Below are 72,089 nucleotides of genomic sequence, written 5' to 3'. Positions count from 1 at the left end.
AAAAATGAGGCGAAGTCTTCAGCTGAGATGAGTGGGGAGGGAGGAGGTGCTGGGGGACGGAGGAGAGAGTTGAAGGTGTTGAATAACTGTTTGGGGTTGTGAGACAGAGAGGATATGAGAGATGAGAAGTAGGTTTGTTTTGCTGTGGCGAGCATGGTTTTGAAAGCAGTGAGGGACTGTTTGAATGCGATGAAGTGCTCGATGGAGTGGGATCTTTTCCATCTGCGCTCAGCAGCTCTGGAAGCTCGCCTCAGTTCTTTTGTCATGCTGGTGTGCCAGGGTTGTCTGTTGATTTTGCGAGCTTTGGTATGTGTGAGAGGGGCAAGAGATTCCAAAGCTGCAGCTATTGTGGTGTTATATAGAGCGGCAGCATCATCCGCATTGTGTAGGGAGCTTATGTCTGTGAGAGGTAGGAGGGATTCAGAGAGTGAGTGAAGATCAAGGTGTTTAAGATTTCTGCGAGGGTGTGAGAGTTTGTGGGGTGGGGGTTGTAGACAAGGAGTGGAAAGGGAAGAGAATGTAAGTAGGTTGTGGTCAGAAAGAGGAAGAGGTGAGTTTGAGAGGTTAGATAGGGAGCAGAGGCGGGTGAGAATGAGGTCCAGTGTGTGACCATCTTTGTGGGTGGCTGTAGAAGACCATTGAGTGAGGCCAAAGGAGGAAGTGAGAGATAGAAGTTTAGTGGCAGCTGAGAGGGAAGTGTCAATGGGGATGTTGAAGTCGCCCATGATGATAGTGGGGATGTCAGCGGCGAGGAAGTGGAGTAGCCAGGTGGTGAAGTGGTCGAAGAAGGTGGTGGCTGGCCCTGGGGGACGGTAGATGACAGCCAGTTGGAGGTTGGAGGGGGAGTAGATGCGCACAGAGTGCACCTCAAAGGAAGGGAGGATAACAGAGGGTGGCAGTGGGATTGGGGTGAAGGAGCAGTTATCTGACAGGAGAAAACCAACTCCTCCGCCATGCTTGCTGCTGGGGCGGGGTGTGTGAGAAAGGTGGAAGCCACCGTAAGAGAGTGCCGCAGGGGAGGCTGTGTCAGAAGGGGTGAGCCAGGTTTCAGTGATGCCGAGGAAGGAGAGTTTGTTATTGATAAAGAGGTCATGGATAAATGGAAGTTTATTGCAGACAGAGCGTGCGTTCCATAGTGCTCCAGATAGGGAAATTGGGGGAGTGGGGGCAGGATGAATGGGTATGAGGTTACTGTGGTTGCGAGGACGTGTAGAGGATCGTGGCAGGGGATTAGAAATGAATGTGGGGATGTGATGAGGAGGGCCAGGATTTGGGGATATGTCGCCAGCAATGAGGAGCAGCAGACAGAGCGTTAGAAGGTGTGAGCTGGATAGGTCATGATGTGGCCGTGTGTGCCTGGCGAGAAAGGATTGTATGTGGAGGAATAGTTCTGTGGAGGAGGTGAGATGACTGGGGAGGATGGAGGGAGAAATGACTAGTTCTTTACTGGGTGGAGGGACTACAGGAAATAGGAAGAAATAGAGTAGTATGGGGGTGAATGTGAAAAGAAACCGAAACATTATAGTGGTTTTATATTCCTTTACCTTCCAGTCAATTTCAGTCCAATTCTAGTCTAATTCATAGCAATTAAAAAACTGCAATTTAAAAATGCAATTTCTAAGATGGTCAGACACGTCTGGTCAGACTCAGGGCTATGAATTTATGGGCACCTAAGGGCTCACAGCTGAGAGGGAGGATGTGGGCGTGTGTGTCTAGAGCACATGTTCACAGTTAAGCCAGGTCATAAAGAGGGGGTGGGGTAGATGGCCACTCAGGTATGCAAGCAAGAAGCAAGGGAAGTGAAATACGAATGGATAGAAAACAATGGGTAAGCAAAGCATACCAGGTGGGAATTATATGCAGTTCACATAAACACACATTGCAGGAAAGGCAGAGTAGATGGACAGCAGCATACCTGTGGGTAGACAAAACAGCTTGATTAGAGGATACAGGTGGTGATGAGGATGATGAAAGTACAGCAGTGATGAATGCTCAAATGCCCCATGGAATTCTAGTCTAATTCATAGCAATTAAAAAACTGCAATTTAAAAATGCAATTTCTAAGATGGTCAGACACGTCTGGTCAGACTCAGGGCTATGAATTTATATATATATATATATATTATAGTAGTTATATTTTTGTATATAGGAGCATTATTATAGTAGTTAAATTCTTGTACACAGGGGCAGTATTATAGTAGTCATATTCTTGTACATAGGGGCAGTATTATAGTAGTTATATTCTTGTACATAGGGGGCAGTATTATAGTAGTCATATTCTTGTACATAGGGGCAGTATTATAGTAGTTATATTCTTGTACATAGGGGGCAGTATTATAGTAGTTATTTTCTTCTACATAGGGGCTGTATTATAGTAGTTATATTCTTGTACATAGGGGCAGTATTATTGTAGTTATATTCTTGTACACAGGGGCAGTATTATAGTAGTTATATTCTTGTACATAGGGGTAGTATTATAGTAGTTATATTCTTGTATATCGGAGCAGTATTATAGTAGTTATATTCTTGTATATCGGAGCAGTATTATAGTAGTTATATTCTTGTACATAGGGGCAGTATTATAGTAGTCATATTCTTGTACATAGGGGCAGTATTATAGTAGTTATATTCTTGTACATAAGGGCAGTATTATAGTAGTCATATTCTTGTACATAGGGGCAGTATTATAGTAGTTATATTCTTGTACATAGGGGTAGTATTATAGTAGTTATATTCTTGTACATAGGGGTAGTATTATAGTAGTTATATTCTTGTATATCGGAGCAGGATTATAGTAGTTATATTCTTGTACATAGGGGCAGTATTATAGTAGTCATATTCTTGTACATAGGGGCAGTATTATAGTAGTTATATTCTTGTACATAAGGGCAGTATTATAGTAGTCATATTCTTGTACATAGGGGCAGTATTATAGTAGTTATATTCTTGTACATAGGGGGCAGTATTATAGTAGTTATTTTCTTCTACATAGGGGCTGTATTATAGTAGTTATATTCTTGTACATAGGGGCAGTATTATAGTAGTTATATTCTTGTACACAGGGGCAGTATTATAGTAATTATATTCTTGTACATAGTGGCAGTATTATAGTAGTCATATCCTTGTACATAGGGGCAGTATTATAGTAGTTATATTCTTGTTCATAGGGGCAGTATTATAGTAGTTATTTTCTTCTACATAGGGGCTGTATTATAGTAGTTATATTCTTGTACATAGGGGCAGTATTATAGTAGTTATATTCTTGTACATAGGAGCAGTATTATAGTAGTTATATTCTTGTACATAGGATGCAGTATTATAGTAGTTATATTCTTGTACATAGGAGCAGTATTATAGTAGTTATATTCTTGTACATAGGAGCAGTATTATAGTAGTTATATTCTTGTACATAGGGGCAGTATTATAGTAGTTATATTCTTCTATATAGGGGCTGTATTATAGTAGTTATATTCTTGTACATAGGGGCAGTATTATAGTAGTTATATTCTTGTACATAGGGGCAGTATTATAGTCGTTATATTCTTGTACATAGGAGCAGTATTATAGTAGTTATATTCTTGTACATAGGATGCAGTATTATAGTAGTTATATTCCTGTACATAGGGGCAGTATTATAGTAGTTATATTCTTCTACATAGGGGATGTATTATAGTAGTTATATTCTTGTACATAGGAGCAGTATTATAGTAGTTATATTCTTGTACATAGGAGCAGTATTATAGTAGTTATATTCTTGTACATAGGATGCAGTATTATAGTAGTTATACTCTTGTACGTAGGAGCAGTATTATAGTAGTTATATTCTTGTACATAGGGGCAGTATTATAGTAGTTATATTCTTGTACATAGTGGCAGTATAATAGTAGTTATATTCTTGTACATAGGAGCAGTATTATAGTAGTTATATTCTTGTACATAGGGGCAGTATTATAGTAGTTATATTCTTCTACATAGGGGCAGTATTATAGCAGTTATATTCTTGTACATAGGAGCAGTATTATAGTAGTTATATTCATGTACATAGGAGCAGTATAATAGTAGTTATATTCTTGTACATAGGAGCAGTATTATAGTACTTATATTCTTGTACATAGGGGCAGTATTATAGTAGTTATATTCTTCGACATAGGGGCAGTATTATAGTAGTCATATTCTTGTACATAGGGGCAGTATTATAGTAGTTATATTCTTGTATATACGGGGCAGTATTATAGTAGTTATTTTCTTCTACATAGGGGCTGTATTATAGTAGTTATATTCTTGTACATAGGGGCAATATTATAGTAGTTATATTCTTCTACATAGGGGCAGTATTATAGTAGTCATATTCTTGTACATAGGGGCAGTATTATAGTAGTTATATTCTTGTATATACGGGGCAGTATTATAGTAGTTATTTTCTTCTACATAGGGGCTGTATTATAGTAGTTATATTCTTGTACATAGGGGCAATATTATAGTAGTTATATTCTTCTACATAGGGGCAGTATTATAGTAGTCATATTCTTGTACATAGGGGCAGTATTATAGTAGTTATATTCTTGTATATACGTGGCAGTATTATAGTAGTTATTTTCTTCTACATAGGGGCTGTATTATAGTAGTTATATTCATGTACATAGGGGCAGTATTATAGTAGTTATATTCTTGTACATAGGGGCAGTATTATAGTAGTTATAGTCTTGTACATAGGAGCAGTATTATAGTAGTTATATTCTTGTACATAGGATGCAGTATTATAGTAGTTATATTCTTGTTCATAGGGGCAGTATTATAGTAGTTATATTCTTGTACATAGGAGCAGTATTATAGTAGTTATATTCTTGTACATAGGGGCAGTATTATAGTAGTTATATTCTTGTACATAGGGGCAGTATTATAGCAGTTATATTCTTGTACATAGGAGCAGGATTATAGTAGTTATATTCATGTTTATAGGGGCAGTATTATAGTAGTTATATTCTTGTACATAGGAGCAGTATTATAGTAGTTATATTCTTGTACATAGGAGCAGTATTATAGTAGTTATATTCCTGTGTATAGGGGCAGTATTATAGTAGTTATATTCTTGTATATAGGGGCAGTATTATAGTAGATATATTCTTGTACATAGGAGCAGTATTATAGTGGATATATTCTTGTATATAGGAGCAGTATTATAGTAGTTATATTCTTGTACATAAGGAGCAGTATTATAGTAGTTATATTCTTGTACATAGGGGACAGTATTATAGTTGTTATACTCTTGTACATAGGGGCAGTATTATAGTAGTTATATTCTTGTACATAGGGGCAGTATTATAGTAGTTATATTCCTGTGTATAGGGGCAGTATTATAGTAGTTATATTCTTGTCCACAGGAGCAGTATTATAGTAGTTATATTCTTGTACATAGGGGCAGTATTATAGTAGTTATATTCTTGTACATAGGGGCAGTATTATAGTAGTTATATTCCTGTGTATAGGAGCAGTATTATAGTAGTTATATTCTTGTACATAGGGGCAGTATTATAGTAATTATATTCTTGTACATAGGAGCAGTATTATAGTAGTTATATTCTTGCACATAGGGGCAGTATTATAGTAGTCATATTCTTGTCCACAGGGGCAGTATTATAGTAGTTATATTCTTGTACATAGGAGCAGTATTATAGTAGTTATATTCTTGTACATAGGGGCAGTGTTATAGTAGTTATATTCTTGTACATAGGGGTCAGTATTATAGTAGTTATATTCTTGTACATAGGGGCAGTATTATAGTAGTCATATTCTTGTCCACAGTGGCAGTATTATAGTAGTTATATTCTTGTACATAGGAGCAGTATTATAGTAGTTTTATTCTTGTACATGGGGCAGTATTATAGTAGTGATATTCTTGTACATAGGGGCAGTATTATAGTAGTTATATTCTTGTCCACAGGGGCAGTATTATAGTAGTTATATTCTTGTACATAGGAGCAGTATTATAGTAGTTATATTCTTGTACATAGGAGCAGTATTATAGTAGTTATATTCTTGTACATAGGAGCAGTATTATAGTAGTTATATTCTTGTACATAGGATGCAGTATTATAGTAGTTATATTCTTGTACATAGGGGCAGTATTATAGTAGTTATATTCTTGTACACAGGGGCAGCATTATAGTAGTTATATTCTTGTATATAGGGACAGTATTATAGTAGTTATATTCTTGTACATAGGGGCAGTATTATAGTAGTCATATTCTTGTCCACAGGGGCAGTATTATAGTAGTTATATTCTTGTACATAGGAGCAGTATTATAGTAGTTATATTCTTGTACATAGGATGCAGTATTATAGTAGTTATATTCTTGTACATAGGGGCAGTATTATAGTAGTTATATTCTTCTACATAGGGGCTGTATTATAGTAGTTATATTCTTGTACATAGGAGCAGTATTATAGTAGTTATATTCTTGTACATAGGAGCAGTATTATAGTAGTTATATTCTTGTACATAGGATGCAGTATTATAGTAGTTATACTCTTGTACGTAGGAGCAGTATTATAGTAGTTATATTCTTGTACATAGGGGCAGTATTATAGTAGTTATATTCTTGTACATAGGGGCAGTATTATAGTAGTTATATTCTTGTACATAGGAGCAGTATTATAGTAGTTATATTCTTGTACATAGGAGCAGTATTATAGTAGTTATATTCTTGTACATAGGGGCAGTATTATAGTAGTTATATTCTTCTACATAGGGGCAGTATTATAGCAGTTATATTCTTGTACATAGGGGGCAGTATTATAGTAGTTATTTTCTTCTACATAGGGGCTGTATTATAGTAGTTATATTCTTTTACATAGGGGCAGTATTATAGTAGTTATATTCTTGTACACAGGGGCAGTATTATAGTAGTTATATTCTTGTACATAGGGGCAGTATTATAGTAGTCATATTCTTGTACATAGGGGCAGTATTATAGTAGTTATATTCTTGTTCATAGGGGCAGTATTATAGTAGTTATTTTCTTCTACATAGGGGCTGTATTATAGTAGTTATATTCTTGTACATAGGGGCAGTATTATAGTAGTTATATTCTTGTACATAGGGGCAGTATTATAGTAGTTATATTCTTGTTCATAGCGGCAGTATTATAGTAGTTATTTTCTTCTACATAGGGGCTGTATTATAGTAGTTATATTCTTGTACATAGGATGCAGTATTAGAGCAGTTATATTCTTGTACACAGGGGCAGTATTATAGTAGTTATATTCTTGTACATAGGGGTAGTATTATAGTAGTTATATTCTTGTATATAGGAGCAGTATTATAGTAGTTATATTCTTGTACATAGGGGCAGTATTATAGTAGTCATATTCTTGTACATAGGGGCAGTATTATAGTAGTTATATTCTTGTACATAGGGGCAGTATTATAGTAGTCATATTCTTGTACATAGGGGCAGTATTATAGTAGTTATATTCTTGTACATAGGGGGCAGTATTATAGTAGTTATTTTCTTCTACATAGGGGCTGTATTATAGTAGTTATATTCTTGTACATAGGGGCAGTATTATAGTAGTTATATTCTTGTACACAGGGGCAGTATTATAGTAGTTATATTCTTGTACATAGGGGCAGTATTATAGTAGTCATATTCTTGTACATAGGGGCAGTATTATAGTAGTTATATTCTTGTTCATAGGGGCAGTATTATAGTAGTTATTTTCTTCTACATAGGGGCTGTATTATAGTAGTTATATTCTTGTACATAGGGGCAGTATTATAGTAGTTATATTCTTGTACATAGGAGCAGTATTATAGTAGTTATATTCCTGTACATAGGATGCAGTATTATAGTAGTTATATTCTTGTACATAGGATCAGTATTATAGTAGTTATATTCTTGTACATAGGAGCAGTATTATAGTAGTTATTTTCTTGTACATAGGGTCAGTATTATAGTAGTTATATTCTTCTATATAGGGGCTGTATTATAGTAGTTATATTCTTGTACATAGGGGCAGTATTATAGTAGTTATATTCTTGTACATAGGGGCAGTATTATAGTAGTTATATTCTTGTACATAGGAGCAGTATTATAGTAGTTATATTCTTGTACATAGGATGCAGTATTATAGTAGTTATATTCTTGTACATAGGGGCAGTATTATAGTAGTTATATTCTTCTACATAGGGGCTGTATTATAGTAGTTATATTCTTGTACATAGGAGCAGTATTATAGTAGTTATATTCTTGTACATAGGAGCAGTATTATAGTAGTTATATTCTTGTACATAGGATGCAGTATTATAGTAGTTATACTCTTGTACGTAGGAGCAGTATTATAGTAGTTATATTCTTGTACATAGGGGCAGTATTATAGTAGTTATATTCTTGTACATAGGAGCAGTATTATAGTAGTTATATTCTTGTACATAGGATGCAGTATTATAGTAGTTATATTCTTGTACATAGGGGCAGTATTATAGTAGTTATATTCTTGTACACAGGGGCAGCATTATAGTAGTTATATTCTTGTATATAGGGGCAGTATTATAGTAGTTATATTCTTGTACATAGGGGCAGTATTATAGTAGTCATATTCTTGTCCACAGGGGCAGTATTATAGTAGTTATATTCTTGTACATAGGAGCAGTATTATAGTAGTTATATTCTTGTACATAGGAGCAGTAATATAGTAGTTATATTCTTGTCCACAGGGGCAGTATTATAGTAGTTATATTCTTGTACATAGGAGCAGTATTATAGTAGTTATATTCTTGTACATAGGAGCAGTATTATAGTAGTTATATTCTTGTACACAGGGGCAGTATTATAGTAGTTATATTCTTGTACATAGGGGGCAGTATTATAGTAGTCATATTCTTGTACATAGGGGCAGTATTATAGTAGTTATATTCTTGTATATAGGAGCAGTATTATAGTAGTTATATTCTTGTACACAGGGGCAGTATTATAGTAGTTATATTCTTGTACATAGGAGCAGTATTATAGTAGTTATATTCTTGTATATAGGAGCATTATTATAGTAGTTATATTCTTGTACACAGGGGCAGTATTATAGTAGTCATATTCTTGTACATAGGGGCAGTATTATAGTAGTTATATTCTTGTACATAGGGGGCAGTATAATAGTAGTCATATTCTTGTACATAGGGGCAGTATTATAGTAGTTATATTCTTGTACATAGGGGGCAGTATTATAGTAGTTATTTTCTTCTACATAGGGGCTGTATTATAGTAGTTATATTCTTGTACATAGGGGCAGTATTATAGTAGTTATATTCTTGTACACAGGGGCAGTATTATAGTAGTTATATTCTTGTACATAGGGGTAGTATTATAGTAGTTATATTCTTGTATATAGGAGCAGTATTATAGTAGTTATATTCTTGTACATAGGGGCAGTATTATAGTAGTCATATTCTTGTACATAGGGGCAGTATTATAGTAGTTATATTCTTGTACATAGGGGCAGTATTATAGTAGTCATATTCTTGTACATAGGGGCAGTATTATAGTAGTTATATTCTTGTACATAGGGGGCAGTATTATAGTAGTTATTTTCTTCTACATAGGGGCTGTATTATAGTAGTTATATTCTTGTACATAGGGGCAGTATTATAGTAGTTATATTCTTGTACACAGGGGCAGTATTATAGTAGTTATATTCTTGTTCATAGGGGCAGTATTATAGTAGTCATATTCTTGTACATAGGGGCAGTATTATAGTAGTTATATTCTTGTTCATAGGGGCAGTATTATAGTAGTTATTTTCTTCTACATAGGGGCTGTATTATAGTAGTTATATTCTTGTACATAGGGGCAGTATTATAGTAGTTATATTCTTGTACATAGGAGCAGTATTATAGTAGTTATATTCCTGTACATAGGATGCAGTATTATAGTAGTTATATTCTTGTACATAGGATCAGTATTATAGTAGTTATATTCTTGTACATAGGAGCAGTATTATAGTAGTTATTTTCTTGTACATAGGGTCAGTATTATAGTAGTTATATTCTTCTATATAGGGGCTGTATTATAGTAGTTATATTCTTGTACATAGGGGCAGTATTATAGTAGTTATATTCTTGTACATAGGGGCAGTATTATAGTAGTTATATTCTTGTACATAGGAGCAGTATTATAGTAGTTATATTCTTGTACATAGGATGCAGTATTATAGTAGTTATATTCTTGTACATAGGGGCAGTATTATAGTAGTTATATTCTTCTACATAGGGGCTGTATTATAGTAGTTATATTCTTGTACATAGGAGCAGTATTATAGTAGTTATATTCTTGTACATAGGAGCAGTATTATAGTAGTTATATTCTTGTACATAGGATGCAGTATTATAGTAGTTATACTCTTGTACGTAGGAGCAGTATTATAGTAGTTATATTCTTGTACATAGGGGCAGTATTATAGTAGTTATATTCTTGTACATAGGGGCAGTATTATAGTAGTTATATTCTTGTACATAGGAGCAGTATTATAGTAGTTATATTCTTGTACATAGGAGCAGTATTATAGTAGTTATATTCTTGTACATAGGGGCAGTATTATAGTAGTTATATTCTTCTACATAGGGGCAGTATTATAGCAGTTATATTCTTGTACATAGGGGGCAGTATTATAGTAGTTATTTTCTTCTACATAGGGGCTGTATTATAATAGTTATATTCTTGTACATAGGGGCAGTATTATAGTAGTTATATTCTTGTACACAGGGGCAGTATTATAGTAGTTATATTCTTGTACATAGGGGCAGTATTATAGTAGTCATATTCTTGTACATAGGGGCAGTATTATAGTAGTTATATTCTTGTTCATAGGGGCAGTATTATAGTAGTTATTTTCTTCTACATAGGGGCTGTATTATAGTAGTTATATTCTTGTACATAGGGGCAGTATTATAGTAGTTATATTCTTGTACATAGGGGCAGTATTATAGTAGTTATATTCTTGTTCATAGCGGCAGTATTATAGTAGTTATTTTCTTCTACATAGGGGCTGTATTATAGTAGTTATATTCTTGTACATAGGATGCAGTATTAGAGCAGTTATATTCTTGTACATAGGAGCAGTATTATAGTAGTTATATTCTTGTACATAGGAGCAGTATTATAGTAGTTATTTTCTTGTACATAGGGTCAGTATTATAGTAGTTATATTCTTCTATATAGGGGCTGTATTATAGTAGTTATATTCTTTTACATAGGGGCAGTATTATAGTAGTTATATTCTTGTACATAGGGGCAGTATTATAGTAGTTATATTCTTGTACATAGGAGCAGTATTATAGTAGTTATATTCTTGTACATAGGATGCAGTATTATAGTAGTTATATTCTTGTACATAGGGGCAGTATTATAGTAGTTATATTCTTCTACATAGGGGCTGTATTATAGTAGTTATATTCTTGTACATAGGAGCAGTATTATAGTAGTTATATTCTTGTACATAGGAGCAGTATTATAGTAGTTATATTCTTGTACATAGGATGCAGTATTATAGTAGTTATACTCTTGTACGTAGGAGCAGTATTATAGTAGTTATATTCTTGTACATAGGGGCAGTATTATAGTAGTTATATTCTTGTACATAGGGGCAGTATTATAGTAGTTATATTCTTGTACATAGGAGCAGTATTATAGTAGTTATATTCTTGTACATAGGAGCAGTATTATAGTAGTTATATTCTTGTACATAGGGGCAGTATTATAGTAGTTATATTCTTCTACATAGGGGCAGTATTATAGCAGTTATATTCTTGTACATAGGAGCAGTATTATAGTAGTTATATTCATGTACATAGGAGCAGTATTATAGTAGTTATATTCTTGTACATAGGAGCAGTATTATAGTACTTATATACTTGTACATAGGGGCAGTATTATAGTAGTTATATTCTTCTACATAGGGGCAGTATTATAGTAGTCATATTCTTGTACATAGGGGCAGTATTATAGTAGTTATATTCTTGTATATACGGGGCAGTATTAGAGTAGTTATTTTCTTCTACATAGGGGCTGTATTATAGTAGTTATATTCTTGTACATAGGGGCAGTATTATAGTAGTTATATTCTTCTACATAGGGGCAGTATTATAGTAGTCATATTCTTGTACATAGGGGCAGTATTATAGTAGTTATATTCTTGTATATACAGGGCAGTATTATAGCAGTTATTTTCTTCTACATAGGGGCTGTATTATAGTAGTTATATTCTTGTACATAGGGGCAGTATTATAGTAGTTATATTCTTGTACATAGGGGCAGTATTATAGTAGTTATATTCTTGTACATAGGAGCAGTATTATAGTAGTTATATTCTTGTACATAGTATGCAGTATTATAGTAGTTATATTCTTGCACATAGGGGCAGTATTATAGTAGTTATATTCTTGTACATAGGAGCAGTATTATAGTAGTTATATTCTTGTACATAGGGGCAGTATTATAGTAGTTATATTCTTCTACATAGGGGCAGTATTATAGTAGTTATATTCTTGTACATAGGAGCAGTATTATAGTAGTTATATTCATGTTTATAGGGGCAGTATTATAGTAGTTATATTCTTGTACATAGGAGCAGTTTTATAGTAGTTATATTCTTGTACATAGGAGCAGTATTATAGTAGTTATATTTCTGTGTATAGGGGCAGTATTATAGTAGTTATATTCTTGTATATAGGGGCAGTATTATAGTAGTTATATTCTTGTACATAGGAGCAGTATTATAGTGGTTATATTCTTGTATATAGGAGCAGTATTATAGTAGTTATATTGTTGTACATAAGGAGCAGTATTATAGTAGTTATATTCTTGTACATAGGGGACAGTATTATAGTAGTTATATTCTTGTACATAGGGGCAGTATTATAGTAGTTATATTCTTGTACATAGGGGCAGTATTATAGTAGTTATATTCCTGTGTATAGGGGCAGTATTATAGTAGTTATATTCTTGTACATAAGGAGCAGTATTATAGTAGTTATATTCTTGTACATAGGAGCAGTATTATAGTGGTTATATTCTTGTATATAGGAGCAGTATTATAGTAGTTATATTCTTGTACATAGGGGCAGTATTATAGTAGTTATATTCTTGTACATAAGGAGCAGTATTATAGTAGTTATATTCTTGTACATAGGGGCAGTATTATAGTAGTTATATTCTTGTACATAGGGGCAGTATTATAGTAGTTATATTCTTGTACATAGGAGCAGTATTATAGTAGTTATATTCTTGTACATAGGGGCAGTATTATAGTAGTTATATTCTTGTACATGGGGGCAGTATTATAGTAGTTATATTCTTGTACATAAGGAGCAGTATTATAGTAGTTATATTCTTGTACATAGGAGCAGTATTATAGTAGTTATATTCTTTTACATAGGGGCAGTATTATAGTAGTTATATTCTTGTACATAGGGGGCATTATTATAGTAGTTATATTCTTGTACATAGGGGCAGTATTATAGTAGTTATATTCTTGTACATAGGGGCAGTATTATAGTAGTTATATTCTTGTATATAGGGGCAGTATTATAGTAGTTACATTCTTGTATATAGGAGCAGTATTATAGTAGTTATATTCTTGTACATAGGGGGCAGTATTATATTAGTTATATTCTTGTACATAGGAGCAGTATTATAGTAGTTATATTCTTGTACATAGGGGGCAGTATTATAGTAGTTATATTCTTGTACATTGGGGGCAGTATTATAGTAGTTATATTCTTGTACATAGAAGCAGTATTATAATAGTTATATTCTTGTGCATAGGAGCAATATTATAGTAGTTATATTCTTGTACATATGGGCAGTATTATAGTAGTTATATTCTTGTACATAGGAGCAGTATTATAGTAGTTATATTCTTGTACATAGGGGCAGTATTATAGTAGTTATATTCTTGTACATAGGAGCAGTATTATAGTAGTTATATTCTTGTACATAGGGGCAGTATTATAGTAGTTATATTCTTGTACATAGGAGCAGTATTATAGTAGTTATATTATTGTACACAGTAGCAGTATTATAGTAGTTATATTCTTGTACATAGGGGCAGTATTATAGTAGTTATATTCTTGTACATAGGAGCAATATTATAGTAGTTATATTCTTGCACATAGGGGCAGTATTATAGTAGTTATATTCTTGTACATAGGAGCAGTATTATAGTAGTTATATTATTGTACACAGTAGCAGTATTATAGTAGTTATATTCTTGTACATAGGGGCAGTATTATAGTAGTAATATTCTTGCACATAGGAGCAGTATTATAGTAGTTATATTCTTGTACATAGGGGCAGTATTATTGTAGTTATATTCTTGTACATAGGGGCAGTATTATAGTAGTTATATTCTTGTACATAGGGGCAGTATTATAGTAGTTATATTCTTGTACATAGGAGCAGTATTATAGTAGTTATATTCTTGTACAGAGGAGTAGTATTATAGCTGATATATTCTTGTTTATACGGAGCATTGAGATAATATATATATATATCTTTGTACATTGGTAACATCGTATATGTTTATGAAGGAATCATAATAAAATGTCGCTATTTGTGTTAAGCTTTTGCAGTTATTGATCATGGAAAGATTGTGGAAAATGTATGTTATGTTGAACGGCGGTAATTCCCTTACAGCAGTGCAAATACTTTCCTTAAATTCTTATGGTTAGCACTAAGTCCTGAGCATTGAGCCTGACTTAAGACCTTCCTATGTTATCAGTGTTTCTGTCAGTAAAACCTCCATTACTGGTTCGAGCTCTGCTGATCTCTCATGTTCTCGGCTGATTCTCAGGATTCCCAGGTGAGCGTCACCTAGGAGAAAATATTACACAATCAGTCATTCCTGAATTACCTGTGCTAACAAGACTCCTCAGACACGAGAATACGGCCGTGAGCGCTGGAGACCTGCAGCTATTATATCATAATATTATGTTATTATTAATTATGTAATCAAACAACAAAGCGTAGTCAGGTTAATATTGGAGAATCTGTCTTATATTGTGTTTGATCGCTTGTTGTACAAGCTATTGCCGAATTACTGGTTATTTTCACTTTAGATAAGTTGTATATTATCAGAGTTTCCATAATAAAAAAAAACATTGCATAAAAGTTCAGCCATCTAGATAAGTTTATTTTAAATAAAAAAATATTTCAAAGATTACCCATGATCACAGAAAAGGGAGTATGTAACAGATAATATGGTGTCTTTCCCAACTAGTTTTTACATTTACCTAACTGTGATGGGGTGATATGTTATGTGGGTATCATTTTTGTGTATATTTATATTTTACTTATTTTCATGGTGTTCTCTTGTAGGATGAGTTGTTATTTGCCTTCTGATATTCTCCTCATAGTTCTGTATTGTTATTTCTCCACAGGGTCAGTGAATAATGTTGTTTGCTAATATGCTAATGACATGTTGACCTAGCTTGTTGAAACAATGAGCCCCTGAGAACCACCCCCTAACCTGTGAATGAGGAGGGGGACTTGTAAATATCATGGAGGTGAGACAGAGATCAGATCCTGTGTGGAACCATGATGTGAAGACTGCATATCAGAGAGAGAAAGAAGGGAATATGGACTGTGATCCTCTGTGCTGGATTGTTGGACTTTTATCCTGTTACTGAACTGCATTTGTGTTCTGGACTATCTTATCCTTTGTGTGGTGGATCGTTTATGGACCTTTTGTACTTTTGCCTAAATAAAGGTCTTGGGATTGTTCATTATTCTCTTGCTCTGTTGATTGTGTGATACCGGAGAAGGAACCTGTGACAACTGGTGGCAGCAGTGGGATCAACAGAACGTAACCTAATGGAGAACCACCCACAGAGTGAGTACAGAAATTGGACTGTATCCAGTTTACAGGAGAGAGACAGAGACCTGGGCCTGAACTAACTACCAGGGACTGACTAAAGAAGACTTAATTGACCTACTGGTGGGTGCCAGCCCGGCCACCTGCTCCCATATGTCTGAAGGACGAGCACTGGAGACGAGGACCCCCACCCCAAAAAGCCAGTAGGTGGTGTGGTACGAAGAAGAGATGGCAGTTCTGGGTCCAGGCGTCTCTCAGGAGTACAAGGAGGAGGCTGCCCGCCAGGCACAGTGGAGACAAGAAGCAATGCAGATCGAAATAGGGAATAACGCAATGTGGAGTGTAAACCCAACGATCCGGGAGCCTGTACGGATCTCCCGGACAGAGTTTAAGCCATTTGATGAGGCTTCCGGAGATGTGGAGGGGTTCTTCAAGGACTTTGAGCAGCAGTGTGCTGTGATGGAGGTGCCCCACTCTGGCTGGATGTATTTGTTAGTGGGACTCCTGAACGGTAGCCTGGCGGAGGCTTACAGAACCATTGACTCACAGCGGAATCGGGATTATAACATTGTAAAGCAGACTATCCTGGATTACCATGCTACCACCCCAGACTCATATAGGGCCAAGTTCCGAGACCTCCCATGCACTACGGGGGGATCGTTTAGGATGTATGCACATAAGATGTCCCAGGCATGTTGGAGATGGCTTGAAGCAGAAATTCCTGTACTGTGGAAGATGTTATACAGGCTTTCCTTATAGAACAATTTTTTGTCAAGTGCCCCACAGAGGTACAGGAATGGGTCCGGGAGCGCACACCATGTACCGTGGATAGAACTGCAGCCCTGGCCAATGAAACCCTTACAATCCGACCGCAATGGAGGAGGCTTCTAGACAATGAACCACGGCCTTCTCCCGCTCCCTGTCCCACTCCGATTATATCTGCCCTTCCACCTAGTCGCAAGACAATGACAATCACGCCTCACAATCCTGGGCCCCAACGGTTCTGACCACGACCTGGTGGTATCACAGAGAGGAGATGTTATGGGTGTGGGTGACCTGGACATTTGCAGTCTGGCTGTCCCTCAAGGATTCGGAGGGAGCCCCACACAGCCCCACCTCGTCCAGTGCATCCTGTACACTCCATCCCGCCTGAGGAAGAGCTACCACCACCCCCACCAGAGTGGACCATCAAGCACGGCACCATAGATGCCCCTCCTGGAGTGTACGGACTCCAGCCTTTGTCCTTTAGCTACCCAGAGCAACGGCAATGCCACCTGCAGGACGTCTTAATCGATGGATACAAAGTGTCAGGATTTAGAGACATGGGGGCATTCCTGACTATCGCTGACCCCCGAGTGGTTTGACCCAACGCAATATACCAGGGTCCGGGAATTCCCATTGTCCTGGAGGCGGGTGTTTGCAAATATATACAGCTAGTGTTTGGATTTTGGTTTTGGAGAAAAACTGTGTTGGATTGGAATTATGGGAGGACTTCCTGCAGATATCCTCCTTGGAAATGACATTAGGGAGTTGCAAAGTCATTTTGTGGGAGCAGAAGGTCCGTGGGACTCTCACTCTTCTGAAAGAACAATCAGAGGGAGATATCGCAGATACCGGAATGCCCATCATTCCCTACGTTCTAGAGTTCAGAGACTGCCTCACCCAGCTAGATACCATGGCTAATGAACATCAGCGAACAGCCCAGTCCAGTCAAAAAGCCTGGTATGACCATAAAGCCAGGACCCGGGAATTTATGGACAAGTGCTCATGATTGCAACCTCTTCCACTGTACAAGGAACTATAAGCAGTAGAGCAAAGTGGACTAAAATGAGCAGGCCAGAGGTCTGTGTAGACCTCATAGCATGCTCACTTATTATGAGGGGGAGAGGTTGTCAAAGGGTGATATGCTTTGTGGGTATCATTTTTGTGTATATTTATATTTTACTTATTTTCATGGTGTTCTCTTGTAGGATGAGTTGTTATTAGCCATCTGATATTCTCCCCACAGTTCTGTACTGTTATCTCTCCACAGGGTCAGTGAATAATGTTTGCTAATATGCTAATGACATGTTGACCTAGCTTGTTGAAACAATGACCCCCTGAGAGCCCCCCTAACCTGTGAATGAGGAGGGGGACTTGTAAATATCAGGGAGGTGAGACAGAGATCAGATCCTGTGTGGAACCATGATGTGAAGACTGCATATCAGAGAGAGAAAGAAGGGAATATGGACTGTGATCCTCTGTGCTGGATTGTTGGACTTTTATCCTGTTACTGAACTGCATTTGTGTTCTAGAATATTTTATCCTTTGTTTGGTGGATCGTATATGAACCTTTCGTACTTTTGCCTAAATAAAGCTCTTGGGATTGTTCACTATTCACTTGCTCTGTTGATTGTGTGGTACCGGAGAAGGAACCTGTGACACTAACAAAAAGTTGCTACCTCCTTAAATTGGTCACCTTAAACTTATCGTGAATCATAGCTGCTATTATACTCCAGAGCTGCACTCACTATTCTGCTGGTGCAGTCACTGTGTACATACATTACATTACTGATCCTGGGTTACATCCTATATGAAACCCCAGAGCTGCACTCACTATTCTGCTGATGCAGTCACTGTGTACATACATTACATTACTGATCCTAAGTTCCATCCTGTATTATACTCCAGAGCTGCACTCAATATTCTGCTGGTGCAGTCACTATGTACATACATTACATTACTGATCCTGAGTTACCTCCTGTATTATACCCCAGAGCTGCACTCACTATTCTGCTGGTGCAGTCACTGTGTACATACATTACATTACTGATCCTGAGTTACCTCCTGTATTATACTCCAGAGCTGCACTCACTGTTCTGCTGGTGCAGTCACTGTGTACATACATTACATTACTGATCCTGAGTTACCTCCTGTATTATACTCCAGAGCTGCACTCACTATTCTGCTGGTGCAGTCACTGTGTACATACATTATATTACTGATCCTGAGTTACATCCTGTATTATACTCCAGAGCTGCACTCACTATTCTGCTGGTGCAGTCACTGTGTACATACATTACATTACTGATCCTGAGTTACATCCCGTATTATACTCCAGAGCTGCACTCAATATTCTGCTGGTGCAGTCACTATGTACATACATTACATTACTGATCCTGAGTTACCTCCTGTATTATACTCCAGAGTTGCACTCACTATTCTGCTGGTGCAGTCACTGTGTACATACATTACCTTACTGATCCTGAGTTACATCCTGTATTATATTCCAGAGCTGCACTCACTGTTCTGCTGGTGGAGTCACAGTGTACATACATTACATTACTGATCCTGAGTTACCTCCTGTATTATAGTAAAGAGCATCACTCACTATTCTGCTGGTGGAGTCACTGTGTACATACATTACATTACTGATCCTGAGTTACATCCTGTATTATACTCCAGAGCTGCACTCACTATTCTGCTGGTGCAGTCATTGTGTACATACATTACATTACTGATCCTGAGTTACATCCTGTATTATACTCCAGAGCTTCACTCACTATTCTGCTGGTGCAGTCACTGTGTACATACATTACATTACTGATCCTGAGTTACCTCCTGTATTATACTCCAGAGCTGCACTCACTATTCTGCTGGTGGAGTCACAGTGTACATACATTACATTACTGATCCTGAGTTACCTCCTGTATTATACTCCAGAGCATCACTCACTATTCTGCTGGTACAGTCACTGTGTACATACATTACATTACTGATCCTGAGTTACATCCTGTATTATACCCCAGAGCTGCACTCACTATTCTGCTGGTGCAGTCATTGTGTACACACATTACATTACTGATCCTTAGTTACATCCTGTATTATACCCCAGAGCTGCACTCACTATTCTGCTGGTGTAGTCACTGTGTACATACATTGCATTACTGATCCTGAGTTACCTCCTGTATTATACTCCAGAGCTGCACTCACTATTCAGCTTGTGCAGTCACTGTGTACATACATTACATTACTGATCCTGACTTACCTCCTGTATTGTACTCCAGAGCTGCACTCACTATTCTGCTGGTGCAGTCACTATGTACATACATTACATTACTGATCCTGAGTTACATCCTGTATTATACCCCAGAGCTGCACTCACTATTCTGCTGGTGCAGTCACTGTGTACATACATTACATTACTGATCCTGAGTTACCTCCTGTATTATACCCCAGAGCTGCACTCACTATTCTGCTGGTGCAGTCACTGTGTACATACATTACATTACTGATCCTGAGTTACCTCCTGTATTTTACTCCAGAGCTGCACTTACTGTTCTGCTGGTGCAGTCACTGTGTACATACATTACCTTACTGATCCTGAGTTACCTCCTGTATTATACTCCAGAGCTGCACTCACTATTCTGCTGGTGCAGTCACTGTGAACATACATTATATTACTGATCCTGAGTTACATCCTGTATTATACTCCAGAGCTGCACTCACTATTCTGCTGGTGCAGTCACTGTGTACATACATTACATTACTGATCCTGAGTTACATCCTGTATTATACTCCAGAGCTGCACTCAATATTCTGCTGGTGCAGTAACTATGTACATACATTACATTACTGATCCTGAGTTACCTCCTATATTATACCCCAGAGCTGCACTCACTATTCTGCTGGTGCAGTCACTGTGTACATACATTACCTTACTGATCCTGAGTTACATCCTGTATTATACTCCAGAGCTGCACTCACTATTCTGCTGGTGGAGTCACAGTGTACATACATTACATTACTGATCCTGAGTTACCTCCTGTATTATAGTAAAGAGCATCACTCACTATTCTGCTGGTGCAGTCACTGTGCACATACATTACATTACTGATCCTGAGTTACATCCTGTATTATACTCCAGAGCTTCACTCACTATTCTGCTGGTGCAGTCACTGTGTACATACATTACATTACTGATCCTGAGTTACCTCCTGTATTATACTCCAGAGCTGCACTCACTATTCTGCTGGTGGAGTCACAGTGTACATACATTACATTACTGATCCTGAGTTACCTCCTGTATTATACTCCAGAGCATCACTCACTATTCTGCTGGTACAGTCACTGTGTACATACATTACATCACTGATCCTGAGTTACATCCTGTATTATACCCCAGAGGTGCACTCACTATTCTGCTGGTGCAGTCATTGTGTACACACATTACATTACTGATCCTGAGTTACATCCTGTATTATACTCCAGAGCTTCACTCACTATTCTGCTGGTGCAGTCACTGTGTACATACATTACATTACTGATCCTGAGTTACATCCTGTATTACACCCAGAGCTGCACTCACTATTCTGCTGGTGCAGTCACTGTGTACATACATTACATTACTGACCCTGAGTTACCGCCTGTATTATACTCCAGAGCTGCACTCACTATTCTGCTGGTGCAGTCACTATGTACATACATTACATTACTGATCCTGAGTTACATCCTGTATTATACCCCAGAGCTGCACTCACTATTCTGCTGGTGCAGTCACTGTGTACATACACTACATTACTGATCCTGAGTTACCTCCTGTATTATACTCCAGAGCTGCACTCACTATTCTGCTGGTGCAGTCACTGTGTACATACATTACCTTACCTCTCCACTCACTCCCTCCTAGACCCTTCACAGTCCGGTTTCCGCCCCCTACATTCGACAGAAACTGCACTCATCAAAGTGACCAATGACCTTCTGACAGCAAAACGTAATGGTGACCACTCTCTGCTCATTCTTCTCGACCTTTCTGCAGCTTTTGACACTGTTGACCACCCTCTCCTGCTCTCTAGGCTCCAGTCACTAGGCATTAAGGACACTGCTCTCTCCTGGTTCTCTGGCTCCACTTCATCTCCTCTTCCTCTCACTGTTGGGGTACCTCAGGGCTCAGTCCTTGGCCCCCTTCTGTTCTCTCTCTACACGGCCCCAATTGGACAGACCATCAGCAGATTTGGCTTTCAGTACCATCTTTATGCCGACGACACACAACTATATACGTCATCCCCTGACCTTACCCCGCTGTACTACAGAATGCCACTGACTGTCTGTCCGCAGTCTCCAACATCATGTCCGCTCTCTATCTGAAACTCAACCTCTCCAAAACTGAACTTCTTCTGCTCCCACCATCTACTAACCTGCCTAAATCTGACATTTCCCTCTCCGTGGGTGGCACCATAATAACACCCCGGCAGCAGGCGCGCTGTCTGGGTGTTATGTTTGACTCCGATCTCTCCTTCACCTCCCATATACAATCTCTTGCCCGCTCGTGCCGCTTACACCTAAAGAACATCTCTAGAATCCGCCCTTTTCTCACCATGGAGACAGCTAAAACCCTCACGGTCGCCCTGATCCACTCCCGCCTGGACTACTGTAACGCTCTATTAATTGGCCTCCCCCTCACTCGACTTTCCCCTCTCCAGTCCATCCTTAATGCAGCAGCCAGGGTCGTCCATCTGGCTAATCGTTACTCGGACGCGTCCGCTCTTCGCCAGTCGTTACACTGGCTGCCCATTCATTACAGGATACAATTCAAAGTACTTGTTCTCACCCACAAAGCTCTCCACAGTGCGGCACCCCCTTACATCTCCTCCCTCATTTCTGTCTATCAGCCTAACAGACCACTGCGCTCTGCAAATGACTTTCGGCTAACCTCTGCAGTAATCCGTACCTCCCACTCCCGACTACAAGACTTCTCCCGTGCTGCGCCAATCCTCTGGAATGCTCTACCCCAAGATATTAGGACCATCCATAATTTGCATAGTTTTAGGCGCTCGCTCAAAACACATTTGTTCAGAGCGGCCTATCACGTTCACTAATCAAAGTTATGTTATGTTTGTGTATGTGTAGTCCATTCACTATCCCCATCTATTCCCCAACCCCTGAAGATGGCCGGACCATGATTGTAAATATATCATTGTAAACACACACCTGTACTTTGTATCTCCCCCACCTCATTGTAGATTGTAAGCTCTCACGAGCAGGGTCGTCTTATTTTGCTTTAATTATTGTATTGTTAACGTTGTTACTTATGACTTTTGTGTTTGAAACTGTAAAGCGCTGCGGAATATGTTGGCGCTATATAAATAAAGATTATTATTATTATTACATTACTGGTCCTGAGTTACATCCTGTATTATACCCCAGAGCTGCACTCACTATTCTGCTGGTGCAGTCACTGTGTACATACATTACATTACTGATCCTGAGTTACCTCCTGTATTATACTCCAGAGCTGCACTCACTATTCTGCTGGTGCAGTCACTGTGTACATACATTACATTACTGGTCCTGAGTTACATCCTGCATTATACTCCAGAGCTGCACTCACTATTCTGCTGATGCAGTCACTGTGTACATACATTAACCCTTTCATGAAATACTGCATATTTGTATGGTGCATGTCATGTCTCTCCCTTTGATGCAGTCTCTGGTGATGAGCATGCATCTTTTCTGGCACATGTCAGCTGATTCGATTAGCTGACATGTGCCCCTATTGGCTGTGAGTGGAATCGCAATCCATCTGTGGCTTTTCATATGTTAAATGCAGCTGTGAATCTCTGACAGCAGCATTTAAGATTCAGGCACTGAAAGCGCATCACAAACCCGGCCTATTGGCACCCATGTCACATGGGTTTGCATGAAAACCTGGGATCTGCAGGAGACCATTGTGGTTATCATATTCAGTCTGCTATCAGCGCCACCCAGTGGTCATCGTTCATAGCAGATGAGGATTTCTGGTACACCCTGCTATGTGCATTATAGGTGACCAGAAAATCACAGCTTCTAGTCCTCTAATTTCCCATGCAGACTATTGAAGCAAGTAAAAAATGAAAAGAAAAGGTTTTAAAAAATATTTTAAAAACTACATTTTTTTAAAAGTCTAAGTCACCCTCAGTTTGCCCCATTCAAAATAAAACAATAAAAACATATAAAAAATAATTATTCAGATCGATGATGGAAAAAAAATAAATAAATTGTGGCTCTGGGAAAAAGAGGAGTGAAAACACAGAAATGCAAAAATGGAAAATGGCCCATGGGTGAAGGGGTTAAATTATTTCTCTGTATTGATGCTTAGTTTTTCTTTCTCATTCTATTCTTTTTATTAATATTAAATATATAGATAGAATAAGCATTTGATAATTTTCCAAGCATTTATTTCGTCTTCCCTTTTCCTCCTTTGCTTTTGTCGGAGTTCTGGTTGCTTTGATTACTCGTCAGATGGACAGATTGCAGACCACTAGTATCCGAGCTTTTCTTGCTGTTGGTCCAATCAAATTTAAACTCCTTTCCGTTAGTTAAGTCGGAACTTCCCAAGATCTAGCGGATCATCAAGGCCGTAAAATAGGAATATCACCCATACGGCGGCAGATATGGAATATAACACTGTAGAATCGAGGCCAGGAGCATCGTCGGTGCAAAAAATCTTCATATCAACATTCAGCCCGTCAATAGTCAGAAGTTGAGTGCCAAGGGTATCACAGAAGCTTTTGGTGGAGCAGCCGCGTGTGGAATGAGTATTTAATATTGTGCCTGTGAAAGGAGGAAAAAAATGAATATTATTAATGAAAGAGATTGTAGCAGGACCACTGAGATCACCAGATCAGTTGTGATCAGCTGCACGATTTAACCACAGTGTCCTCTAGATTTAGAGTTTAGTATTACAGGGTTACTAGTGTTACCGAGCGAGCTGCGTCCTGTAGGTTCAGAAACGCGGGATTTCACCAAGGGGAAACTTTTATGACTCTCCTATACCCTCATAGAACACACGACAACATCCTTAAACCCCCTTTCTCCTGCCGTTAATGTCCTCCATCATCTGCCTTTTCTACTCCTCGTAAACTGTATAGGAGACCACCCTCTACGATGACCCTAAGTAGAGATGAGCAAATTTATTTTTTACTAATCAGACTTGTTACAAAGTTCCAGAAAGTTTATGATTCTGGCGACTCCTAGTTTTACTCGATACAATATTTTGAGTCCAGCAAAAAACGCGATCATAGTAACATAGTAACATAGTTAGTAAGGCCGAAAAAAGACATTTGTCCATCCAGTTCAGCCTATATTCCATCATAATAAATCCCCAGATCTACGTCCTTCTACAGAACCTAATTGTATGATACAATATTGTTCTGCTCCAGGAAGACATCCAGGCCTCTCTTGAACCCCTCGACTGAGTTCGCCATCACCACCTCCTCAGGCAAGCAATTCCAGATTCTCACTGCCCTAACAGTAAAGAATCCTCTTCTATGTTGGTGGAAAAACCTTCTCTCCTCCAGACGCAAAGAATGCCCCCTTGTGCCCGTCACCTTCCTTGGTATAAACAGATCCTCAGCGAGATATTTGTATTGTCCCCTTATATACTTATACATGGTTATTAGATCGCCCCTCAGTCGTCTTTTTTCTAGACTAAATAATCCTAATTTCGCTAATCTATCTGGGTATTGTAGTTCTCCTATCCCCTTTATTAATTTTGTTGCCCTCCTTTGTACTCTCTCTAGTTCCATTATATCCTTCCTGAGCACCGGTGCCCAAAACTGGACACAGTACTCCATGTGCGGTCTAACTAGGGATTTGTACAGAGGCAGTATAATGCTCTCATCATGTGTATCCAGACCTCTTTTAATGCACCCCATGATCCTGTTTGCCTTGACAGCTGCTGCCTGGCACTGGCTGCTCCAGGTAAGTTTATCATTAACTAGGATCCCCAAGATCGACCACCATCTTACTGGATTCTTTTGAGGTTCTAAAATAATAAAAGAATATACTCACCTATCAGTGGTCCACCTCATCCAGAACTTGTTTTGGAACAGGCTTTGGTCTTTCAATTGTTTTTTTTTTGGGTCTGATCTTTCTGCATTGCCTGAGCCTCACATGGCCACGTAGGGAGTGACACACGCCATTGACGTCAATGATGATTGTTGTGCCCGGAGTGACTTCATAAGGCGCAGTCGGGGCAGGAAGATCCAAATTGATGACCAATCCAAGGACAGCGGACCACCGGTTGGCGGGCTGTGGTGGCAGGACAGGTGAGTGGTGCTAGTATAGGTGAGAATAATATTTTACAATTTTTTAATCCCTTCCTTGTACATTTATTACGTGGAGGGGAGAAATCTACCATCCCAGGTTCAGAATAAATCCAATCTGTGGGAAACTAATTTTGGGATATTCATTCATAACTACCCATAAGTGATAAGCCGATACGTGATGCGGTATGGAAGCGTTTGGGGAGTGATACCTGATAGCTTCCTGGACAGTCGGGCGCACTTGGTCTCACTTCCAGTGCACTTCATGGTTTCTCCAGTGTAGCAGTAATCCGATGTGTCCGATGCGCAGGTCCTACAACTCAATCCGTTTCTTGATGAATTTTCAACCGGCACTTTGACCAAAAATGGAGAAATAAAAATCAAATGATGAAATGTTTTTAAAAACTCAATTCAAAGCTGATCTGTCATCATATTCACAATACAAACCGCGAACATTGTTCAAGTGAACTCTTAGACCACACAGGGACGGTGTACTTACTTTGCAAATCCATGTCAGAATGGCTGTGTAATCCTCAAACTAAGGTAACTCCAGCTATACGGTAAGAGATTTTGTTAATCCAAGTGTATTTGATATCCCCCCCCCAGCTGCAGCTGATACTGAACAGTGTGAGATCTGAGCAGGGAAGAGGGACCCTGAGGAGCTGTCAATCAGGCCAGGTAGGCAGAGCGTCAGAGCGGAGAGGAGAGACACTGAGGATGCGGCAGTAGATGAAGGTTGAACTTTCATAAAGGATTATACAGCCATTCTGACATGGATTTTTAAAATAATTCCGCTAGAGTCATCAGGTCTAGGAGATTTATTTTATAGTATACAGCTCATGGGATCAGGGGAATGATCGTCTTTAACTTGAGCGTGAATCATCTGTTTAGGATCTATCTATCTTTCATTTTTTGAGCGTTACCTCTTTACCATTCACTTATTTATGGCTTAGAACTATAAAGAACTTCTGTGAAGTTTCCTCCTGAGACTCACATGTTGGATGAGGCGGATTGCACTTATCAGTGTAACAGCATGAAGTTCCCGATTTAATGGAGCCATTACTGAAGGTGAGACTTCCAGTGATGTTACAATGTCCCCGAGACCCACATGTTACAGAATATTGTGGCATGACCAATGTACCTGTAAACGACATACAGTGGACAGAACACTGTGATTATTGACATGAACATGATACAGGAACAAGGAGAAAATCACTACAGAGGGTCCTGTTCTTTTGGGATGAGGACCACAAACTTGCATAATAAAAATTAAAGGACTTTTAACTGATGCCCAATAAAATGCCTACTACAGGTTCCGAGGGGGCAGGGCAAGAGATTCAAAGGAAGGTTCCTAGGGGGCGGGGCAAGACACAGAGATTCAAAGAAAGCCAATGAGAGGAGAGCATTCCTGTGTCAAACTGGCACAATCATTTTAGCCTCTATCCATTTTTTTTCTCATTTACCAACACTTATTATTACTGACCTACCTACTGTAGTCACAGAGTAAGTAGCCAAACAGACGTGATCGGTGGGACAAGTAACAAATGGGGCATCGCAAAGATCGCCTTCTAAATGCCAACAGCTTTCACATGTAATGGAAAAACCTGCAAGAAAAATACAAAATATGCAAATGTAATAGTGGTTGACTGTACTGCAGTGTTCCTTCCCCTGAAGACACTGATCGCATCAAGTGGATAATATCATGCCTTTTATATATTGTACGGGGTGGGCCATTTATATGGATACACCTGGGTGGGTCATTTGTCTCGCCACCACATAGTACCTGTTATGCCTATATTATGGGTTCCTATACTACAGGTACATATTCTTACATTATGTCCATCACGGTTTCTCTCCATTAATTATCTCCCACGTTTATTTTTTTCTACAATATATTTCACCTTAAGATCACATTTCTCTGGGAGTATTGTCTTTCCTGAAAATGATAATATCCAAGATTAATCAATTGTCCAATAAACACCCTTTATGACCCATCCATGGATGATAATTTTATTATTATTAGATGTTATTCTTCTGAAATCCCCAATGATACCAGTAAAAGGGTCTCATCGTTCGTCACCTGTGCGAATGTAGCAAGAGAGCATGTGCGACCACAACTGGAACAAACATTGAGCAGAGCAAAGGTCGCACATGCTCAGTACTGCCAGACCCTCACTGTCTTGTGAACACACAATTATTATTTATCAATTTTGTTCCCCATGATGAAATAAAAATGTTAATGGTCTCAAAAAGTCCTAATCTTTATGGTCTCCAGATGGGAAAACCTTTTTTTGTCCGTTAGATTGTCGTCTGATCTCTGGACTGTAAATCAGGACAAAGATAAATAACAGTTTGGTTATTAGTGAATGACTCAATGTTTTGATAAGTCCAGAGGGAAATTGATTAGCGTGGTGAAATAATACCCCTGAGACCATCACGGAACAATCAAACACATGTGAAGAGAACTGTAGGCAAACAGTTACATTGTATCAAGTCTGTGGGATTTCAAAGTGTCACTGTATATAAAATGAGTCACCCGCCAGGGCGGTGGGGTACTCGGTACTGGGTCCATTACTTTAAGGGGATGTGTCTGTTCCCTCCAGGCTTGTAAGACAGAGAGAAATGTGCAATACTGTCTTATCTGGTTAAAATAATGACATTTTATGCTAACTTGATAGAGTTGTGTTCACACAACAGTTAAGTGAGCATGTAATCCTAGCTGCAGAAGATCCGCGAGTCCAAAGATCGAGTAGTAGTATGTGGAAGGAAATAAGTGGACACTTTCCCTCTGCTGGCAGGTGGTAACAAATCAAGGTCCACACTTGGATAATATGCATTTTTATTATTTTGTCTACGTAATTCGAAGCACCGCTCCTCCTTGACAGGACACAAAAAACATATCTATATTTTTTTGTCCTGGGGAGGAAGTGCTTTGAAACGCATAGACAAAATAATTTAAAAAAAAAACATTATCCAAGAGTGGACCCAGATGTGTTACCTTCTACCAGCAGCGTGGAATTATCCACTTTTTTTTTCCCTCCAGACATCTGGCAGTAACTTATCTGCAAGGAGAACACAAAATGATCAGCCATAGAATTAGAACAAGGTGGATCCTTCTTTCTTCTGACATCATCCGTGTGGGAAAAGTCATGATGCCCTCATAAAAATTAGATGGTCAGTCAATGATAATGAAATTCTCAGGTTCTTTTTACTTTTATCTAATGTGTACGGGGATGTCGTAGGTTTGTTCAAGAATGGAATATGACCAAGAATGAAGTGAAACGTGATGACTCTTGTATGGTGGAGGTTGCTTGTCACCCACCATTGCACCCTCCATGTTCTCCACTTCCCGCTACCAGTTTAGGACCAGTTTAAGAAAGCAATAAATATTCATCTCACTTTCAGGCGACTGGTAGAAAATCTTCTGTACATGAGTGGTTAACTCTGATTTAAGCTTCTTGCGGAAAAAAAACTGATAACAAATGATGAACTGACTGATTATATACTGTAAGACCCGTAGAAGCACGGTAGCGCGAAACGGCCGTCATTTTTAACCACGTTCTACCCTAGTGTGCCCACACATGTTCGAATAAAGAACTTTTACACAAGAGACCGGTGAGTGCACTTTTCTTTTCTTTTTCTCTGCTTGTTTTTTTATATTGCAAGAGTATCTGCATGATATACCATATATTCCCCCTTTCCCCTGTGGGTGGCATGACACCCATGGAGAGGAGAACACACCACTAACATGTCTAAAGTCATCATCATCTATATCTCCGGTAAGACTCAACCCAAGTCATAACTTATTAGTTACCGTTATGAATTATTCACCGCAAGCTACAAATACAATATATCACATTATAGAGCTTGTGTGGACGTCTATAAAGCATCTACATCATTCAGAAGCAGAATTTTTACCTTCTGTTATGAGAGCGGAGAGGACCAACATGAGTCCCAGAGGCTTCATTATTCCTCCCGGTGAATGGCAGGTGTTGGGTTACTGCGTTACTCTATGAAGAAACTCCATCAGTTGTGTCATAGTAATTAAGGGGCGGAGAGCGACAAAAGAGAACGATCCTGACTGTATGTGAAGAATAACGTGAATATTGCAGCAAGGCGCAATAATACTTTACAACATCCCTCTCGTCTTAAGTTGTATACATTTGTGGACCCATTATTATTTTTTTGTCTGATTAGGACTTATTCAATCTATGCGTCTCCAGCAATTATAATTTTCAGAGAATATGAATGATAACACCAAAAATTTTTCCCCACTCATGGTTCGTGGTTGGGTGAAGCCATTTATTGTCAGACTGCTGTGTTTTCTCTTCTTAAATCAAAATGACAACCCCAAAACATCCAAATGACCCTGATCAAGAGTTCACACACCCTGGTGACTTTGGCCTGATAACATGCACAGAAGTTGACATACATGGGTAAGCAACTGCCCCCATCTTTTTTTTTTACTGGGCAACAGCTTAAATTACAGAACGATGTCACAGCCACTAAAGGGCAAAGTGAAATATGACGTGCTGTGTCATGTTTGTAACAGAAAAAAATGTTTTCTTTAATCTGCATGAGCTCTGCAGACAGCTGAATTTCACCACCACTAAATGTCAAGGTGGGATATGGCGTGCTGTATCACATTTGTAACCGAAAAAAAAGTTTGCTTTTTTAACTCTGCATGAGCTCTGCACACAGCTGAATTTCACAACCACTAATTGACAAGGTGGGATGTGGCGTGCTGCATCACGTTTGTAACCGAAAAAAATAATGTTTTTTTTACGCTGCATGAGCTCTTCAGACAGCTGAATTTTACCGCTTACTAAATGACAAGGTAGAATATGGCGTGCTGAACCACGTTAGCAACTGCAAAAAATATTTTTTTATACTTTGCAACAGTTCTGCACACAGAAAAATTTCACCACCACTTAATGACAAGGTGAGATATGGCATGCTGAACCACGTTAGCAACGGCAAAAAATATTTTTTATACTGTGCAACAGTTCTGCAGGCAGAAAAATTTCACCACCACTAAATGACAAGGTGAGATATGGCGTGCTGAATCATGCTAGCCACTGCCAAAATTTTTTTTTGCTGGGCAACAGCTGAAATCACAGAACAATGTCACCGCTACTTAATGAAAAGGTGAGATATGGCGTGCTGTATCACGTTTGTAACAGAAAAAAATGTGTTTTTTTTAATCTGTGGGAGTTCTGCAGACAGCTGAATTTCACCGCCACTAAATGACAAAGCTACAAAATGTTCTCATTGTTATACAAGCAATCTATGCATCTCCAACAATTTTCAGAGAATATGAATGATAACACCAAAACTTTTTCTCCACTCATGGTTAGTGGTTGGGTGAAGCCATTTATTGTCAAACTACTGTGTTTCTCTTTTTAAATCATAACGACAACCCAAAACATCCAAATGACCCTGATCAAGAGTTCCCATACCCTGGTGATTTTACCCTGACAACATGCACAGAAGTTGACACAATTTTGTGTGAATGGCTACTAAAGGTAACATCCTCACCTGGGACCTGTTTGCTTGTAATCAGTGTGTGTGTGCATAAAATCTGTGTGAGTTTTTAGGATCCAGACAGACTCTTGCATAATTCATCCAGCCACTGAGGTTTCTGGATTGTGGGTCAAGGAGAAAGCAAAAGAATTGTCAACAGATCTACAGGAAAATGTAGTTGAACTGTATAAAACAGGAAAGGGATACAAAAAGATATCCAAGGAATTGATCATGCCAGTCAGCAGCGTTCAAACTGTGATTAAGAAATGGAAGATCAGGGGCTCTATAAAAACAAAACCATGGTCAGGTAGACCAGCAAAAATTTTGTCCACAACTGCTGCCAAGAAAACGGTTCGAGATGCAAAAAAGCCCTCACAAATAACATCAGCTGAAATACAGGACTCTCTGAAAACTAGTGGTGTGGCTGTGTCCAGATACACAATAAGGAGGCACTTGAAGAAAAATGGGCTGTTTGGTCGAGTCATGAGAAGAAAGCCATTACTGCGCAAATGCCACAAAGTACTGTATCTCACCTACAATACACAAAACAGCATAGAGACAAGCCTCACAACTTCTGGAACAAGGTAATTTGGAGTGATGAGACCAAAATTGAATTTTTTGCCAACAACCATAAGCGTTACATTTAGAGAGAGATCAACAAGGCCTATGATGAAAGGAACACCATTCCTACTGTAAAGCACGGAGGTGGTTTGCTGTTTTGGGGATGTGTGAACTACAAAGGCACAGGAAACTTGGTCAAAGTTGAAGGAAAGATGAATGCAGCACGCTATCAGGAAATATTGGAGGCAAATTTACACTCATCAGCCCGGAAGCTGCGCAAGGGACGTAGTTTGACGTTCCAACATGACAACGATCCAAAACACAAGGCCGACCTGTCACAAAAATCCAAAATTGTAGAAACAAGGAAGCAAAGGTCATGAATATTATACAAAAATTCTTTATTAAAGATAATAAATAAATCTCTTTTACCAAAATAGTATAAAAATGGAGATGCACGTGCAAATAAACAGCAGATGCCGTTATAGTATCACATCTATCTACATATCTCTGGACCTATTATATATGCAGAAAAAATACACAGAGCTGTTGCACACAATATCAAGTCATTCCATGTAAGATGTAAGATATATGGGCCAAATTAATGGTTAATGGTTAGAGACCAATAAAAAATTGGTTCATACCACCATAAGTAAAGTTTCTAGTTGTGCCCTATCAGAGAATCCTGAACAACAGCCACATATAGTACTGGTTACCAGGTGCTGCTGCATGTAAAGTACACATCTAAGCCCAGCTCCATGTTGCATACATATAAATATAACAAGTAAGGGTGATACATAACCTGCACGTGCTGTGAAGAGCCCCAATGCGCGTTTCGCGTTAGCTTCGTCCGGGGTTGCTTGTGTAAGTGTCAATATGTGGGGGCTTTTATAATCCTACCTTCATTGGTGGGTGCGGCATGGTAATGGCGCTCGCCTCGCTGAGCTGAGTCGCGGCGCATGCACAGGTAATTGGCAACAGCAGAACAAAGTGAAGGTTCTGGAGTGGCCATCTCAGTCTTCTGACCTCAATATCATTGAGCCACTCTGGGGAGATCTCAAGTGCGCAGTTCATGCTAGACAGCCCAGGGATTTACAGGAACTGGAGGCTTTTTGCCAAGAAGAGGGGGCAGATTTACCATCTGAGAAAATAAAGAACCTCATCCACAACTACCACAAAAGACTTCAAGATGTCACTGATGTTAGAGGGGGCAATACACGGTATTAAGAAATGGGGTATGTGAACTTTTAATCAGGGTCATTTGGATGTTTTGGATTGTCATTAAGATTTACAAAGAGAAAACACAGTAGTTTGACAATAAATGGCTTCACTCAACCACTAACCATGAGTGGAGAAAAAGTTTTGGTGTTATCAATCATATTCTCTGAAAAAAGGCCAAGAAAGAGGGTATGTAAACTTTTGAGCACAACTGTATACTGATTCTTTGTCATTCACACTCCTTCAGGCTCTTGTTGCCATTTGATCCGTAAGTATCAATGTAATCATTACCTCTAGTCAAAATCACTCAGAATAATTTCAAATGAAACATTTGTAATTTTGTCAAAGCAAAAATTTGGTAATAAAAACTGTAAAAATGGAAATCAAATATCCAAAACAGTATTATGAATGAGATCCTGCAATTTTAAGTATTTTTATTAAAAACGTTGCACGTTCCCTTTAATTACAGTTGTAAACAATAAACTTCCAAACGATTTCTAACTTTCTGCATACATACATATACATGATTCTGTATTTAACAACAATTTACATCCACCCAGTCCCATTATCATATTTCACATATGTAAATATTATAGTCACATCCCTGTTTGGATATTGGATAAAATCCCTCATTAAAGGGGAAGTGTCCGCATGACAGCCCGCATTCACCCAGATACCTGGCATTGCATGCTTCCTTACATACACATGTTTATATGTCACTTCCATTCCCTGCTGCTTGTCGCCATGATGACTTACAGGAATTATCATCATCAAACATTTATACCAACAAAATAATTTACATTGCATGAGAATCAATTAATCACTATTTCATCATTCCAAGTAATAAATAATAATTGATTTCCACTTTTGCAAAAAATGCTGATAAATTCCGACTTTTTTTTTTTTTGATACGCCTTTATGTTGCAGTGGAATGAGGGTCCTTTAAAAACATTAAATTTATTTTCTATTTAGTCATTGATTAGGATCAGATATTTTAGAGTTAGCAGAGAGATGACAGCGGCGGTGACGAGGTCTCTCCACACAACAGCCGCTCCGTTGGTGCAGGTGAATTTAGTGGCTGATGTTATTCCATCCACGGTGTAATCCTGCCTGGTGAGATCACAGATGCTCCACGTGGTGCAGCCTCGCACGGCTAATGAAGCTTTGGTTCTTCCTGGGAGGGGAAAGAGATAACAGTTATTTATACAAATGTATGGGAAAAGTCTGAATTACTACATAAAACCTGTGCAATACCTAAGGTCACCTGAAGAGGTGCTGTAGGTAAATTGTCTACTTAATCTTGACTGGGATGAGGCATTTTATTATTTTCCTTTTTCAGATGCACCCTTCTAAGGTTAAGTTCTAATGACTGTGTTATAAGTTGTGAAACAAAACTGACATCACTCAAACCAATGTTATTCAATGGGGCATTGTAACAAGTGGGAGGTCTGGGGTTACAAAGTCATCATGCATTGTGAATCACAGGTCATCACTTTAGCCTGTGTGTTTCATGTCCCATATTAAATGGATTTTGTTTCCTTTGGTGCTAAAGAGGTTAACGACCCTTTCTTTACTTGTTAGAAACGTGCAGCTCCATCTTTCAGCTGCTCCTGATCTGGTCATCCCCTCCTCTCTATAAAAACTGGTCAGGCTTTATCTTCCTCACCAGTGAAAGTTCTACTTCCTGGTTCCCTGGAGTTGCTGAGTTGGAGATCATTCGCTGCTGCTGGAGATTATTGAATGCTGTTTTTTCAGTGTATGCTTTTTTCCTTCTCCTATTCCTATTGTCATGGTCATGACATGGTTTATGTCCTGTGCTCTCAGGGTTAATGTTGCTAGCCTCTTTTCCAAAATAGGAGGGGTATTTATACTCGCTCCTAACCTGGTTTCTCAGTCAGCTATAGATTCTGTTTCTGTCTGTATGCGTGACTTCTGGAGTGTGTGTCCGGCTTGCATAGTGTTATCTTGCTTTCCGTGCTTTACTCTGTTTGTGTTCCTGGCTTACTGGACTCTGGCTTTGCTTCTGACTATCCCCTGTCTCTTCGTTTTGGTACCACGTAATCTCCTGGCTACGACCTCTGCTTGTTTGATTATTCTTTAGTGCTTGTCCCTTCTCTGTTTCCCCAGTGTCTGGCTCCGCCCCCTTACCTCCTCCCATTCTGTCACATGGTCTAAGGTCCTGTTCATTACCTGTACACTTTGTTTCATGTCAAAGGTCCTGTGGGTTCAGGTTAGTAACTTGGCGTCTTGCTCAGCTGCTGTGTGCAGCTTCCCCTGCAGCATTGATACCCGGGCGCCGTGACATTATAGCTGACAGAGAAACCAGGTTAGGAGCGAGTATAAATACCCCTCCTATTTTGGGAAAGAGGCTAGCAACATTAACCCTGAGAGCACAGGACATTAACCATGTGCTGACCATGACACCTATTTAGTTTGTACCTTCCTACTTTCATGCAGTAGTGACAACAGGCAATCAAATGTTTACATACAGTAACGGCCTAAAGTGTTGGCACCCATGAAATTGTTCCAAAAAAATGAAGCATTTCTCCCCAAAAATTCTTGCAATTACACATGTTTTGTTATACATATTGTAGCATGGCTAAAGGGTGTGTAGTCGATGGGAGGTATGTGCCACATAAGTGCCTTGTTACTGTATGGTAGCCCAGGGGTATTTCTGTCTTGCACATAACCATGTAAATATATGTGTTTCAGGACCTGTGGTAATGTCAGACCACATGGCTAATCATGTGATGGGTTACTGGGTGTGGTCAGCTCTATTTAAGACTGGCTAATCCTTTACACAGCAGATATGTGTGGAGGTGAAACCCTCCTGAGTGTGTTACGGCTTCAGGACTGAGCCGGAAGAACTGGACACTTGTTTTTCTTTGCCTGAACCAAAGGCTATTTTGTTTTCTGTTGTTTTGCCACATGGTTTATGAAGCAATAAACCCAGTGAACTTTAAAGGAACACGTCTCCTGAGTGTCAGCCGTCGCAGCTGAGTGAGTGGAACCCCTACAATTGGTGATAGACATGCGAGCAGCGTTCCCAGCGGAGACGTGAGTTTATTTTTGAATGTCCTGGGTCAAGGCTGTTGCAAGCCAGCAAGCATTGCCGGAGAAAATGGAGGACTTGCTGAAACACTTGGTCCAGCAGGAGCAAAGGCAGCAAGAGACCAACAGACTGTTGATGCAGCAGATACAACAGAGCCAGCAGGAGCAACGGCAGCAGATGCAGCAAAACCAGCAGGAGCAACGGCAGCAGATGCAGCAAAACCAGCAGGAGCAACGGCAGCAGATGCAGCAGAGCCAGCAGGAGCATCAGCAGCAGATGCAGCTTCTGGCAACCGCCATCCAGGGCAAGGCGAGCGCCCCAACCCCAGGTTTGGCTGATGACACCCACGTCCGGAAGACGGTAAGACGCGCATTGCAGAAAATGACTCCCGGGGATGATGTTGAGGCCTTCCTGACGGTGTTTGAGAGGGTCGCTGAGAGGGAAAAACTTCCGCCAGAGCAGTGGGCAGAGGTACTTGCGCCATACCTGACAGGAGAACCCCAGAAGGCGTACTATGATTTGACCTTGCAGGATGCCAAAGAGTATCACAAATTGAAAGCCGAGATTCTCGCACGTTTGGGGGTGACACTGACTGTCAGGGCACAGCGAGTTCACTCCTGGGGCTATCACCGGGACAAACCACCTCGTTCCCAAATGTTTGATCTGTTGCACCTGGTCCAGAAATGGCTGCAGCCAGAGACCTCTGCGCCTGCACAGATGGTAGAACGGGTGATGATGGATCGGTTTGTCCATTCCCTCCCGAGGCCTATACAGTCTTGGGTTGCCCAGGGTGATCCCCAGAATGCCGACGAGCTGATCGGACTGGTTGAGAGATACCAAGGGTTGGAAGGCTCCTTCGGGAGGCAGCCCATGCCGTACTGGGGGTCCCAGAAGGCAGCTGAGTCCCAAAAAGGGGTGGTGCGTCCAAGGTCACAAAGGGCGGGGGAGGTGGTGCCCAAGGTCCCCACGGGTGATATTATTTGTTGGAGGTGCCACAAGCCAGGACATATAGCTGCCCGTTGTTCCCAAACCACTGAGCAGATGGACTGCAGCATGGGACGCCGTTGTTCATACTATGCGTATCCAGCCTGTAGTGTGAACTCTCCATCTAACGAGGGACCTCAAGCGTGTCCCGTAAAGGTGAACGGTCGAGCAGTAACGGCACTGTTAGACTCGGGGAGCCTAGTGACCCTGGTGAGGGCCACTTTTCCTCTCCACCTGCTCCCAGGAAAGAAGGTCGGAGTGCGGTGCATACATGGTGATGCAAAGGACTACCCTATGGCCAGGGTGGACATTGAAACGGCATGTGGCACTGAGTCCCACATAGTCGGCGTAGTTCAGGACTTGTTGCACCCTATAATTATTGGCCGGGATTTCTGTTTGTTTTGGGATTTGAGGGGAAAAGGTTCTGAGCTCCCTGGCAGGGAACCAGTGAACCCTGGAAGGGTATCGCCACACCCAGAGGCAGACAGTTTTCCTTTTTGTGTTCTGGTTGGGGATGAGGAGGAAGTATCCCCTACATCTGACATTTTGGAGTTAGAAGTTACCGGTGAAAATTTTGGGACTGCCCAACATAGGGACCCCACTCTGAGGGAAGCCTTTAATAATGTCACAGTTATTGACGGGGTGGTACAGGAGCCGGGGGCAGACACAAGATTTCCCCATTTCCTGTTGAGGGGGGAATTGTTGTACCGGGTCACGAAAATAAGGGAGGAGTTGGTAGAGCAGTTGATAGTGCCGGGTCCGTATAGACGGAAAGTGTTGGACATGGCCCATTCACACATCTTGGGTGGACACCTGGGGGTGGAAAAAACGCAGGAACGGGTTGTGCAGAGGTTCTATTGGCCTGGGTGTCACCGGGAAATAGTGAATTATTGCAGGTCCTGCCCTACATGTCAGCTAACTGCTCCCACTCCTCATTTCCGGAACCCCCTTGTGCCACTGCCCATTATTGAGGTACCGTTCGAGAGAATTGCCATGGACTTGGTCGGTCCCTTAGTTAAATCAGCTCAGGGCCATCAGTATATATTAGTCATCCTGGACTATGCCACACGCTATCCTGAGGCAATTCCCTTGAGAAATTCTTCCTCAAAAAGCATAGCCCGCGAGTTGGTCCATGTCTTTTCCCGGACAGGTCTGCCAAAGGAGATCCTGACTGACCAGGGTACACCTTTCATGAGCAAGGTGATGAGGGAGTTGTGCAAAGCCCTGAAGATCTCCCAGTTGAGGACCTCGGTGTACCATCCCCAGTCAGATGGCCTTGTTGAGAGGTTTAACAAGACACTAAAGAGCATGCTGAGAAAAGCTATAGAGAAAGACGGTGGAGACTGGGATTGTCTCTTACCCTATCTGATGTTTTCCATTCGTGAAGTTCCACAGGCCTCCACAGGGTTCTCACCGTTTGAGCTTCTATATGGCCGACATCCACGAGGACTCCAGGATATAGCCAAGGAAACCTGGGAGGCCGAAGTCACGCCCCACAGAAGCATCATTGAGCATGTGGCCCTGATGCAGCAGAGGATTGCAAAGGTGATGCCTATCGTGAAAGAACACCTTCTCCAAGCACAAGAAGCTCAAGCCAGGGTCTACAACCGGTCTGCAAGAGTGAGGCAGTTCAATCCGGGAGACCGAGTTCTTGTGTTAGTTCCAACGGTGGAAAGCAAGTTCTTGGCCAAATGGCAAGGGCCATATGAGGTTGTCGAGAAACTTGGTGAGGTAAATTATAAAATTCACCAACCAGGAAGATGGAAACCATTCCAAGTTTACCATGTCAACCTCATCAAGCCATGGCAAGATAGAGAGCCGACAGTAACTTCGTCATTGTTAAGCAACCCAGAAGGTGAGGTTGGAGCGGTTACTATAGCAGAGACGCTATCAAAGACCCAGAAACAGCAGTGCCGGGAGTTACTCCAGAAAAACAGGGACCTGTTTTCAGAATTGCCAGGATACACGAAGGTCATAGAGCACGAGGTCCTAACAGAGCCACATGTGCGGGTGAATGTGAAACCTTATCGTATTCCTGAGGCTCGTCGAGAAGTTATCTCCAAGGAAGTGGAGCGTATGTTGAGGCTTGGAGTCATTGAGGAATCCAAGAGCGGTTGGTCGAGCCCAATTGTCCTGGTCCCAAAACCTGATGGAGAGTGGAGGTTTTGCAACGACTATCGGAAGTTGAATGAGGTCTCCAAGTTCGACGCTTATCCCATGCCCCGTATTGATGAGCTCATCGAAAGGCTTGGGCACGCCAGATATATATCCACCTTGGATTTGACAAAGGGGTATTGCCAGATCCCCATGGCACAGGAAGCCAAGGAGAAGACAGCCTTTTCGACACCTGATGGATGCTTCCAGTATGCCCGGATGCCGTTTGGCCTACAGGGAGCCCCGGCGACCTTCCAGAGGGCTATGGATAGAGTCCTTGCACCCCATAAGGCCTACGCTGCTGCGTACCTAGATGATATCATCATCTTTAGCCCGGACTGGGAGAGTCATCTGGAGAAAGTCCAAGCGGTATTTGATGCTATAAGAGAGGCCGGATTTACTATAAACCCGAAGAAGTGTGCCTTGGGTAAAGAAGAAGCTAAGTACCTTGGATACATAGTGGGTCATGGAGAAATAAAACCCCAAATCAGTAAAGTGGAGGCAATTCAAACATGGCCAAAACCAGTTTCCAAGAAGCAAGTTAAAGCCTTCCTGGGAATCGTGGGATATTACAGGAGGTTCATCCCAAACTTCGCCACGATGGCTGCGCCTCTGACTGACCTGCTAAAAGGGACAAAACCAGTAATGGTTAAGTGGTCCGAAGAAACAGAGTCAGCCTTCCAAGAAATGAAAAACGCTTTGTGTAAGCAACCCGTTCTGATGGCCTCAAACTTCAAGAAAGAGTTTATTCTTCAGACAGATGCCTCAGATGTTGGGGTGGGAGCAGTCCTTTCCCAAGAACTACATGGGGAGGAGCATCCTGTTCTCTATCTGAGTAGGAAGCTGTCCTCATCTGAAAAGAACTACTCAGTCGTTGAGAAGGAGTGCTTGGCCATAAAATGGGCAGTGGACACATTACGGTACTATCTGCTGGGACGTAAATTTAGACTGGTATCTGACCATGCCCCACTTAGGTGGATGAGGGAAACGAAAGGGAGAAATGCCAGAGTCACCCGTTGGTTCTTAGCCCTGCAGGACATCAGTTTCCATGTGGAACATAGGGCCGGAAAGCTGCATGGTAATGCGGATGCCCTATCAAGAATCTCTTGTTTAGTGGGGGAAAGTGCCAAGCCCCACGGCTTTAGGCAGAGGGGGGAGGTATGTAGCATGGCTAAAGGGTGTGTAGTCGATGGGAGGTATGTGCCACATAAGTGCCTTGTTACTGTATGGTAGCCCAGGGGTATTTCTGTCTTGCACATAACCATGTAAATATATGTGTTTCAGGACCTGTGGTAATGTCAGACCACATGGCTAATCATGTGATGGGTTACTGGGTGTGGTCAGCTCTATTTAAGACTGGCTAATGCTTTACACAGCAGATATGTGTGGAGGTGAAACCCTCCTGAGTGTGTTACGGCTTCAGGACTGAGCCGGAAGAACTGGACACTTGTTTTTCTTTGCCTGAACCAAAGGCTATTTTGTTTTCTGTTGTTTTGCCACATGGTTTATGAAGCAATAAACCCAGTGAACTTTAAAGGAACACGTCTCCTGAGTGTCAGCCGTCGCAGCTGAGTGGGTGGAACCCCTACAATATGTTTATTTCCTTTGTGTGTATTGGAACAACACAAAAAACAAACAGACAAAAAGGAAATTGGACATAATTTCACCCAAAATCACAAAAATGGTCTGGACAAAATTGTGAACTTAACATTTGGTTGCGCACTCTTTGGAATAAATAACTGCAATCAACGAGCTTCTTACACCTCTCAACTGGAATTTTGGACCATTCTTGCAAACTGCTACAGGTCTCTCATATGTGAAGGCATCTTCTCTAGTGTTGAGCGATACCGTCCGATATTTGAAAGTATCGGTATTGGATGGTATCGGCCGATATCCGAAAAATATCGGATATCGCCGATACCGATATCCGATACCAATACAAGTCAATGGGACACAAATATCGGAAGGTATCCTGTAATGGATCCCAGGGTCTGAAGGAGAGGAAACTCTCCTTCAGGCCCTGGGATCCATATTCATGTGTAAAATTAAGACTAAAAATAAAAAATATTGATATACTCACCCTCTGACGTGCCCTGGTCGTCACCGCTGCAACCGCCTTGCTTTCGTTCCGAAGAATGAGCACGTTAAGGGCCTTCGATGACGTTGCGGCTTGTGATTGGTCGCTGAGCGGTCATGTGACCGCTCACGTGACCAATCACAAGCCACGACGTCATCGAAGGCCCTTTACGCGCTCATTCTTCGGAACGAAAGCAAGGCGGTTGCAGCGGTGACGACCAGGGCACGTCAGAGGGTAAGTATATCAATATTTTTTATTTTTATTCTTTATTTTACACATTAATCTTAATCCCGATACCGATTCCCGATATCACAAAAATATCGGAACTCGGTATCGGAATTCCGGTACCGCAAATATCAGCCGATACCCGATACTTGCGGTATCGGAATGCTCAACACTAATCTTCTCCCAACAGCAATTTTAAGATCTCGCCACTGGTATTCAATTGAATTTAGATCTGGACTCATTGCTGCCACTTCACAGCTCTCCAGCACTTTGCTTCCATCAATTTCTTGGGGCTTCTTTAAGTATGTATGGGGTCATTGTTCTGCTGGAAGACCCGTAACCTAGGACGCAAACCCAGCTTTCTGACACTGGGTACTATATTGAGAGCAAAAATCCTTTGGTAGTCTTCAGATTTCATGATGCCTTGCATAAAGTCAAGGCACCCTGTGCCAGATTCAGCAACACTACCCCAAAACTTTTTTGAACCTCCACCATATTTCACTGTAGGTACTGTGTTCTTTTCTTTCTAGACCTCATTCCATTTTCGGTAAACAGTAGGATGATGTGCTTTACCAAAAAGCTCTATCTTGGTCTTATCTGTCCATAAGACACTTTCCCAGAAGGATTTTGGCTTAATCACATACATTTTGGCAGTCTAGCTTTATTATGTCTCTGTGTCAGCAGTGGGTTCCTCCTGTGTTTTCTGCCATAGCGTTTCATTTAACTCAAATGTTGGCGGATAGTTTACACTTACTCTGATGCACCCGAGCCTGCAGGACAGCTTGAATTTCTTTGTAAATTAACTGGGGCTGCTATTTTACCATGAAAACTATCCTGCGTTGCAACCTTTTATTAATTTGTATCTGCAGTCCACATCCTGGAAGATTAGCTACAGTACCTTTGGTTGTAATCTTCTTGATTATGTTGCGCATCTTGGAAAAAGGAATATCAAGATTTCTGGAGATGGACTTGTAACCTTGAGACCGTTTATATTTTTTAGCAATTTTGGTTCTCAAGTCCTCAGACAGTTCTCATCTCCTCTTTCTGTTCTCCACGCTTAATGTGGAACCCACAATACAAAGATTGAGTCAACTTCTCTTTATATGTGGTTTCAGCTGTGATTTTCATATTGAATACACCTCTTACTTGCCACAGGTGAGTCTGAACGAGCATCACATGCTTAAAACAAAGTTGTTTACCAACATTTTTTTGGAAAGGTGCCAACAATTTTGTCTTAATTTTTACTTAATCTTCCATGTTTTCTTTGTTTGTTTTTTTTTGTGTTGTTCTTTCAGCCACGACTGTACATTGAATAAATATCCTTTTTGGTCCATTTTTGAATGCAGACATCTAATCTAACAGCACACCATGTGGTCTGGCATAGTATTACATGTAAAAATTAGTAATTTAAAGACTGCATATAATAACCCTTTTATTGTAAGATTGAAGACCATATTGATATCTCATAGGGCTGGACATTTTATGTGACTTACCAGTAAGCTGTGTTGTCTGTAGAAGGCACGCTCGTTCATCGCCTGTACATTTCATCGTCTGTGAGTTATAGCAGTCCGTATCTGCTGATATGCACTTCTGACAAGTCACACCATTAAGGTCAGTTTTCTCTTTCGGAACTATTAAAAAGGAATTAAAAAATATAAAAACTTTGCAAAAATTCCTCAAGAACATGTTGAGGTCTCATTTTTGGTCCCTGAAACAGCACCTAACAAATTTAAAGGAAATGTCCAGCATTGCAACGTAGGACTCTTTTGCCCCTTCTCTATCCATCATGGAGGAATTGTAACTGTACGGAGCTGTGTTATGCAGCCAGCACCTACATGTACCAGCAGCGACTGGAGCTAGCTCCAATCACTGCTGTCTAACCACTTAAATGCTATAGTCATAACATTTTAGTGCTGAAATCGAGCTGTGACACCAGTTCTAATGCTCATCTTCCAACCTTACCAGGATCGCAGCTTACTAAGATTTTTTGACTTATATGTAGCAATGCAAAATATTGCAATACAAGTGATCATGATCGCAGGTTCAAGTCCCCTAGAGAGACTAAAAAGAACATTTTTTTTTACTAATATAAAAAAATACACCCAATATACCGTGTGATACTATTTTGAGAAAAGGAAGTAAACTTTTTTCTCTAATCTCACGCAAAAGTTTAACAACTTATCTACTCTTCTGCATGATGGAGATATATTTTCATCACTGATCTGGAAATTTTCGAGAATTCTTGCTTGTGATGTAAATCTATCCTGCTACATTTGATACTTTGTTGCACCGTTGCATTATCAATGCTAATATTTAATAGTGATAATAATCATTGACGATTACAGTTTACTTGTAATACCAAGTCTGACCACAAGGCAGAAAACATGCTAGTGAGCAAAAAAACTAAAGTCTTCAAATAAAATTGTATCGCCACCTAGTGGTCATAAAAGATTTTGCGCACAGTTTATGACTTGTGTTCTTAATAAATCAGATACAAATTACTTAAATGGCCGCTTACACTCGGGAAAGGATAAACTGCAGTTATCTATGGAACAGACAGTCATTATCTTCATATTTCCATTAGGGATACTCGCAATTCCAGATATTCCGCAGTGGTTTATGGGAGAACATGTTTTGGTAAATCTTTCCGAGCTTGCATCACCTATATGACAATACAATAAAAAAAAGGATTTCATAACTTTCACATGAATTCTAGTTAGAGGGAACAAGGTTATACAAAGACGTTAAAGAGTAACATTACTTTCAAGTAACTTTTCAGGATAAGCCATCTTGTGCGTCTGTACAGGAGGAAGTCAATAAAAGAATTGACTCTGAGCTAGTGGGTGGAAACTAGCTTCTATGATAGCCAACACAACACACAGAGAGGAATTCCTGCTCTTTGTTGCTTAGCTTCTTCACAAAGTGAAGCAGCAGAAGCATGGACGATGTTATACAGAAGTACTGAGCAGTGTGGATGTGAATCCAGCTTTGAGGTGAGGTAAAAGACTTGTCGGAAAGCTCAGGACAATCTTTCTTTGTCTTTTTCTGCCTGTTTCCTCATTCTGCTCTTAAATCCCTCTCTCCATTAATATAATGGGAGGTATACTCTGGCCACTCATTATCCAGACACTCTGGTTTGTCTTGAGTTTGTTGGAATTGAACTGTTATTTTCACAGTGGATGAAGAGATCAGGAGGATGAGGGTAGAGGAAGCATTGGAGAAGAACACAGATTTCTTAAAATATATATATATATACAAAGTTTCTTATATTTATCTCTATTATTAATTTATGAAAATGTTATTGAAAGCGTAGTTCCTATTTAGAGGAATTGTCCATTTTGATCAAATCCATTTGTTATAGAGTGCGATCAGTGATCGGAGCACTTATTAACAGCTGGTGGGATCCTCATCGATCAGCTTTCAGCTCTAAAATAATTACGGTAACACCAAGTCTTCCATTTTTTTCTGCCACGCCCCCACAGCGGAAATGAAATATTGGATGGTTTTCATTAATCTCCTTATACACAATGAATGGAGGACACCTCCGCTCTTCTTGAAGGGATTGTTTATAATTTAAAAGAAAAAAGCAGCAGCATTTTGCTAAACTTTCAATGACTATGTTTTTTTTTTCTTACCGATGGTAGTGACGGCATGTACAGTGGCGCATACGGTGCCGGCAGCGCAGGTGACATTGGTGTCTGAACACATTGTGGATGAGGGAGGCCCTGTATTATTAATAATACAAATAATTGTGAAAAGATGAGTAGCAGAAAATTCCTCCAGATACAGTACAATGATTCTGTCTGTCTATCATCTATCTATCCATCCATCCATCTATCTATCTATTATCTATTATCTATCTATCATCTATCTATTATCTATCTATCTATCTATTATCTATCTATTATCTATTATCATCTATCTATTATCATCTATCTATCTATTATCATCTATCTATCTATTATCATCTATCTATTAATCATCTATCTATTATCTATCTATCTACTATCTATCATCTATTATCTATCTATTATCTATCTACTATCTATCATCTATCTATCTATCTATCTATCATCTATCTATCTATCATCTATCTATTATCTATCTATCTATTATCTATCTATCTATCTATCTATTATCTATCTATCTATCTATCTATCTATCTATCTATTATCTATCTATCTATTATCTATTATCTATCTATTATCTATCTATCTATCTATCTATCTATTATCTATCTATCTATTATCTATCTATCTATCTATCTATCTATCTATTATCTATCTATCTATTATCTATCTATTATCTATCTATCTATCTATCTATCTATCTATCTATCTATCTATTATCTATCTATTATCTATCTATCTATCTATCTATTATCTATCTATCTATTATCATCTATCTATCTATTATCTATTTATCTATCATCTATCTATTAATCATCTATCTATTATCTATCTATCTACTATCTATCATCTATTATCTATCTATTATCTATCTATCTATCTATCTATCTATCTATCTATCTATCTATCTATCTATCATCTATCTATTATCTATCTATCTATTATCTATTATCTATCTATCTATTATCTATCTATCTATTATCTATTATCTATCTATTATCTATCTATCTATCTATCTATCTATCTATCTATCTATCTATTATCTATCTATTATCTATTATCTATCTATTATCTATCTATCTATCTATCTATCTATCTATCTATCTATCTATTATCTATCTATCTATCATCTATCTATTATCTATCTATCTATTATCTATTATCTATCTATTATCTATCTATCTATCTATCTATTATCTATCTATTATCTATCTATCTATTTATTATCTATCTATCGCAGTACTAATACCTCCACGTTACCTCCACAAGTGCAGGTCAGGTCATATGCGATGTTGCTTCCATTCACATTGTATGTCTGACTGCCGCAGAGACTTTTTGAAGCACAACCTCGAAATGAGGATTTGTTCCCTGTTTAAAAAAAAATATTGCAAAAGTTAAAATACCCTGCATCTTCTTTTATAGAGTAATACTAACTATCGTGGAATAACCTGGGTATCTCCAGTAGATAATAGCATATGTGCAGCCAATATAAGGCTAGTTTCACATTAGCCCCGCCCACTGCCACGCCTCTTCATTCAGCTCCGCCTAATGCTGCATGCGGCATGCGCACCCTATCTTTAACATTGGGTACGCAGGCCATGCAGCTGTATGCGGATGCTGCCGCATGCGTCATTTTGACGGTGCGGCATCTGCACGAAAATGCAACATGATGCGTTTGGCGCAGATTGTCGCACCGTCAAAACGACGCATACGGTGGCATCCGCATTCAGCGGCATGGCCTGCGAACCATATGTTAAAGATAGAGTGCGCATGCCGCATGCAGCCGTAGGCGGCGCTGAACGAAGAGGCGCAGCAGTGGGCGGGGCTTCACGGAGGAAGTCCGCAGCCCGGATAAACGCTAGTGTGAAACTAGCCTAAGTTATACATTGTGTTGTATATAGTGTTATGTGATATTCTGCTATAATCTGGGCATCTTTGATAAACTTCCATTGTCCATTCATCATTTACTTTGTTGCCTAGGGGCGCTGTGAGTGACAGCTCAGCCGCCCTATGGGATCGGAGTTTGCTGTACTGTCAGTATCAGTAGAAATGGGAGACTGACATTTCATAGCAGACCGCGCTGCTGTACAAAGGAAGCTGCTCCAGTGGGGAATAGCAATGTTGTAGTTTTTATATTTATGCGCCTCGTGCTCACGCCAAGATCTTTTTCAAAAGCAAACTACATAACACAGTCAGTACTGTCAATGACAGCCCAGTTGTCCAATCTAATGCTGGGGCGTGCTGGGCTGTCAACATTTTGATTGACAGCCCTGCTTCATAATTTGGCCTAGCCTGTGGACGTTCCTCCACGTTCATCATGTCCTTAATTATTTGCTAGCTATTTTGCTGGCTATCTATGGACAGACCATTGTCAGTTGTAGCTTTGCTTTGTTTGGTGTGTGCTTAGCTCTGTGTCCGATTCATTGACCTAGGATTTGTCTTGACTATTTGTGTGTGTCATCCTTTTAGCACTTGACGCTCTCTGACCTCAGGTACCTGACACCGCACTTGTACTCTAACTATCCATTTGTCTTCCTCCCTTATCTTGATATACCCTCCTGGCATTTTGACCCCGGACTTTTACTTGACCATGACTTTGCCTTGTCCTTCTGTATACAGCCCAGATAAAAAGAGCAACAATTGATTTACCGTCTGTTGTTGTAGCATGCAGGACACAGACGTTCTCATCCCCTGAGCAGGGTAAAGTACTGCCACTGTAACACCAGTCAGAATCTGACGCCTGGCAGCTAGGACAGATCACGCCATTGGGCTGTGAGCTGAAAGATGGCTCTATAATAGGGGAAGAAAATGCAAAGATCAAAAGTCATTGTGTCTTTTTAATATTATGCTTTGTCCATAGAGCTGAAACAGAGACCAAATCCTCTGCCTATAAAATGCAGCAACTACTAGGGTGTTTTACTGTACAGTATGCAGTCAGCTCCAAAGCTCCCTCTAGTGGTGGCAGAATTATATGGCTATATGTCTATTTTTTTAGTATTTGATATTGTCTGATGGCAAAAAGTTACCGTAAATATTTATGCATAAAAATACATTACATTTTGAAAAGTAAAGTTTCTGCTAAAACTACATTAAGACAACAGGGAATAAGCAAATTTTCTTATATAAAGCTTTAAAATGAAATCTCTGTGTCAGTGTGACATGTATGACATGATAGGAAGGAAGAGAATGTAAAAGAAGGTCAGGTACTCACCTGTGTCATTAGGAGACATGCAATTGTCAGTGTCATTACAGCATGATGTGAACATCCGCATCTTTCCAGATGAAAGACCGATGGTTCCTGTAACATTGCACTGACTGCTCGGAGCACAGGATCGGATGAGCTCTAATGAACTTGTTCCATCTGTGGACAGTATATAGGAGATCATTAAATGAAGAGTCACTATAATATGAAATGATGAGGGAATTAGTTTGAGGAAAATGCAATTAGCTTCAAATTTTTCCCTAAAATCAAATTCCTTTAAATGTGATCTACAGAATCTACATCAATTTACAACTATAGAAAGGGAAGAATCGAACTAAGCAACAGCACGTGTGAAAAAGACTTGGGTATACTAATAGATCACAGACAGCACATGAGTCAACAGTGTGATGCAGCAGGAAAATGCAAACACAGTTCTAGGATGTGTAAGAGAAGCATAGAGTCTAGATCATAAGAAGTCATTATTGCCCTCTACTCCTCTTTCGTCAGGCCTCATCTGGAATATTGGGTCCAGTTCTGGGCACCACATTTAAAAAAAGACATTGAAAAACAGGAGCAAGTTCAGAGAAGAGCGGCCAGAATGGTGAGCGGACTGCAAAGGAATGGTTAAAGGATCTGGGAATGTTTAGCTTGCAAAAAAGAAGGCTGAGAGGAGACTTAATAGCCATCTACAAATATCTGAAGGGCTGTCACATTGTAGAGGGATCATCATTATTCTCATTTGCACATGGAAACACGAGAAGCAATGGAGTGAAAGTGAAAAGGAGGAGATACAAATTAGATATTGGAAAAAACGTTTTGACAGTGAAGGTGACCAATGAGTGGAACAAGCAGGAGAAGTGGTGAGTTCTCCTTCAATGGAAGTCTTCAGAGGCTGAACAGACATCTGTCTGAGATGGTTTAGTGACTCCTGCATTGAGCGTTGGACATGACAACCCTGGAGGTCTCTTTCAACTCTAACATTCTAGAATTCTATTATATTTTTGTGATTCACATTCTGCAAGCTCAGCAAAATCCTGGTCAGTTGGTCACCGTATTGATGATTTGTAGAGGGGAGGAAAAAAATACTCATCTCACCATTCGCCTGCTACAATCCAATGGGCAGTCCTCCACTCCGCACAACCTCCTATGGAACTGTGCACATGCCGGTCTCTTCTGCCCTCCCGGCATTTTTATTTGTTGTCGGGGCTTCTGGTGACAAGTGGACCTCTAAGGTCATGACGCATAAGATCGTCTCAATACCTTGGGTAACGCAAGTCGTGACGCAGTGAGATCGCTTTTCATGTCATAGCATCAAGCAACACACATCGTGACGACAGAGGTGCCGGTGCCAAGTTAAGATGTGATGTATCACTTACTGGGCTGCTTGCTGTCATTTTCATATGACAACTGCTGTCTCTGCTGTGGATCTAGCAGTGCTCAGAATGCTGAGCTGTGTAACCCCGCCCACACCACTGATTGGCTGGATTCTGTGTATGCTGTTCATTGACACAAACCTGCCAATCAGTGGTGAGGATATGGTCGGACTAGAAGGCATGAGACAACTAGTCCTGTACTCATAACCACAGATTTTATTGAAAAAAAAACAACACACAGACTAGTAAGTGACACATCACTGGAATCAAGGTATATGCCCTAAATCATACTGCTCTTAAAGATTCCCTTTAATACTTGCTACATTAACACAGATTCACACATAGATTTGCACAAGCTGTCTCTAATTCTTACCGTTATTCAGAGTCGTAGAGTAGAAGGAAGCACAGACATAATTTTGACTACATAACACACTCTCCCCGGTGCACGATGTGGAATTTATCGTCCTGCATTCCGTACAATTCAGGGAAAAGGCTGCAAAACAAAACAAAGTCATGGTTACTAATCTGAAGATCCCCATGAAAAAGGTCTCATGGAGTTTTTGCATCACATAGCGTTTTTCCGGTTAGTATTAATTTGGGACACTAAAGGGAGGTGTGATCTCATGTACACACCCATTGGGAGGTTTTCTTTCATCCCAAGGAACTGTCCCACCAGGGCCACCTCTATCCATGCGCCCTATTAAATAATATGGACGTCAGCCATCAGTATAAGGAATAGAGAAGAATAGACGTGACACCTAGCAGAGCAAGAAAAAGTGCTGTTACAGACTAAGCAATGGTGAACTTGACTCACGTCACGAAGAACCATCTTGATAATTTTCTTAGGACATTTGACAAGTCATTGACCAATGCCAAGTTCGGTGTCAATTTCCATTTTTGTATGGGATGATATCCCATTGCTGTGTTATCTGAGTCAAGGTAACCTTTTACTAGATCTGTAGAACAAATTAAAGGCGGAGGTGTTACTTAATTGGAGATGTTCTGCCTGAATCAAATTTTGGGATATGAGCTCACCTAGAAGGCTAAATTGGTAAAATTTCTCCTATACTTCTCCATAACTCTTTAAATTACTACCACAATAAGTGAGAGGGAAGACCGAGGTACTACTCTCTCGCCATACAGAAGACATGGACGCTCCTCCTGCTCGAAACCATAAAAACAATCTTTAATTCCCCCTGTTCAGAAAAGTCTACGATGACCGATATCTTTTCTTCACCCACACTGTCGCGTGAGCAGTTTTTACCTACTTTTTACCTTTTAACTAGCATCTTGTAAACCCTCATGCCTTCGGTTCCTACCTGTTGCCTGGCGCAGTTCTTGGAGGCCCCACTGAGTATTATCCTTAATCCTCAACCACAACCTCAATATCCCGATATAGAAGGACTAGATCCTCTAGAACAATGTTGTTGCCGTACTTACTGGTGGGTGGAAGAGTGGAGAGCAGACACAGGATCCCAACTAGGAGCATCACTTTTAGAGTCACCAAAACTTCCCTCCGTCGTTCGTTTGGTCCTCAATCGTCTTTGGAGAAAGCTTTTCCTACGAGCCGTTGAAGCTGGATGGAGATCAACCCAAAGGCTGATTGTCAATGAAGGTGGGACTCGGAGGCCAATCCTTTTCTCACATACCTTCCAGTGCTACGCTCGCAGTAGAAGGAGTGCTGGGTTTCTTAGGTGTCAGGACACGTTGCACAGAAATATGGTATTTTACAGACAAAGGTCAGCTCTCATCATCAGCTGTGTCAGTAGAACAATATATCTGTAGGTACGAAGACCGGAGTTATTTGGGTGCTCCGTCATTAGCCTCTACCGTAAACGATCTGAGTGGAAGGATGTAAACACCTGAAGGTCATTTTTTTTACTTGAAGGGAATTAGACACCAGGTTTTTGCCTACAGAGAACAACATAATAAAGAGAGAGTGAGAAATCCTGATTCCAAGCAATGTGTTACTTACTTGGCTTCTTTCTGTACTTTTGATAAAATCACTGTTTTATCAGCAGGAGATTATCAATAGAGGACCAGTAAACCTGTTGCTAGGTAGTCCTCCAGGCATCATTGGCAGCTTTCTGCCTATGCACAGTGCACACTTATATGGGCGGAGTTATGCAGAGCTCAGCATTCAGAGAACTGGAGGATTTGTCGCAGACATAACTGGAATTTGATCAAAATTGCAGCAAGCAGCCCAGTAAGTGACAAATTTTTGGGATCAGGGTCTCTGTCCCTAAATTACGGTATTTTCAGATTAGTAGCAAAATCCTGGTGACAAATTCCCTTTCCAAAACTTTTGCCCATAGGCAAAATTGGGTGTAAAAAACAATTTAAGATTAACTTACAGAACCAGAAACACATGGGCTACTTGCACAATGAACAAGTTTGTAGGAACCTGTTCACACCACCAAAAAACTTGAAGACACAAAAGAGCACAGTGAGGCCAAAAATACTCTGTTGTAAAAAAATCATAGTAATAAGCAAGTGCTAGTCAAAAAATGGAAAAAACAGGGTATTTAGTTGATCCTTTTTTTTGCAAAAAAATGTATACTAAGCTGCTCCACCAATCGTCAAGGTATACCCATATAGAGCAATCCTACCTAATGTATATAATCCCTATCTGATGTATTTAAAAACCTGATCATATGTATAGTACCTGTATAAGCAGGGTTCAGAGAGGGAATATCCATGTGGACATGCTGGATGGAACAGCTTTGATGCAAATGACCAATAAGGAGTGGTGGACTCCCTAGTCTTGTAGAAACAAGAGAACAATTACAGAAGTATTTTTGACCTCACTGTGCTTTTTTGTGTCTTCAAGTTTCTTGGTGGTGTGAACAGGTTCCTACAGACTTGTTCATTGTGCAAGTAGCCCATGTGTTTTTGGTTCTATAATTGTTCTCTTGTTTCTACAAGACTGGGGAGTCCACCACTCCGTGTGGGTCATTTGCATCAAAGCTGTTCCATCCAGCATGTCCACATGAAAATTCCCTCTCTGAACCCTGCTTATACAGGTACTATACAGATGATCAGGTTTTTAAATACATCAGATAGGGATTATATACATTAGGTAGGACTGCTCTATATGGGTAAACCTTGATGATTGGTGGAGCAGCTTAGTAAACATTTTTTTGCAAAAAAACGTATCAACTAAATACCCGGTTTTTTCCATCTTTTGACTAGCGCTTGCTTATTACTGTGATTTTTTTTACAACAGAGTATTTTTAACCTCACTGTGCTCTTTTGTGTCTTTAAGATTAACTTACCCTATCTCAGTCCAGTACTCTTGTTTAGCTGCAGCGTTGATAGTGCTGCAGTCAGTCACTGAGCTCAGCAGCTCTGGACAGGCCACTGAGCTCAGTGATTGGCTGCAGTGCTGTCAACATGACATCACAACTGATGGGAAACAACAATTCAGATGTGTGCAACTGTGGAGAACCAGTTGGAACTACGAAGAGCAGATTCATGGGAGTGTTGGGTATTTTACCACCACCAATCCTTATACTAAAGAACTATCCTAAGTATAGTCCATCAATATCAAAGTCATGGAAATCCCCTTCAAGACCTTTCAGAAGATGTTGTTAATTTTGTATGAGTTAAAAGACAAAAGATCAATAGATTAATGGAGTGGAGCACTATGTAGACCTCTGTGGCCACCAGCAGTGATCAGGAGAAGATAACATGATGCACATTTTACAACATTGATATTCCTATATATTTATAGTCAAGTCACTGCAGATTTAATTCCAGGGGCGCAAAGATCGGTCTGACTACAGTAAGATCAAGGAATGTGGAGCGACTGGTTTTACTAGCAATTTTACCTCCTTTAAGCCTCTACACCCTTGGGGGTCAAGTCTGAAAAGTGATTTAAGGGATCACGTTACTTCATCTTCACAAGTGAAAATGCAGCAAAAATGAGTTTGTCAATTGGGTGAGTTCATAAAAGAGTCAGGACACGTCCCAGGCTGGTTTACATTGGATTACGGGTGCACTTATTTATGGCTGGTGTCAGCTGATAATATTTGTAGATAGCCTCTAAATTAGGGCAATTTGAACCCCTTCTCATTGTGTGATTTACTGTACTTATACAGGACATAACAAATGATGAGCGAGCACTAAAATGCTCGAGTGTTGGGAACTCGAATCGAGCAGGTCGAATGGTCGAGTAACGAAAATAATGGAAGTCAATGGGAATTTTGAAAATTTTTCTGGAAGACCCGGAAGATAATTGTAGAGATAAGCCTCACGCCCATCATGTAAAAATGATAAAGTAGGGCATCATACACACCCTGGAAAAATTAGGAGAGAGGGTCTCATGATAACCCTCTAAAAATTATTAGCGAGAGACACCTCATCACCCTCTAAAAATCATGAGCGAGGGCTGCATGATGTCCCTGTAAAAATTTTGAGCGAGGGCTGCATGATGTCCCTGTACAAATTTTCAGCAAGGGCCGCAGGATAACCCTGTACATTTTTTGAGCAAAGGCCACATGCTGACCCTCTAAGCATTTTGAGCGAGGGCCACAGTATGACTTTGTAAAAATTTTGAGCAAAGGCCACATGCTGACCCTTCAAACATTTTGCGCGAGGGCCGCAGAATGACTCTGTAAAAATTTGGAGAGAGGGCTGCAGAATGGCCTGTAAAAGTTTGGAGTGAGGGCTGCAGGATGGCCCTGTAAAAGTTTGAAGCGAAGGCTGCAGGATGGCCCTGTAAAAGTTTGGAGCGAGGACTGCAGGATGACCCTGTAAAAATTTGGGGCGAGGGCTGCAGGATGGCCCTGTAAAAGTTTGGAGCGAGGACTGCAGGATGACCCTGTAAATATTTGGGGCGAGGGCTGCAGGATGACCCTGTAAAAATTTGGAGCGAGGGCTGAAGGATGACGCAGTAAAAATTTGGAATGAGGGAAGCATGCTGACAATCTAGAAATTTGAAATGAGGGCGACTTGATGACCCTGTAAAAATTTGGAGAGAGGGCCACATGATGACTTTGTTGATATGGTGGAGGAGGAGGACAAGAAAAAAGAGAAACCATGATCTGTCTACACCTTTTTGAGTGGGAAGGGGTGCATGGGAATGCATGAGAAAGAAAAGGAATGTTGTATTTGAGTTTATGTTCCGCTGCTGTGATCTAGAGGGATTGAGAAGTCTGGGCAGCTCCAGTCCCTCTTCATTTTGATAAGTGTCATCCTTTCAGCATTTTCAGTTGACAGGTGGATGCGCTTATCAGTTATTATGCCGCCGGCCTCACTAAAAACCTGCTCTGACAAAACGCTAGGGGCAGGACAGGCCAGCACCCCCAAGGCATAGAGGGACAGTTCATGCCACGTGTCCAGCTTGGATGCCAATTCATTCATTATACAGCACAGATTAATCACGGAAGATGCTGGTATGGGCAGCTAAATACTCTTCACCATCTTCAAAAACTTTTCTCTCCTTGTCAGTCTACCACGTGCATCAGCGTGAGGGTCTCATGAAACAGTCCCAGAACTTTGAAATTGTTCTCCTGCCTCTGTTGGACCTTTTGTGCGTCTCCTTCATATCTCCTCCTCGGTTGCTCAAGGAACTGTGACCTCTGCTGCCAGCATTGTCGGATGGGAATTTTTGTTCTAATTGTTCGACTAGGGCCTTCTGTTATTGCACCATTTTACTAGTCCTCTCCATCGAAGGAAGGAGAGATGTAAAGTTCTCCTTCTAGCGTGGGTCGAGAAGGGTGGGCAGCCAGTAATCATTGTTGGCCAAAATGAGTGTAAAGCAAGGGTCACGGGAAAAGCAGTGGGACTTAAAGTTAGCCATGTGTGCTAGACTCCCAATAGGCAAGTCTTCCCTGTCCCCACCAGGAAGACGACTCTCTATCTCTTCCTCCTCAGCCCATCTATGTTGAACAGATGTGATGAAGTTGGTCTGATTAGTACCCCCTGTAGTGCAGACAATCATTTCCTGATCTACCTGCTCCTCAGCCTCCTCTTCTTCATTATCACCCAATCCATGCTCAGAAGATGAGATGAGTGCAGGCTCAGGATCTGAAAGTGTGCCATACATTGCAGATGACAGCTGTATTATACAGCCAGCACTTTCCTCTAACAGCAGTGACCGGAGCTGGGCTCCTATCACTGCTGTTTAAATTCTGCTGTCAATCCCTAACAACAGGCAAGGTGAGCCATTGTGGGGGAGTTTGGTTTCAGGTGACAGTCAACCTCCTGCCCTGCTTATCATGGAGTGTCAATGGGATGCCAACACAGCCAGGGATCCACTGAAGGATGTTATCGCTGCCATCTTAACATAGTAACATAGTAACATAGTTAGTAAGGCCGAAAAAAGACATTTGTCCATCCAGTTCAGCCTATATTCCATCATAATAAATACCCAGATCTACGTCCTTCTACAGAACCTAATAATTGTATGATACAATATTGTTCTGCTCCAGGAAGACATCCAGGCCTCTCTTGAACCCCTCGACTGAGTTCGCCATCACCACCTCCTCAGGCAAGCAATTCCAGATTCTCACTGCCCTAACAGTAAAGAATCCTCTTCTATGTTGGTGGAAAAACCTTCTCTCCTCCAGACGCAAAGAATGCCCCCTTGTGCCCGTCACCTTCCTTGGTATAAACAGATCCTCAGCGAGATATTTGTATTGTCCCCTTATATACTTATACATGGTTATTAGATCGCCCCTCAGTCGTCTTTTTTCTAGACTAAATAATCCTAATTTCGCTAATCTATCTGGGTATTGTAGTTCTCCCATCCCCTTTATTAATTTTGTTGCCCTCCTTTGTACTCTCTCTAGTTCCATTATATCCTTCCTGAGCACCGGTGCCCAAAACTGGACACAGTACTCCATGTGCGGTCTAACTAGGGATTTGTACAGAGGCAGTATAATGCTCTCATCATGTGTATCCAGACCTCTTTTAATGCACCCCATGATCCTGTTTGCCTTGGCAGCTGCTGCCTGGCACTGGCTGCTCCAGGTAAGTTTATCATTAACTAGGATCCCCAAGTCCTTCTCCCTGTCAGATTTACCCAGTGGTTTCCCATTCAGTGTGTAATGGTGACATTGATTCCTTCTTCCCATGTGTATAACCTTACATTTATCATTGTTAAACCTCATCTGCCACCTTTCAGCCCAAGTTTCCAACTTATCCAGATCCATCTGTAGCAGAATACTATCTTCTCTTGTATTAACTGCTTTACATAGTTTTGTATCATCTGCAAATATCGATATTTTACTGTGTAAACCTTCTACCAGATCATTAATGAATATGTTGAAGAGAACAGGTCCCAATACTGACCCCTGCGGTACCCCACTGGTCACAGCGACCCAGTTAGAGACTATACCATTTATAACCACCCTCTGCTTTCTATCACTAAGCCAGTTACTGACCCATTTACACACATTTTCCCCCAGACCAAGCATTCTCATTTTGTGTACCAACCTCTTGTGCAGCACGGTATCAAACGCTTTGGAAAAATCGAGATATACCACGTCCATCTTGGTACTCCTGTAAATGGTAGATTAGAATTTTTGCCATAAACTGCAATATAAAGGTATTGCAAAATACAGAATAAGCAATTAAACACTTGCAGGTTCAAGTTGACTACTAAAAAAGAAACAAAAGAAACTTTATATTACACCACTCTTGCCTTTTTTTAAATGCAAAAAAAAAAGATTCTGGAAAAAATAAAAGACATAAAGATATTTCTTATTATTGTATCCCAAAATGTCTGGGATATCAAAATATAAAAGGATTAATGTTGTGCAATGGACATCATAAAAAAAAAAACCTGAAAAAAACCCCAAATTGTTGATTTTTGTTAAAGCGAATATCATCCTTAAACTAAAAATCGCCATGCAAAAATTAGGCCATTTGATTGACGGAAAAATTAAAAAAAATATGACTTTTGAGAGGATTGAAGAAAAAAATAAAAGCACTGAAAGGAAAAGTTGCTCAAGCAAGGAAAGGATAAATGATGCCTCTTGATATGAAAAATTCACTGATCTTTGTTCTCTTTTTTTGCTTCCTGGCATAGAAATCTTGCATTTTCCGGTAGCTGAATAAATGAATATGTACTGTGCTCCATCTAGTGGTGGATTCAGCTCTATCATGCTCTGTGCTGCAATTTCAATTTTTAATTAAAAAGTGATTGCTTCTTGGAAAAACAATTCAAAGTCTGGTGCAACAGTGAGAAAAGAAAACCCCCACAATTTACCATTGTTTTTTGGGTTTTGATTTTATGGTGCTTAATGTGGTAAAAATGACCTGACAACAAGATTCTCCATATCAGTACAATCCCTATATACAGTTGTGCTCAAAAGTTTACATACCCCGGCAGAATTTTTGCTTTCTATATGAATGATAACATCAATATGCAAATTTCCTCTTCTGAGAAAAAGAGGACTTAACCCCTTCATGACCCAGCCTATTTTGACCTTAAAGACCTTGCCGTTTTTTGCAATTCTGACCAGTGTCCCTTTATGAGGTAATAACTCAGGAACGCTTCAACGGATCCTAGCGGTTCTGAGATTGTTTTTTTCGTGACATATTGGGCTTCATGTTAGTGGTAAATTTAGGTCAATAAATTCTGCGTTTATTTGTGATAAAAACGGAAATTTGGCGAAAATTTTGAAAATTTTGCAATTTTCACATTTTGAATTTTTATTCTGTTAAACCAGAGAGATATGTGACACAAAATAGTTAATAAATAACATTTCCCACATGTTTACTTTACATTAGCACAATTTTGGAAACAAAATTTTTTTTTGCTAGGAAGTTATAAGGGTTAAAATTTGACCAGCGATTTGTCATTTTTACAACGAAATTTACAAAACCATTTTTTTAGGGACCACCTCACATTTGAAGTCAGTTTGAGGGGTCTATATGGCTGAAAATACCCAAAAGTGACACCATTCTAAAAACTGCACCCCTCAAGGTACTCAAAACCACATTCAAGAAGTTTATTAACCCTTCAGGTGCTTCACAGCAGCAGAAGCAACATGGAAGGAAAAAATGAACATTTAACTTTTTAGTCACAAAAATTATCTTTTAGCAACAATTTTTTTATTTTCCCAATGGGAAAAGGAGAAACTGAACCACGATAGTTGTTGTCCAATTTGTCCTGAGTACGCTGATACCTCATATGTGGGGGTAAACCACTGTTTGGGCACACGGCAGGGCTTGGAAGGGAAGGAGCGCCATTTGACTTTTTGAATAAAAAATTGGCTCCACTCTTTAGCGGACACCATGTCACGTTTGGAGAGCCCCCGTGTGCCTAAAAATTGGAGCTCCCCCACAAGTGACCCCATTTTGGAAACTAGACGCCCCAAGGAACTTATCTAGATGCATAGTGAGCACTTTGAACCCCCAGGTGCTCCACAAATTGATCCGTAAAAATGAAAAAGTACTTTTTTTTCACAAAAAAATTCTTTTAGCCTCAATTTTTTCATTTTCACATGGGCAGTAGGATAAAATGGATCATAAAATTTGTTGGGCAATTTCTCCCGAGTACGCCGATACCTCATATGTGGGGGTCAACCACTGTTTGGGCACTTGGCAGGGCTCGGAAGGGAAGGCGCGCCATTTGACTTTTTGAATGGAAAATTAGCTCCAATTGTTAGCGGACACCATGTCGCGTTTGGAGAGCCCCTGTGTGCCTAAACATTGGAGCTCCCCCACAAGTGACCCCATTTTGGAAACTAGACCCCCCAAGGAACTTATCTAGATGCATATTGAGCACTTTAAACCCCCAGGTGCTTCACAGAAGTTTATAACGCAGAGCCATGAAAATAAAAAATAATTTTTCTTTCCTCAAAAATGATTTTTTAGCCTGGAATTTCCTATTTTGCCAAGGATAATAGGAGAAATTGGACCCCAAATATTGTTGTCCAGTTTGTCCTGAGTACGCTGATACCCCATATGTGGGGGTAAACCACTGTTTGGGCGCACGGCAGGGCTCGGAAGGGATGGCACGCCATTTGGCTTTTTAAATGGAAAATTAGCTCCAATCATTAGCGGACACCATGTCACGTTTGGAGAGCCCCTGTGTGCCTAAACATTGGAGATCCCCCAGAAATGACCCCATTTTGGAAACTAGACCCCCAAAGGAACTAATCTAGATGTGTGGTGAGGACTTTGAACCCCCAAGTGCTTCACAGAAGTTTATAACGCAGAGCCGTGAAAATAATAAATACGTTTTCTTTCCTCAAAAATAATTATTTAGCCCAGAATTTTTTAATTTTCCCAAGGGTAACAGGAGAAATTTGACCCCAAAAGTTGTGGTCCAGTTTCTCCTGAGTACGCTGATACCCCATATGTGGGGGTAAATCACTGTTTGGGCACATGCCGGGGCTCGGAAGTGAAGTAGTGACGTTTTGAAATGCAGACTTTGATGGAATGCTCTGTGGGCGTCACATTGCGTTTGCAGAGCCCCTGATGTGGCTTAACAGTAGAAACCCCGCACAAGTGACCCCATTTTGGAAACTAGACCCCGAAAGGAACTTATCTAGATGTGTGGTGAGCACTTTGAACCCCCAAGTGCTTCATAGAAGTTTATAATGCAGAGCCATGAATATAATAAATACGTTTTCTTTCCTCAAAAATAATTATTTAGCCCAGAACTTTTTATTTTCCCAAGGGTTACAGGAGAAATTGGACCCCAAAAGTTGTTGTCCAGTTTCTCCTGAGTACGCTGATACCCCATATGTGGGGGTAAACAACTGTTTGGGCACATGCCGGGGCTCGGAATTGAAGTAGTGACGTTTTGAAATGCAGACTTTGATGGAATGCTCTGCGGGCGTCACATTGCGTTTGCAGAGCCCCTGATGTGCCTAAACAGTAGAAACCCCCCACAAGTGACACCATTTTGGAAACTAGACCCCCAAAGGAACTTATCTAGATGTGTGGTGAGCACTTTGAACCCACAAGTGCTTCACAGAAGTTTATAATGCAGAGCCGTGAACATAATAAATACGTTTTCTTTCCTCAAAAATAATTATTTAGCCCAGAATTTTTTATTTTCCCAAGGGTTACAGGAGAAATTGGACCCCAAATGTTGTTGTCCAGTTTCTCCTGAGTACGCTGATACCCCATGTGTGGGGGTAAACCACTGTTTGGGCAAACGTCGGGGCTCAGAAGGGAAGTAGTGACTTTTGAAATGCAGACTTTGATGGAATGGTCTGCGGGCGTCACATTGCGTTTGCAGAGCCCCTGGTGTGCCTAAACAGTAGAAACCCCCCACAAGTAACCCCATTTTAGAAACTAGACCCCACAAGGAACTTATCTAGATATGTGGTGAGCACTTTGAACCCCCAAGTGCTTCACAGACGTTTACAACGCAGAGCCGTGAAAATAAAAAATCATTTTTCTTTCCTCAAAAATGATGTTTTAGCAAGCATTTTTTTAGATTCACAAGGGTAACAGGAGAAATTGGACCCCAAAAGTTGTTGTCCAGTTTCTCCTGAGTACGCTGATACCCCATATGTGGGGGCAAACCACTGTTTGGGCACACGTCGGGGCTCGGAAGTGAGGGAGCACCATTTGACTTTTTGAATACGAGATTGGCTGGAATCAATGGTGGCGCCATGTTGCGTTTGGAGACCCCTGATGTGCCTAAACAGTGGTAACCCCTCAATTCTACCTCCAACACTAACCCCCCCACACCCCTAACCCTAATCCCAACTGTAGCCATAACCCTAATCACAACACAACCCTAGCCCTAATCACAACCCTAACCACAACCCTAATTCCAACCCTAGCCCTAAGGCTATGTGCCCACGTTGCGGATTCGTGTGAGATATTTCCGCACCATTTTTGAAAAATCTGCGGGTAAAAGGCACTGTGTTTTACCTGCGGATTTTCCGCGGATTTCCAGTGTTTTTTGTGCGGATTTCACCTGTGGATTCCTATTGAGGAACAGGTGTAAAACGCTGCGGAATCCGCACAAAGAATTGACATGCTGCGGAAAATACAACGCAGCGCTTCCGCGCGGTATTTTCCGCACCATGGGCACAGCGGATTTGGTTTTTCATATGTTTACATGGTACTGTAAACCTGATGGAACACTGCTGCGAATCCGCAGCCAAATCCGCACCGTGTGCACATAGCCTAATTCTAAAGGTATGTGCACACGCTGCGGATCCGCAGCAGTTTCCCATGAGTTTACAGTTCAATGTAAACCTACGGGAAACAAAAATCGCTGTACACATGCTGCGGAAAAACTGCACGGAAACGCAGCGGTTTACATTCCGCAGCATGTCACTTCTTTCTGCGGATTCCGCAGCGGTTTTACAACTGCTCCAATAGAAAATCGCAATTGTAAAACCGCAGTGAAATGCGCAGAAAAAAACGCGGTAAATCCGCCATAAATCCGCAGCGGTTTAGCACTGCGGATTTATCAAATCCGCAGCGGAAAAATCCGCAGAGGACCAGAATACGTGTGCACATACCAAAACCCTAACCCTAGCCCTAACCCTAACCCTACCCCTAACCCTACCCCTACCCCTAACCCTACCCCTAACCCTAACCCTACCCCTAACCCTACCCCTAACCCTACCCCTAACCCTACCCCTAACCCTAACCCTAACCCTACCCCTAACCCTACCCCTAACCCTATTCTAACATTAGTGGAAAAAAAAAAATTTCTTTATTTTTTTATTGTCCCTACCTATGGGGGTGACAAAGGGGGGGGGTCATTTATTATTTTTTTTTATTTTGATCACTGAGATATAATCTATCTCAGTGATCAAAATGCACTTTGGAACGAATCTGCCGGCCGGCAGATTCGGCAGGCGCACTGCGCATGCGCCCGCCATTTTGGAAGATGGCAGCGCCCAGGGAGAAGACGGACGGGACCCCGGCAGGATCGGTAAGTATGATAGGGTGGGGGGGGCCATGGGGGGGGGATCGGAGCACGGGGGGGGGAATCGGAGTGCGGCAGGCGTGGAACGGAGCACGGGGGGCGTGTAACGGAGCACGGGGGGCTATAACGGAGCACGGGGGGGTGGATCGGAGTGCAGGGGGGGTGATTGGAGCACGGGGGGTGATTGGAGCACGGGGGGGGCGGACAAGAGCACGGGGGGAGCAGAACACTGGACGGAGGGGAGCCGGAGCAGTGTACCGGCCAGATCGGGGGGCTGGGGGGGTGATCGGTGGGGTGGGGTGGGGGCACATTAGTATTTCCAGCCATGGCCGATGATATTGCAGCATCGGCCATGGCTGGATTGTAATATTTCACCCGTTATAATAGGTGAAATATTACAAATCGCTCTGATTGGCAGTTTCACTTTCAACAGCCAATCAGAGCGATCGTAGCCACGAGGGGGTGAAGCCACCCCCCCTGGGCTAAACTACCACTCCCCCTGTCCCTGCAGATCGGGTGAAATGGGAGTTAACCCTTTCACCCGATCTGCAGGGGCGCGATCTTTCCATGACGCCACATAGGCGTCATGGGTCGGATTGGCACCGACTTTCATGACGCCTACGTGGCGTCATGGGTCGGGAAGGGGTTAACTCTATAGCGCCACCTGTTGGAAGTAGCAAAACGTTTTCTCCACTCATGGTTAGTGGTTGGGTGAAGCCATTTATTGTCAGACTACTGTGTTTTCTCTTTTTAAATCATAATGAAAACCCAAAACATCCAAATGACCCTAGTCAAACGTTTACATACCATGGTGACTTTGGCCTGATAACATGCACAGAAGTTGACACACATGGGTAAGCAACTGCCCCCAATTTTTTTTTTTTACTGGGCAATAGCTTAAATTACAGAGCTATGTCTCTGCCACTAAATGACAAAGTGAAATATGGTGTGCTGTATCATGTTTGGAACTGAAAAAAATGTTTTTAATTTTTTAAAAAATGTTTGTTTTTTTAACTCTGCATGAGCTCTGCACACTGCTGAATTTCACCGCCACTAATTTACAAGGTGGGATATGGCATGCTGCATCATGTTTGTAACCAAAAAAAATAGTGTTTTTACTCTGCATGAGCTTTTCAGGCAACTGAATTTTACCGATTACTAAACAACAAGGGGGGATATGGCATGCTGAATCACGTTAGCAACTGCAATAAATATTTTTTTTACTGTGCAACAATTCTGCACACAGAACAATTTCACAGCCACTAAATGACAAGGGGATATGGTATGCTGTATGTCGTTATTAACAGAAAAAAAGTTTATTTTAATCTGCATGAGCTCTTCAGACAGCTGAATGTCGCAGCCACTAAATGACAAGGCTGCAAAATGTTCTCATTGTTATACAAACAATTAAGTTGTAACTTTTCACAGGAGAGTGTTGGTTCCACATTGGACCCTAGCCAGAGTTTCACACTGACCATTTGAACTTTATTTTGTTAAATATCCTTTTTTAATTTTTTTTTCTGAAAATATATAGCTGTAGTTTAAAAATAGCTAGACTTGTTGCACTATTTGTTCAACAACAACAATATCCCATGTGCCGTCCTAAAACTGCTGTTGGGGCACATGGCAATGTTCAAAAGAGAAAACTCTGCATTTGGTTTTAGATTACAAATATTTCTAAAACTATTTTTGAACATGTTCAAAGCCTCGGAAGTGCAAACACAGAGAAACCTACATAGTGAGTGTCCATATTTGTGAAACTACACCCCGTTTCTCTTTGCAGCACATATTTTACTCAAATTGTTTTGGCTGCATGACACTTTTGTAGAACTCCTCAGGAACCCCTCGAAGAAGGCTACACAGCCAAAACGTGCGTCGGGGCTTAGGTGTGCATCACATCCCTATGCTGGTATTTATTTACCCTCTATAACTTATAGTTCCATGTTAGAACATGGGTTTAGGCATTTAGTTATTGTTCACTCATATAATTGCGTATTCTCTATGGGTCACACTGTACGTGTATAATGATGCTGTGTTTGTGGAAATTTTTTCTAACCCCTGATGAATCACTAAACATGGGGTGTATTTTAGTTTTGCAGTATATCATACTTTAACCACTTCCTGCAAAAGGATGTTATTGTCACTTCCTGGGAAGGGGCTCTCATGTGTAGAGAGGGCTTATGACCGGAAATCAATATTAATATATTAGCTTAAAATAATGACAGTGAAAGCAAAAATCCTTTAATTTCATGATGCAATAAATAAATTATTATAAATCTGGAGAAAAAAATCTGTTAAAAAACAATAATCCATTTCACAAAATTTTATACACAGATTTTTTATCACCATAAAATTAAGAGTCCATATTGCAAAACGCGTACAACACTTTTAAGATCTCTTGATGCAGCCAGTAGATCAGTAATTGAAAAGTCAGTAAAAGATAAGTTTCAGTTAAAAATGTGTCTTGGTTTTGACCGAGTGCATAATTCATTACGGTGTATCAGAGATCTATTTTTGGGAAATTTTCTTTATTTGGAAATGTTTCCGCGTCTTTTCTTGTTACAGTTGATTGTCTCATCTTCCTATCTTCCAGAGGACAATGCTCAATTGCCTCTCAGCTCCCTACTTGCCAGTGGGTGATGAAATTCTGAGGAATGACAGTTTTGGCAATTGACATAGGTGCGCCCGGCTGGCCCTAACTATCCTTTATCTCTACAGTATATGTGGAACTTGCTGACAGAGCTTCAGAGCAAGCATTATAGCAAATAACATACAAGAGCAAGCCTCTTGTCTAGATGGTTCACCTCTGAGGAGGCAGCTGGTCTGAACTGTGCACTATCCGATGAAGACGAAGCATCGGAGGAGTGCAGGGAGCAGCAGGTTATTCTGTTCTTGCCATCCGAAGCTCTAGAGCAGCACTTACAAGTGTTATGGCAAACTACCTGCAGTAACAAGCTCCTTGCCTTAGAGGCCAACATCTGAGGAAGCCGGTAACCTACACAACAAGCAGTACACTTTATACAATTATAGATCCCTCCATTCTTGAGAAGTGGGAGAATATTAAATAAGAAGCAAATTGCAAAGTTGCTGTTTTTTCCAAGCACTGTGCAATTTTCAGCCTCTTATCTAGACAATTCAAATCTCATACTTTGGACTAATAAGGGGCAACAGCCCAAAACACCATGTCTACAAAAAGAGCTTCTGGTTTGGCTTCCATCCTAAGTCATATTGCAAGGCTCGTTAAAGGGTCGATTTTAACTTTTGGGATCTCTGCTTCCAATAGGTGGAGCTAGAATTCTAGTCCTAGTAGAAACAATTTGCATATTTAATTCCCCTGAGGAGCATGAATGGCCTATAAGTCTCTTATAAGTCTCATCACTCTGTCATGCCAGCTTTGGCATGTCACTATTCTTAAGGAGAAACGTTGCCCCTTAGACCCCCCAAGTATTTACCATGAAGAGACAAAGGATTTAATGCTTCAATATACAGACACCAATCAGAGAGTTAACAGATGGTGAGCATAAACAACTATAACGTATCACAGTTAGAACGCAATATTCCTTTTTGTGAATGATGTGACGTTTTATGAAGAAAAGTTTTAAAGGTTTCAACAACTTTCAAAAAAATTTTCAATATCTGGAAATAGTTTTTAAAAATAAAAAATGTGAAAAAGAACAGAAAATGTGAAAAGGATGACGGAGGCGGAGTGGAAGCTGGAGGCCGCGCTCGTACAGATGTAGTTATACATTGTTGTCAGCTGGTCGGTGTTGAACAACTGCTGGTTGACATCACAGATGCTTCTGGTGGCACAACCTCGAAATGCCAACGCGGAGGTCTGAAATACTGTGAAATAGATAATTATCCTTCCAGGAAGGAACATTCTATGCACTTTGGTAATACCATGAAGATCCAGTAATATTCCAGTAATGTATCAGTTTTCGTACACAGCTCCCATGCAGACTAATGCATCTCCACATTGCAGACAAGAAACATAACTAAACTACTGCTGTGTTTCCATTTTTCAAGACCTGAATTTTTATTTTTCAATAAAGTTGTGCAAAGACTTTTGTGTGCTCTGACCTGACCAAAAATCCCAAAATAGTGGTGTATTATATGATTAGTACACAGATTATACTGAAACGTTCGTCAAAAAATCTACATATCACTCTGTTCTATAACATGGGGTCTGCAGATTAGATTGCATTTTCATGGTGACTGGTTCACTTTAATCCATGTCTGCAGGTACTTAGTGGTTTTTTACATGACATGTTTCCATTAGCATTCAATTTAAACATGCTAGCCTATATGTTGCTTGGTCTGTCAACAAGGCCCCTCCCATGAGGAACTGATTTTATAAATGTACTCAGCAAAAACGTCACTTTTGCACTGATTTTATTGCTTAGTGATATTTCTGTCTATGTAAAAATGTAAACCTCAATAATATGTTTTACCTGTAGTAGTTGTAGCTAAACGGATACACATGCTTTCATTTCCATAACACGACATTGTATTCTTGGTGTCGCAGCGGTCACTGTTTATAGACTGGCACTGTGTACACACTATTCCATTTAGCTGAGTATTGTTTGTAGTCGGCACTTCCAATAAAGACAAGAATATATTATGATTTCATTAGTCTATTATATGTCTATCTATCTATCTATTATCTATCTATCTATCATCTATTATCTATCTATCTATCTATCATTTGTTATCTAATTATCTATATATTATTTATTATATATCTATTATCTCTCTATCTATTATCTATCTATTATCTATCTATCTATTTTCTATCTATTATCATCTATTATCTATCTATTATCTATCTGTTATCTATTATGTATCTGCAGTGCCCCTGGTCATTGTAGTGGTATTGCTTTCCTCTCGGGGAGAGTGATGCTATGTTTGGAGGCAAAGAAGAATAACTGCATCCAGGTATCACAAACATGCAACACTCCAGACCACCAGGGGGAGCTCTGCTCCTATTTATTAGGTCACTCCCCATATACGGTATATATATATATATATATATATATATATATAACTGGTTGTCTGTAGGGAAAGTTAGAACGTTCCAGACCAGAGTCTGAGGAGGATGGAAGGTTAAAGGAGCTGTGCATGCCCTCAGAGCTGCAACTCCCAGAAAGAGACATTGAAGGCTGAACTGTATTGCAGTGAGCGTGAAGGAAAGCAAAGCACAGGAGAGGATACCAGAAGGGGACCAGCCCTGCTCAAGCTGTCTCCTTCTGAGGCGCAACATCCCAGTAGCCAGAACACCGAGGTAGTAAGGACTTCTACGCCTTATTTCAGAGACCGGCAGGACAGCTAATTGCATGTTACCTGTCCGCACCTACACCCAGGAGGCACGGTGACACCCCACAGTGTCGGGTTATCTAAGAGACCCTATAAACAGGCTCAAGCCACCAGTCATAAGGGTTTTGTCCTATCCTATATGGGGGACAGAGAGAACGGAGCACCACATCGGTGAGACCCTTATGTGAAGACATAGGCAGTAAGGGACTACACCACCGCAGCGTTAGAGGAAGGCTACTGATTTCCACCTGGACAAGGGGACTCTGGATTTGCCTCCAAACCGGCCGGACTCTGCCTGCCCTGTGATCTGTGCTCTGGACTGTGGATACTGAAGCCTTCAGTAAAGGTAAAGAGACTGCAACCTTGTGTCCTTGTGTATTACTACACCTCACACCATCCACCACCTACACACTGGGAAGCCCTGGGGACATACTTCACCTGTGGGAAGGTATACCATCTAGCTGCCATCTATCTATTATCTATCCATCTATCTATCCATCTATCTATCTGTTATTGATCATGTATCTATTTTCTATCTATTATCTATCTATTATTTATTATCTATCTATCTATCTATCTATCTATCTATCTATCTATCTATCTATCTATCTATCTATCTATAACCCTCATACTTACATTGTGGTGCAGTAGGAGTACATTTATCCATTTCAGAACAACAGTTTGCAGCCATCTCCATTGTTCCTCCTGGAAAACTACTACTTCCAGTTATGTTGCACTGATTTTTGGATGCACATGATCTGTAGAAGTTTTGTGCAGTAGATCCATCTGGAACACAGGAAATACAAATATGTTATTTACCAGAATGCATTCCAAGATTCCAAGAAGAAGCCTGAACTCGCTTAGCACCGGTTACTGCACCTCCTGCTGTAAAGTGAGATGGTCAATACCAACATGCTTTAGTCCATCCAGTGACGTAAATGAGAATAAAAGGCTCCATCAGAAAAATAAATACACAGTCAATACATTAGTTTCCAGCTGTCTATATATATATATATATACACAGTACAGACCAAAAGTTTGGACACACCTTCTCATTTAAAGATTTTTCTGTATTTTCATGACTGTGAAAATTGTACATTCACACTGAAGGCATCAAAACTACAAAATAACACATGTGGAATTATATACTTAACAAAAAAGTATGAAACAACTGAAAATATGTCTTATATTCTAGGTTCTTCAAAGTAGCCACCTTTTGCTTTGATGACTGCTTTGCACACTCGATGTAAAGCGAGACGGTGACGCTTTATCCGACGGTGCGTCTCCTGACATCTAGTGACCAAAGTGAAATATTTCATCATCATCAAGTTTAAATTAGCATCAGCAATGTTTAGTTTTCAGAAGTCAGAATCATTTAATATAAATTTTTGATAAATTCTAAGGAACAAAACATTTAATCATACTTACTTATTGTAATTTTTAATATCATAGATAAGCATTCATTATTTTCAGGACAGGAAATGCTGCCGCCAGAGCAATTTGTTACATTCCCATTAAAACAGGATATACAGGACAGGGAGTAACCTAAAAAGAAAAAAGAAGAAATATGAAAAATGATCTCTGTCTGCTATTTTAGCCTTCACCGATGGGGAGGGGATGTTATATGTTCCTTTCTTCTGGAGCGCACAGCTCCCCTGTCTCCCTGCTGAGGGGAGGTGTGCTCCTGAAGATTGAAAGTTGCCATTGAAGGTATGGCTGAAAATCTTCCCACTTTCTGATCTTGCAAGCAAAGACAGCATTGCCTCTTCAATATTGGGGGAGTCTGGAGCTCTGTTTGGCTTGCGGCTGTCTGCCAACTTGGTGCATTAGTACCAGGTCTAGAAAACATCTATGAAGAACAGGTCTCCAGGTGGTGACTTTTCTGAGTAGCCCCAAACAGAAGAGCAGAAGTGGAGGTTCAGATGCTAGATGATGGGGAGATAAATATGGTAAACTGGAGCTATGATAGTACAGCCAGTTAAAAGGATGCTTGTAAATGGATCGAATAGCATGGTGAGTTTGAGGAAAAATCCGACAGCAGCTAAAGTGGTAACTGCCAGAAGTCTACTCCTATAATGGAGGAGGAACAAGATCTCAGGCTGCTTTTTGTTGGGAAGCCTCAACCATACTATGGATGGAGGAGGCACTGAATCGACTCGCGAGCATCTCTCAGGGCTGAATGTGATTCTCACGGTAAGAAAGGTTGGTGACCACTGTCGTAAACCAAAAATGGAGCAAATATTAGCCTCTTGACTACTTCTAACGAAATGGGAATCAAAGGGTGGCCCTTCCACTACCCAAGACCTAGACCACCAGGGATGCAAAGATGAAATCTTGCATTGCCGAAGATCATCATAAAAACATGATCCTTTCTATGTATATACACTTAATCAATTACACCAGACTCTTTGTAACATAGTCTGAGCCACCAGCCGACTCTAAATAACTACATAGACATAGACAGGTAAACTAGGCATGAATCGCATCCAACGTACTGAATTTTAGTATTATTTTAGAAGTGGTTTTGGGTTAAGTATTTTATTTTTTGTGAGGTTAAAAACATAAATAGTGTCCATAAAGCTGAAAATGGGTTAAAAAGTACGTGGTGTTGAACCTTTAATGGAATGGCCTTTTCTATAACCTATAGACTCTATCTCGTTGATTATTCTTTGGATCTACGATGTATAAAAATGTCTGCTTCGAATTCCAAATACCCCGGTTGACGATTTCGATGTATAATACCATCTCTTATGTATTGGTCACTAACTGTTTTGTGGAAAATACTTGTGCTCCCCACCTTGATGTTTCTTACCCTTTGTACATGATGTATTTGTATTTTTGTATGTTTAGTTTTCCCCTTGTCTCGTCGATCCTTCCATTTATCACATGCTGTATTTTTTTTAATAATCAATTTTTGGTGTATGGAAGATTATCTATATCCAGTTAAAAATTTCAAATAAAATTTATTGAAACTAAAAAGTACGTGGTGCCATTCCAACACAATAGGGTGCCAAAAATACACAGTCCCTTATGGGAAACTCAAAAATACTTTGTGCCAATCCTAGGCAATGGAGGCCCAATAATTCACAGTGCCTTTCGAAAACAGCAATGGCTCAAAAATAACGACCATCCAACACAAAATAGACTCAAAAATACACAGTGCCATTTGTAAGTCAATAGTGGCTCCCAAAAATATAAAGTGTCTCCTGTAGACAGCAGGAACTCAAAAAAGACGTGTCCAACCTAGACATTAGGGTCTCCAAAATACAAGGTTCCGATCAAACGCAACACGATCTCTACTCTACAAACTGTGCGTCCTACACAACAAATGGGCTCAGCAGGGGCTCAAAAATATTTGGCGCCCTTTCCTCCTATTGACATACTGTATATGATTCACATTCATATTATTTTAGCACACATTTAATTATAAAGAAATAATGTTATGTATGCCCTGTCTTATGAATATTTCTTTATAAAAATAAAGAAAAACAAATTAAAAAAAGACCCAATCTTCCCTAAGCACTTGTCCTGATCTATAGAATGGATAGACACAAGCTTCTCAGAAACACAGAAGATAGTGGAGACGTACCTTTCATTACAAGAGAGAAAAAAGTCAAAATAGTCAAAAACATTGTGCTGGAGAGGTCCTCGGAGCTGGGAATAGTGGCTGTGGGGTTGTGTTTTTAGACTCTAACCTTCTTTTGAGTGATAACTAAATCAGCTAAGGTGTGGAGGACACGAATGACTCTGACGTTGACACAATGTAACGACGCCAGAAATGTTTCTCAAGGGTGTGATTGTGGAAAAAAACAAAGTAAAGCCCATGGTTCACCCTTTTGTCACATACGTCAGCTACTCACAATACAAAGAAAACCAGTCGTCAATCGAAGTTTGTCGGTCTTCAACCAAAAGCACAAAGCATCCATAGGAGGGCATATTTTTTTAGCTATATTCAACAGTTTGTGGCCGTGTTTCGCATATTTTAATATAAGGTTTT

General features: G+C 40.4%; 2 protein-coding genes across 2 annotated transcripts; both read right to left on the bottom strand.

Moving 5' to 3' along the window:
• Positions 1-34,040: 34,040 nt before the first annotated feature.
• Positions 34,041-51,530, bottom strand: LOC138650935 (serine-rich adhesin for platelets-like). The gene is made up of 9 exons (XM_069740820.1): positions 51,361-51,530; positions 50,294-50,413; positions 48,557-48,706; positions 47,995-48,135; positions 46,606-46,713; positions 45,352-45,441; positions 44,235-44,378; positions 43,210-43,347; positions 34,041-34,398 (listed from the first exon to the last, which is right to left on the bottom strand). Exons 1-9 carry the CDS (start codon positions 51,407-51,409, stop codon positions 34,193-34,195), a joined length of 1,146 nt encoding a protein of 381 aa, XP_069596921.1. The 5' UTR covers positions 51,410-51,530; the 3' UTR covers positions 34,041-34,192.
• A 14,705-nt stretch (positions 51,531-66,235) lies between these two features.
• LOC138650948 (phospholipase A2 inhibitor gamma subunit B-like) lies at positions 66,236-71,833 on the bottom strand. The gene is made up of 5 exons (XM_069740835.1): positions 71,682-71,833; positions 69,521-69,637; positions 68,729-68,878; positions 67,231-67,374; positions 66,236-66,622 (listed from the first exon to the last, which is right to left on the bottom strand). Exons 1-5 carry the CDS (start codon positions 71,722-71,724, stop codon positions 66,429-66,431), a joined length of 648 nt encoding a protein of 215 aa, XP_069596936.1. The 5' UTR covers positions 71,725-71,833; the 3' UTR covers positions 66,236-66,428.
• Between the last annotated feature and the right edge of the window lie 256 nt (positions 71,834-72,089).

Source organism: Ranitomeya imitator, chromosome 10 (assembly GCF_032444005.1).
Source record: "Ranitomeya imitator isolate aRanImi1 chromosome 10, aRanImi1.pri, whole genome shotgun sequence".
Classification (NCBI taxonomy): domain Eukaryota; kingdom Metazoa; phylum Chordata; class Amphibia; order Anura; family Dendrobatidae; genus Ranitomeya; species Ranitomeya imitator.
The sequence above is the reverse complement of the archived record's forward strand: the minus strand, read 5'-3'. Positions and strand labels throughout refer to the sequence as shown.

What these genes read in the sequence shown, in the direction of transcription:
- LOC138650948 (XM_069740835.1), bottom strand. Translation starts at nt 71,724, where the DNA reads ATGTTTTTGACTATTTTGACTTTTTTCTCTCTTGTAATGAAAG. An exon ending in TTTCTCTCTTGTAATGAAAG is followed by an intron (nt 69,638 to 71,681) that starts GTACGTCTCCAC and finishes TTTTCTTTTTAG; the next exon opens with GTTACTCCCTGTCCTGTATA. An exon ending in TTTAGCTACAACTACTACAG is followed by an intron (nt 66,623 to 67,230) that starts GTAAAACATATT and finishes TCTATTTCACAG; the next exon opens with TATTTCAGACCTCCGCGTTG.
- LOC138650935 (XM_069740820.1), bottom strand. Translation starts at nt 51,409, where the DNA reads ATGCTCCTAGTTGGGATCCTGTGTCTGCTCTCCACTCTTCCACCCACC. An exon ending in CTCTACGACTCTGAATAACG is followed by an intron (nt 48,707 to 50,293) that starts GTAAGAATTAGA and finishes TACTGTCCACAG; the next exon opens with ATGGAACAAGTTCATTAGAG. An exon ending in ACAGACAACACAGCTTACTG is followed by an intron (nt 34,399 to 43,209) that starts GTAAGTCACATA and finishes TTCCCCTCCCAG; the next exon opens with GAAGAACCAAAGCTTCATTA.